This window comes from Leguminivora glycinivorella, chromosome 18 (genome assembly GCF_023078275.1).
Source record: "Leguminivora glycinivorella isolate SPB_JAAS2020 chromosome 18, LegGlyc_1.1, whole genome shotgun sequence".
Taxonomy (NCBI): Eukaryota; Metazoa; Arthropoda; class Insecta; order Lepidoptera; family Tortricidae; genus Leguminivora; species Leguminivora glycinivorella.
Genome location: NC_062988.1, coordinates 11,005,074 through 11,077,162, shown reverse-complemented (window position 1 = coordinate 11,077,162; position 72,089 = coordinate 11,005,074). Strand labels below are relative to the sequence as shown.

General features: G+C 37.7%; 4 protein-coding genes across 5 annotated transcripts in view; 3 read left to right on the top strand and 1 right to left on the bottom strand.

Annotated features, from left to right (window-relative positions):
• Positions 1–2,497, top strand: part of LOC125235946 — a 3,160-nt gene extending 663 nt beyond the window's left edge. Inside the window, exons 2-5 of one of the 2 annotated variants that reach the window (XM_048142600.1) lie at positions 745–931; positions 1,046–1,129; positions 1,648–1,734; positions 1,823–2,497. In XM_048142600.1, the coding sequence (XP_047998557.1) occupies positions 745–931; positions 1,046–1,129; positions 1,648–1,734; positions 1,823–2,266 (802 nt within the window). In that variant the 3' untranslated portion in view covers positions 2,267–2,497. Of the gene's footprint in view, positions 1–744; positions 932–1,045; positions 1,130–1,647 lie in introns of both variants that reach the window. The other variant, XM_048142601.1, reaches the window with a different exon arrangement.
• A 12,957-nt stretch (positions 2,498–15,454) lies between these two features.
• LOC125235826 (protein ALP1-like) lies at positions 15,455–20,355 on the bottom strand. Its single transcript, XM_048142421.1, has 2 exons — positions 19,940–20,355; positions 15,455–16,327 (listed from the first exon to the last, which is right to left on the bottom strand). Exons 1-2 carry the CDS (start codon positions 20,227–20,229, stop codon positions 15,646–15,648), a joined length of 972 nt encoding a protein of 323 aa, XP_047998378.1. The 5' UTR covers positions 20,230–20,355; the 3' UTR covers positions 15,455–15,645.
• A 29,880-nt stretch (positions 20,356–50,235) lies between these two features.
• Positions 50,236–53,532, top strand: LOC125236126. The gene is made up of 5 exons (XM_048142825.1): positions 50,236–51,088; positions 51,173–51,268; positions 51,343–51,438; positions 51,570–51,778; positions 53,522–53,532. Coding segments are annotated over exons 1-5 (414 nt in total). The 5' UTR covers positions 50,236–51,086.
• Positions 53,533–62,448: 8,916 nt separating this feature from the next.
• On the top strand, positions 62,449–65,517 carry LOC125236125. Its single transcript, XM_048142823.1, has 2 exons — positions 62,449–64,932; positions 65,443–65,517. Exons 1-2 carry the CDS (start codon positions 62,449–62,451, stop codon positions 65,515–65,517), a joined length of 2,559 nt encoding a protein of 852 aa, XP_047998780.1.
• The last annotated feature ends 6,572 nt before the right edge of the window (positions 65,518–72,089 follow it).

Sequence of the window (72,089 nt, the reverse complement as noted above, 5' to 3'; positions counted from 1 at the left end):
CAGACCATTAAACCTAAAGACGTAGTATTCCCGGGCGACCCCTTCTGTCACGCATACGGTGAATTCACTCTATGTTACGACCACGCCGCCGTTCCTAACTTCAGTCTAGTACGGCGCTCGCGCAAACTGCACGCGTGTGACATTGTTATTTAATTAAAGTTTTCACATGATTGAAGACGGGAAAAATGCATTATTGCTGTGTAAAATTATGTGGAAAGAACACAAAAACATCTGGTGTGCAAAAAGATCGTATTTCGTTTCACAGGTAAGCAAATTTCAATAAAATTACAAAATATTTATTAGTTTTTTTGGTTCGGCACTCGTTGATGTCTTTTGTGAACGTCTCTCTCTAATACCTTACACGGTATATCGCTCCTTCCTTGTCTATCATTTCGTGGCATTACTTAGCCCGAACTAGTGATGTCCATAGTATGTGTTTGTTTACTATCGATGGATAAAATAAAACATATTTTCTTCTGAAATAAATTCCGGTTTTATGTTTATTATTATTGAAGTATAAGTATCAGTTTATGCACATGATGTAATGGGCACTCACTAGTTAAATATTTACTCGGAAGTTAACAACAAGTAATAAATAATCTTACCTAATAACCATACGTTTGCTTACTCAGTAGGTAGGTTAGGTAAAATATTTTAGAACCAAAGTATATATCGATTTAGATTCTAGATAATAGGTATTTAAAATCATTCAAAGCATGTTTACACGTGTATCCCTTGTTTTAGGTTTCCTAAATGCCCAAACATGAAAGAAATATGGATTAATGCCACAAAACGATCAGATGATTGGTTTCCTTCTCCAAGCAGTGTTGTATGTTCTCGGCACTTTAAGTCAGAATATTTTAAATTAACGAAAGGGAATAGGCGAATTTTATCTACAAATGCCGTTCCTACGCTGCACCTTCCAACAGTGGTAAGTAAATTTACCAGAGTGTATGTTTTATTTTACTTTGGTGCAAATGCACTCTACTAGATTTAGTGTAGTAGATCAACAAATATGATTTAAACATATTTTTTATACTTCTAGATACCTGGGGACGGAACGGTTGCTCAAAGTCCAAATACATTTTCCGAAGTTGCAAAAGTGACACAGACCTTACCAACAGCAGAGGTACGTTCACGTCAAGGACCATTAATATAAGGACTGACAATGTCTATGTTTCTTCGCGTATCTCTATAGGAATGATCCTGCTGTAACTTGTTTCAATATGAGAAAGGTATCTGCACCATTAATTTAGTATGATACTAAAACCTCTGTGTGTTATTTATAGTAGTGCCATCTAAGTTTAACCCGAAAGTTACGCGCGGTAGGTTTGTAGATGGTGCTACTGTACTATCCACAGGTCTATTTTTGGTACGGAGACGAAATTAATGGTACGGAGACCCCTCCCATATTGAAATAAGGTACAGCAGGCTCATTCTTTTAAAGTTACGCGACACATTATAGATTTTGTCAGTCCTTATATACATCGTACTTGGTTCACGTAGTGTTGGTTCTGACTAAGTTCAAAAATTCGCTTATTTTCATTTTATAAATTTCCAGTTAAAGTGAAAATTGAAATATCAAAACATCAAAACTGAAAATTAACTCTAAATTCTATCTTTATAAATTACTTTATTTTTTTCTAGATATGTCATGAAGCATCGCAATATCAAAGCTCCGTTACAATGAACATGGAAGTAGAAGCGGCTGTGCTACCTATGCCTTTGACAGAGGTAAGGTTCCAAGCCACTCTTTATTCAGTTTTTAATCTGTAAAATGTTACTTATAAGTACTTATAAACCTAAACTTTCATATTTGCAGACCATTGTACAAGCAACAACGGATTATGCATTTTCTTCCACATCGAATCAAACTACTATAAGCTGCAACATTCGACCAAACCAGAACACTGAAGACTGTTTAGAAACAATTTCGAATTTCAGTACTCCTCGAAAAAAGCGTCTTCGCATAACTATAGCTGACCTTTCGCAAAAACTTAAACAGTCGAAAATTAAAGTAAAACGTTTACAAAGTACCGCACGTAAAAAAAAGATTATCTCATTGAAATCGCTTCTAAAGGAACTACAGGATAAACAGTTAGTCACTGACGAACATACATCTATCTTGGAACATATCGGAGTACAGAGTTCAGAAATCCTGAAACGTCAAGTAGGAAATTCAAAGTCGGGCAAAATAAGTCGAACAAAATATTCTCCTCAACTGCGATCGTTTGCACTTACCTACATTAAATTTTTATTCGGCTAAAGCCTATCAATACGTTCGAAAAACTTTTAATACGTGTTTGCCGCATCCAAAAACATTATCGAAGTGGTATCAAACTGTCGATGGTCGCCCTGGTTTCACCAAAGAAGCCTTTAATGCCCTTAAAATGAAATCTGAACAATTAAAGCAAAAATTGTTCGGAACACTGATTTTCGATGAAATGAAAATTAACAATGATGATATTGATTACAATCCGCAGAATGAAAGGACATATCGATACCTTTGGGTTCAATTGGCGTAAAGGACAAAATGCAGGTTTTCAGGAGAAGCAAAAAACAACTTTTTTTTTAGAAAAATGTTTATATCTTTTTTGTTTTTTGACCTATATTTGTGATTTATATAGAAAAATATGTAGATTTTTAGTATCCTTAACCTAGTGTAGCACCTGTAGTGATAAACTAAACGGTTTAGAAGTTAGATGGTTGTAAAGGACATGTCAAAATGCTATGAACGTCCTTTACACCCACGATTTTTTTGAACAATTAGAGTTGATAGGGTCGTAAATGACGGTCTTAGATGATTTTTATATAAATTCGGGGCGTAAATGTAACCGGAATGGTACAAATGGCAACTGTTTTTAGCTTAGTTTACAATTGAGAAACTTGAAAAATGTATCAAAGCGTAGTTAATATGGCATAGAATAGCCACAATAGTGTTACAGTGTATATTTATCTAAATATTTAGCAAAGACAAAGAACAAGACTATTTTATATCCAGTTTTGCAATAAAGAAACAACATTTGCTTAAAAACTATCTAGTATTTTGGAAAATTATTATTTTAGTACTCGCCGCTGTCTCAATAAGTTACGCATTCAGTATTTAATTCTAGCAGGGAAACGCTTTCGTAGTTTAAGTAAATATAAAAAACATAATGGTAATCAAGTAAACTTTAATCAGCAACTGTGAACAGTAGACTATATTAATACGACAGTAATTTTAAGTCTAAAGTAGAAAGAAGTTCTAAGAATAACTAAGAGTTAAGTACCTATTTATAAACGCAAGTTAGGACGCGTATACAAACTGTGAGTGTGACCAACTAATAAATAATAGTAACTGTAGTCAAGACTACCTACTATGTTGATTCATATTTTTGATAATTTTAAAACAGAAGATTGTTATTTAGTCTTTAACCTGTTAAATAAGAATAATCTTAATTATGAGTTCAATCCTAGAAATATTATAGTCAATGCTTTAAGTACCTGGGTACATAGCCAAGTCACCAAACGCTAACGCTCATTCGCTAGCGAAACGCACCTGTTATTGTCGCACTAAATGTTAGTATAGTCTACTGTTAAAGTTTACTGGCGGCGTAGCTGAATGGCAATCGTCGACGCCAGACGCCGACAAAAATGCAGTCTGGTGCAATACGCAAGAGCGATAAAGATATATAGCTACGAAATAGATATTATCGTGAGCGTTTGTGCATTTGGGTACATACCCTGATTACCATAGCGTTTTTTTTAATTACCTACATCTCGTCGCAGTATAATAATACTACGAAAGCGTTTCCCTGCTAGAATTAAAGGCTGAATGCGTACCCTACTGACTATTCAACAGCGGCGAATACTAAAAAAATAACTTTGAGTTTGTTGCCAAAGTATTAGTAGATAGTTTTTAAGCAAATAATGTTTCTTTATTACAAAACTGGATATAAATAAAATAGTCTTGTTCTTTTTTGTTGCTAAGATAGCTTAGATAAATAATACACTGCATTAAACTAATGTAGCTATTCTATGCCATATTAAGTACGTTTTGACACATTTTTCCAGTTTTTAATTGTAAACTTAGCACAACATTTGTACCATTTCGGTTACAATTACGCCCCGGTTTTGTATAAAAATCATCTAAGACCGTCATTTACGACCCTATCAAATCATGGGTGTAAAGGACGTTAATAGCATTTTGACGTGTCCTTTACAACCATCTATCTTCTAAACCGTTTAGTTTATCACTACGGTTGCTACACTAGGTTAAAGATACTCGTAATCTGCATATTTTTCTTATACACGTCACAAATATACGTCAAAAAAACAAAAAAGTGGGTTTATCTTTCTCTTGGAAACCTGCATTATATGTCCTTTACGACAATTGAACCCAAAGATATCGATTACAGTTGCGGATAAAATATTTTTAGTGCTAGTCGTAAAGGACGAAGAACAAAAAAACTTGTCCTTTACGCCCAACTTTACCACACTACTATAGAAAGTGATCCTTAAAAAGTAAGGGCTTAAAGGGCAACAATATATATCAAGGTGACTTACGACTATATTTTTATTTGTGATTTCCTTTACGACACAAATAATAATTTATAATTAATGACTTGATATTTACGCCCCTTCAGAAAAGCTATTTTTGCAAGTCCATAGTAGAAAATCTTGGTCGTAAAGGCAACTTTTTAAGAGATATCGAAATTTTAACTACACAGATCGATAGCGCTTGAAATTCTGAACAAAACTGTATATATAACTCATTTTCGCCAAAATGTCCTTTACGCCAATTGAACCCAGAGGTATCGAATTATGGATATGTTGACTTTGGAGGCGAATTAGATACCGACTGCACAGACGAATGTTCCGAAGCTTTGGTTTTTTTGGTCGTGCCATTTAACGCTTCATTTAAGTTACCAATTGGCTACTTTTTGGCTAACAAACTGAATGCTGATCAAAAAGCAACGTTGATAGCACAAGCCGTTCGTTTATGTAAAGAGGTAAACTTTGAAGTAAAGGCCTTGACATTTGATGGCTGTCCTACAAATACATCGACAGTCAAAAAACTAGGGTGTTGTTTAGATCTTAACAACCTCAAGACAACATTCAAAGTAGACGCCGATGAAATTGTAATATTTTTAGATCCGGTGCATATGGTCAAGCTTCTAAGAAATAGTTTCCAATTTTACGGCGTATTAAAAGACGGTCAAAATAATGCTATCAAGTGGAAACATATCGAGCAATTGCATGAGTTGCAAGAAAGCGAGTCATTTCATATGGCAAATAAACTCCGTTCAGCTCATATAAATTTTCAAAAAAATGTTATGAAAGTCAAATTGGCGACACAGATTTTTAGTAGAAGTGTAGCAACTGCTCTGGACTTTTGTAACAAAGAATTGAAAATTAAAGAATTCCAAGATGTCAATGGAACTGTAAATTTTTTAATGAACATAAACGACATCTTTGACATCTTGGATTCTAAAACTCACAGTTATGGCTTCAAACGAGCAATGAATAAAGAAAACTATTTGGATGTTTGTAGGAGAATGGATGAGGTAAAACAGTATTTACTGGCACTTAGTGTTCATGAAACGTCTCAAAAACCGGAAAAAAACGTTAAATTAGTAAAATCTCGCCGCTATACGGGATTTGTTGGACTCTGCGTTTGCATTGAAAGTACAAAAATACTATTTAGAGGATTAATAGAAAATGAAGCTTGCCCCATGACCTACTTGCCGCTACATAAAGTGTCCCAGGATCACATAGAGCTGTTTTTCTGCAACGTACGATCAGCTGGTGGTTGTAACGACAATCCTACTCCTCGTCAGTTTGAAGGCATTTACAAAAAAATGTTAATTCACACTGAACTACAGCAGTCTGCCACAGGAAATTGTATACCGTTAGAGAACATATCAATTTTAAATTGTTCTTCACTTGATCGAATCAATCTGACAATCTGAAAAAATAATACATTAAATATTAATGATGATGATGAGGATGACTTGGCAATTGCAGTTCAGGAAGCATCGTTGTCCATGTTTGCTGAAAATATAATAGAATATATTTCAGGATTTGTGGCGCGTTCACTTTACAAAAAAATAAAATGCAGCAAATGTGTTCAAGGTTTAATATCATTCAAAGCAAAAAGAAATTCCCTTATATTTGCAAAAGATATAGGTGGATTAATATATCCATCTGAAATGGTAATCACAATCTGTCGACGATGTGAGGTCATAATAAAAAGTAATGATAATTATAAAACTATCAAACCCGATCGAAGAGCCGCATTCCTTGTAACGAAAACCTTGCACGCATTTGCTAATGAAGATTTGTTTCCCGATTTATCGAGGCACCAATTCGATTACGAAGGCACGAACCATGTAGTCGATTTAACTAAATTGGTCATAGAAAAATATACAAACGTGCGATTGGCTTACTTAACAAAAAAAAAGCAAAAAAGTCAGAATCAAATTAGACGAGTTTATACCAAGCTCATACATTTTAAAGGTCAGTAGTTATGAAAACATAGATTTACTTATATTTAATAATAAATATAATGAAAACTTTTTTTGTTGTTTTATTTATTTGAATCACTTACTAATATTATTTACATTTTAAAATGACAGATGCTTTGTCGATAAAATGTGGTAAGCCTAGTCTCAGTTCATATTATCGATATTTATTGAGTTTGGTTAGTGGGCAGCACTAGCGATCGGCTGTCACCTATTACTTGACCTTGGAACAACCAATCACATCTTATTGAGTGCATGTTACGCCGCCCGCACCCCTGTGTTTTTGGCAGACTACGTTTTAATGAAATAATTGTTTAAAGCTACGTCTTTAGGTTTAATGGTCTGTGCATCCGGCCTATCAAGTTATTTGTATTGCAACCAGAGCTCGTAGAATAACCACCATTATAACCACCATTTGGATTATAAATAAATAAATAAAATAAAAAATAAAAAAGCCTTTTATTTCTTGCTCATCAATCAACGGAATGTCAATACAGTGTCATTTAAAAGAATATACATGCATTACTTAGAATAAAAATTGTTAATATGTCATGTCATTATTTTTATAAATTCCAATTTAATAATAAATCTAAAACTAAGTATATTCCTATTTCTACGTAGCAAGAACCCCTTCTCGGGTAAAGGCCTCCTCCAGAGAGTGCCAGTTGGATCTGTCTTGCGCTGGTAGAGTCCAATTTGGGCCAGCAATTTTTATAATGTCCTCAGACCACCGCATGCAAGGCCTTCCATCTCTGCGTTTGCCCATTGGTCCGGGCCATAGAGTTATTTGTTTCGTCCATCTCTTGTCTGCCATCCTTGCGACATGGCCTGCCCACTTCCACTTTAACTTTCTTGCGTAATCTAGTGCGTCTATGCCACATTTGTTTTCTCTCTTATATGTGTGTGTCTAATTTTTTGTATTTTCTTTATGTTTGTGATACTGCGTTCCATGCTTCTCTGACAAGTTGTTATTTTTTCTTTACATAATTTGAGAATTTCCAAGTTTGTGCGCCATATGTGAGAGACGGAAGCAGACAAGAATCCATTATCTTCTTTTTAAAGGTGATCTAACATGCAATACATTTTATTTTATTTTACAAGCTGAAAGTACTCTTTAAGACTATATGGACACAGTTCGATAAGATATTTTTTTAGACGATTGAGGAATTTAGTGGATGAAAAGAGACTTTATTTCTATCGATGTAAGGCATTGTAAACCCCTGCCGCTACCTGCCTGTGGCATCTCATGAACAATGCTGATTTGCTCACAGGAGCCTGGACGTCATGGGCAAATATCTTGTTGAGCCTTTCGCTATTAAAGTTTGTTTTCGGCGGATATGTACTAGGATATCGCCTTACAATCTTGCATAGCTCCATAATATACAGTGATGTCAGAGTAGGTATACCTAATTTCTTAAAAGATTCTCTACATGATTCACGATTTGACATTAATCCACTCAAAATACGAACACATCTCTTTTGAAGTATAAACAATCTTTGTATGTCTACACAATTTCCCCAAATTGCTAGTCCAAAAATCATATTTGACTGAAAAAATGCATAATATGATTGCAAGGCAGCCGTTTGAGTGGAAACTCGTCTCAGTGCGTCTATAACATTTGTTTTCTCTCTTATATGTGTGTCTAATTTTTTGTATTTTCTTTATGTTTGTGATACTGCGTTCCATGCTTCTCTGACAAGTTGTTATTTTTTCTTTACATAATTTGAGAATTTCCAAGTTTGTGCGCCATATGTGAGAGACGGAAGCAGACAAGAATCCATTATCTTCTTTTTAAAGGTGATTGGTAAAGTTTTACTCTTGAGTACTTGTTTATGACTCCAAAATTTATTCCACGTAATCTTTGTTCTTCTCTCCACTTCGTGTTCATAGTTGCTTTTATCAAAAGATATTTGTTTTCCAAGGTATATAAATTCCTTTACGTACTCTATTTCAATACCTTCGATAATAAGTGGGATTTTGCTACTATTTGTCATGATTTTTGTTTTATTGAAATTGATTTCAAGCCCTGTCTCTCTGCTAGCTATCTGTAAGGTTTGTATCATGTAGTCTATTTCCGAGAACCGTTCAGAGACAAGCAGGATGTCGTCAGCGAATCTGAGGTGGTGTGTATTTACCATTTATTCTTATTCCCATTTGAGTCCAGTTCAGTTTTCTCATTATTGTTTCCAGCACTGCAATAAATAGCTTTGGAGATATTGGATCGCCCTGTCTCACCTTTGGATTATACCATGACATTACGTAAGATTTTTCAGCTTCGGATATAGTGTTGAAAAGTTTCCTTTTTTAAGGGACTTGCAGATAATCAGGTAGTTTTTTATATGTTTTTGTCATTGAAAGAAAGAACAAATCAATATCATCGTGATCCGTTGGTTTTAAGAATTCTTTTAATTTTTGTCTTTCTTTTCGAAAATTTTCCTGATTTTCCAGATGTCTATTCAATATGCATGATAAATCATCTCCTTTTTTCTTTTTTGATGATGACGGCTGTGTTGAATTTGTTGAAATATGTAACGTTGACGCTGTTTCATCTGTTGAATTTGTTGAAATATGTGAATTTGACGCTGTTTCACTTCGATGACTTAAATCAGCGTTTTCTTTATTGGAATTTTGAGAATTTGAATCATCTGCATTTTGTGATAGAATAGTATTCTCCAAACTTGACTCCCTCTCTCTATTTGACATGTACGGCAAAAGGTATTTCATTAACTTTTGATACTTCCATGCGCGTATTTTTCGTGGAGACTGTCCGCTTTTTTTTTGTTTTCTGCCTCTTAAGGGCTTCGTGATGGCTGTCCCGTAGCTGTTTCCAACGAGATTTTGCACTTTGAACTGAAACAATGAAATGTATAGATGAGGCTCCAAGAGGATGTTCGTTTGCAAAAATAGCTCACCTCATTCTGACTTCTGATATATATTGTATAGGTCCCAGACATCATATAAACAGATGTTGCCAAGCAGTTTTGTGGTCCCCGTCCCCCCACCCCGCCAATTAAAAATTGCATACAAAAAAAAAGAAATCATCAAATCATACCGTGTAGGGTATCAAAAGAAAAGGATTATTGAGTAGTTTACGAATACATAGCATACTATAACTTTTCTTACACTTTCTCTAAGAATTTTTTTGAAAATTTACGAAAATGCTTCATTTTGGAGTTCAGTTTAAACCACTGTAGATTAAGAACTAATGAGTATATTTTTATAATTATTATTTTAAGTAACTAACAAGAGTCCAATGTCTACGAACCAATAGTTCGTACAGTGAAAAAATTGCATTTGGGAGCAGGGGAGCAGTCAAAGATGGCGATTTTCGATAATTGTCTGTACATCCACAGAGTCGTTTAAATAAGTTTTTGCATAATTCAAAGAAAAAAGACCAGACAAAAGTTGAGTGGGACGCCGAGGCAGTGACTGCGTTCGAACAGATTAAGGAAAGCCTTAAAAGCGCCGTTACATTGTCATTTCCGGTACCGGACGTTCCGCTAGCTCTTATGACACGCGTCTGGAACTTACGCGGGTGGCGTGTTACAACAACGAGTAAATAATATATGGAGACCTCTTGGCTATTTTTCAAAAGCGTTTTCAGAGGCTCAAAAGAAATACAGTACGTATAATAGGGAATTGAGAGCAATATGCATGGCTATAGTACATTTCAGGAATCTGGTAGAGGGCCGGAGATTGATAGTGTATACAGACCATAAGCCCCTCACAGTAGCGTTAACGAAAGTAGGTTCAGCGAAAGAGACGCCTAGGCGAGCGAGACAGCTAATGTTTATAAGCGAATTTACAAGCGAAATAGAACACCGGTTCACAGAACATAGTTGCTGACGCGCTATCACGTGTAGAAAGAATAGCTTGCCCTGTGGTCAGCGATTTCGGAGAAATTGCGCAAGCACAGGAAGCAGATAAGCAGTTCGCAGACTTGTTCACAACAGACAGAAGGAAGTATATGTTGTTAGGCATGCCTAATTCAAACGTATAGTTTGTAGCCGACTAGCAGCGGAGAAATTAAACGAAGGTTCTTGCAGTAAACAATATAATATAAAAACTAATATATACAATAAAGTGGGTACTATCTGTCAGTACGCGAGTAGGTATTTACAAGTAAAAGATCGTCACTGGCCTCAACGTTCCTTAGGCTGGTCTTCGTCGAGCCGCATAACGTGGTCTGTCCGCGGGTGCCACTGCGCGAGTTGTACAGAAACCAAGCTGAAGATGTTCCAGCGCTGAGTAGTATAAGCAGCGACGTTCAGCAAAGTTCTTCTTAAATTTTAAGGTAGAAGAAAGGGCTGCAACAATCGTGCGTGCTTAGATTTCCAGTCGGAACCTAGCCCAAGCCTTATTCGCTTTCGCGAAACAGTGACGTACAATTAGGTGATCAAACGAACTTACCTTAAGTGAAAGTTCGATCACAATTATGCGAAGCTCCTTGTCCAAGAGGGTTTAACACTGTAGTCCGCCCATGGTGTCGCGCCAATCACTTTTTTGAAAGCTAAAAATTTAAAGAAAGAAAAAACACCTCTCGTTTGACAGTTGGTTGACAAGTCATATAGTTTAAAGATGTTATAGTAATTTATGAACAACCCTAAAATTAAGGGGGGAATACGTAAGGATTCCGGGTGGGTTTTGGGACTGCCCTCTTGGACAAGGAGCTTCGCATAATTGTGATCGAACTTCACTTAAGGTAAGTTCGTTTGATCACCTAATTATGCTCTTCTCCTTGTCCAAGAGGGTTTAACACTGTAGATGTTTAAAGGTAGGGTTGTGAGTAAATATCAAGCACAGTTATATAAAATTTGAAATAACATTTATTTGAACTCTCAAAGAAAACAACATAAAATTATACTTCTAAATTAATAACATTAAACTTAAAATTAACACAGTATAAAAACTATTCATTAGTACAGTCTAAAACTGCTTGGCTAAAACTTAAAGTTTGGGTGACTGGTCTATTATAATGTCTAGCAAAGGTGGCTGAACTTTCGGACCACCCAGCTGTTTTTTGAATTTGGTCAATGTTCAACCCAGATCTCAGAGCAGCTGAAGTAGATGAGTGCCTTGTGGAATGTGCTGTGAATATATTTACATCAATCCCAGCTTCTTGTAATGTCTTTTTAATCCAACGACTTATGGTTTGTGTAGAAGCTGGAAGGTGCGGCTTTTTAAAAGTCAATATTAGTCTCTCATGATTGCCTCTTAAGGGTTTTGTAACATCTATGTATGACTTTAATGTTCTGACAGGGCATATTTCTATTTTAGTTTCATAAAATGGAAGTTGTAACAATGGCTGAAGACTACCTTTTTTAGATGTTTTTATTAAGTCTGGGATGAAAATGGAAACCGCATTATTTGAGAATTTAACATTATTAAGAGAAATCAGTGATAGAGTTTGTACTGTGTGACCAGTAGCTAGAGCTAGCAGCGTAACTAATTATCTTGTTAATATTTCTAAGTGAACATTTATTGAAGGTAAGGTAGATAAGTAGTTTAATACTATTGAAGGGTCCCAAGTAACATTATACTTCGGTTTTGGAGGTTTCGACCTGTAGATTCCTTTCATCATTCGTTTGACCCTGTCATCACTACCTACTTTAGGGCCTAATACTAGAGATAGTGCGGATCTAGCGGAATTTAAGGTGCCATATGATGCACCCTGTTCAAAATGTTCACTTAAAAATTTTAGTATATATGGGATAGATGTTTGATATGGGTCTAACTTATGTGTATTACAAAACTTCCACCACTGTTTAAGAGGAGAGTCGTATTGTCTCATAGTGTTGAGTGACAGCGAATTCAGCATGATAGTCATTGCTGAAGCTGGAGTACCTCGCCTCATGTATGCCTCGCTGACAACAGCCCTGCAGCCAGGGTAAGCTGGTGGTGGAGAGGGTGTGTCTCTCTGTAAGGAGATGTTAATAGGGTTTTGTTAGGTTCAAAAAATATAAGGTTTCCTATTACTAGGTTATTCATTAATGGAAACCACGGTTGAGAAGGCCAGTATGGAAATACCAATATACCAGTAGCTTTGTCGTTTTTAATTTTTTGAACACATTTTAAGACTAGAGAGAAGGGTGGAAAGGCATAAAAGAATATATTTCCCCAATTAACGGTGAAAGCATCTACTGTCATAGCTTCAGGGTCACATTTCCAAGAGATGAATTTTTGACATTTAGTATTAATTCGTGATGCAAACAAGTCTACTTCCGGTGTACCAAATCTGTTTACTATTTGATGGAATGCCTTTTTGCACAGTTCCCACTCTATATTTACTCGTCTTGACTCTATATCGGCTTCAACATTATCTTTAGTATTAATGTAAGAAGCAAAAATCCATATTTTTCTTTTTTCACAATATTGCCATATTTCCCTAGTAATACTATTGAGATGTGGGAATTGTATTCCACCAGATTTGTTAATGTATGATACTGCTGTGGTATTATCAACTCTTAATAGGATTTCACACCTTTGTAAGTCCTTAGTATAACATTTCAGACCTAAGAAAGCCGCTTTTAATTCTAGGAAGTTAATATGATTTTCTTTTTCTTTATGTGACCAAGAACCAGATGCCTTTTTTCCTTCGCTTACAGCACCCCAGCCGGTAAGTGATGAATCTGTATGAATTTCTAGAGTAAAGTTATGTTGTCTAATTGGATTAGGTATATGTATATTTTTACACCACCAGTGAATTTTTTCTAACAATGAAAGCTGTTTTTGTTGAGGAACGCCTAATGTCATATTGGCGGAGTCTAAAATAAAGCCTAAAAATTAGCATTCTTTCTTTGGAATAAGGGTACTTTTTTCAAAATTGATTACAAAACTTAGGTCTTGAAGAAGTCTACATGTTAATGTCAAGTTATCATTACAAGCTTTTTCGTAATTTCCAAAGATTAAAATATCATCTAGATAACATGTTACTGTTACATTATTGCTTCTGAGATAAGTACTTATTGGCTTAATTATTTTTGTAAACACAAATGGGGCTGTACATAGACCATATGGTAAGGCATTGAATTGATATAACCGTCCATTAAATTCAAATCTTAAATACTTATTCGAGTTATTAGAGATGGGTACCGAAAAATAAGCTTCACTAAGGTCAAGGTTCGCCATATAACAGTCTCTAGTCATGAGTTTGCATGCAGTTCTTATATCCTCCAGCTTAAAATGTTCTATATTAATATATTCATTTAACTTTTTAAGATTTAAAATAAATCTGTAAGATCCATTAGGTTTTGGAACCAGGAATATTGGGGATGTGAATTGAGATTTATCATAAGTGCAAATAGATACAGCGCCCAAACTCATAAGCTTATTAATTTCTTGATTGATCAATATAGTTTCTTTTTTAGACCACTGTTGAGGTGGTGTACTATATGAGGGTGGTGTGTTCATGAAAGGTATTTCGTAGCCTTGGACCCAATTTAGTATAGTGGCGTCATCGGTAATCTCTGACCAATTATTTAAAAAATGTTTTATTTTTCCTGCATGTACCTGATCTATCGACGGTAGTGGTGGCGGCTCCGGTGATGGTGATGGTGACGCTGGCGATGAGGCTGGTGAGGCGGCGGGTGGTGTTGTTTCCTTGGGGCTTGTCGATGCCCGCCACGTCCTCGCTGGTACTGCTGTGGCGGGCCCCTCCAGTTTTCCTGTCTTTTATTCTGAGTCTGTTTTGTGGTCGGTTTTGTATTATTGGTTGCTTCAGTGTTCTTGATCTGTGATCCTGTCTTTTTAATAGTTTGTGCTGCCTTTATTTTTTCTGTACAATCTTTGCCAAACAGGAAGTCATCTGGTTTTGTGTCCTTAACTGCCTCTCTTACTGTAGAGTTTGCTCCTGCTAGAGCAAAGAACTTCCTGGAACTGGAATCTTCAAAAAATATTTCTGCCAGTATTTTTGCTGCGTCATTTACTTCTTCAATAATAGTGTTTGAGTTAATATTCCCCTTCAGAACACTTGTGAGTGTTTTACCCAAGGCAGTCATGGCTTTTATAGTTAGGTTCTGCCTATATACCATCCTGTTATCCCTTTTTTGAGAAACTTCAGATAAGGTTGCCATAATCTCAGGATTAATTTTAGGGGCGTCCTTCTGAAAGTTAACAGGGGCTGGGTATTTTTGTAAAATTTTGTCTCTTGTTTCTTTACCCAGACCAGATGCCATGATCTTTGACCATCTGCTTGCCAGTTCGCTTCTTAACTCTGGGCCTCTTTCTTCACACTCTTCACCCTCTGTGCCCAGAGCAACCAGGAAATCTTCTGGTAACACATCCTCTGTAATATTTCAGAAGGAAACAATCAATTATTGTTGTTGAGTGACAGGGCAAAATAAAGAACTTGTCTAACCATTATATGTTAGCACTTGCTTAAGGCTGCCACACACCGCAAAGCGGGACGGGAGCGGGACGGGCGCGGGGCGCGAGCGCCGCGCTGTATAACACTGAATCAAATACGGTGCCACACACCGACGCTCCGCGCACGCCCCGCTCCGCGCCGCGCCCGTCCCGCGCTAACCCGCCCAATCACAACAGGTCGTGAGCGGAGCGGGACGTGCGCGGGGCGGGACATGCGCGCGCGCGCCGAGTGCGCTGGCTGATGGCAATAAAAATGGACGTTTCCGAAAAAATTATAGAATCCGTCCGTAGGCACAGATGCTTGTATGATTTACAAGATAAATGGTACAGGAACACAGTTTACAAAAAGAGATTGTGGGAAAATATTGGTATCGAAGTAAACCTACCAGGTAAGTAATGATATTTTCGTATTCATTTATTTGAGTGCATATTACACTGAAGAATTTTTTACTTGAAGTGGTAAAAAACCGCTTGAAGTAATGTTGAAAATTCTTCAGTGTAATTTACACTCTAACAGTACTGTAATACGGTTCAATTTAGCGTTCTAATGCTTTTGATATGGAAAGTAAAATTAAAAAACGAGTGCCGATATTTATTGTATTTAATGATTATTATTAAAATAAGTCACAAACTTTTCTCTAATTAGAAATGCTTCTGTTTGCGCGCGTTGGTTTGTCGGTCTTAATGCCCGTAATGCATTTTCTTCATTGTGGGCATTAAAACCGTATGTATTGCTGTCCTTTACTCTGACGTAATTATGCAAGCAACACGCCGCTTTTACAACGTCGGTTGCTGTTTCGACGTTGCACGAGATGGGTCGATGAAATACACGCCATTTTTCAGACAACAAGCCGAAGGCGTTCTCGACCGTACGTCGCGCACGGCACAATCTGTAGTTAAATTTTTTTTTCGTTCGTCGTGTAATGCCGCCGTCTTCGGGAAAGGTCTCATCAGAAACGGTTTCAGGCCGAACCCCTCATCTCCTATCAATACGTGTGGCACAGGATCATTGGTGCCTGGCAGCGGTTTTGGCGGCAAAATGTATTTTCCTGCGACACACTCTTTATACAGAACCGTGTTTTCGAATATTCCGCTGTCACTTTGTCGCCCATAGCTCCCGATGTCTACTACCAAAAACTTATAATGCGGGTCGACGATGGCAAGCAAAACAATCGAGAAGTATGATTTGTAACAATAGTACTGCGACCCGCTGTTACTTGGACATTCTATTCTTACATGCTTGCCATCAATACTGCCTGGGCAATTAGGGAAACCCCATAATTCTCGATACCCTGTTTCCGACTGCTTCCAAATTGCTTCTGTTGGCGCAGGGATATAAATTGGTTGAAGTGTGTCCCAAATTGCTTTACATACTTCTCGAACTATTAGGGATACCGTACTGCTTCCGACTCGAAAAGAAAATGCTATGGTTTGGAAAGAATCTCCAGTTGACAAATACCTGAAGCAAATATAGAATAGGTAGTTAAGTAATCAACATTTCCAACATTTATTTCAAAATAAATAATGTCACCTTTTATATCGGGTATCTAAAATGTCTCTAAAAACTGTAGAGTATTTTATTTAAAACTGAATAACATTTAAGTACAAAAATTTAATATATTTTTTTTATACTACGACGGTAGCAAACAAGCATACGGCCCGCCTGATGGTAAGCAGTTACCGCAGCCTATGGACGCCTGCAACTCCAGAGGAGTCACCTGCGCGTAATATGTACGAGTATTATGATAACACAGTACAAAGTTAATACAAAATTATCTTACACTAAAATAAAATTAAACTAAACAAAACACCTTTTATTGGTTTTTTAACTAGGTAACATCTACTATGACGTAGTATAAGTTACGTAAATTATGGATCATGTTCATTCATAATAGTTTTGTTTATTTAGATGCTCTGTGTTGCATTAAATTAATACCAAAAACTAGTGCCTTAGAGTAAAGTTTAAACTGTTATGATACTTATTGTCTAAACCGCTAAGTGCAGATTGGTTTGTCGTAAAACCACCAGGGGCAACGCGTGGCGGTGTTTTGCTTTGCTTTGACGCCTTTGATAAATGCCGCCTGTGCCGGCCGAGGCCGGTGCGTGCGCCGCGCACCTGTTTATCGTCCTATGTTCCGAGATATTCATTCAAACAAAAATAAGTTGTATTTTTATGACATTTCGATCAATTCCGCCCAATAATTTAAATATGATTAAGTTACCTATGAATTAACTTGATGAACTCACAGAGCGACGCCAACGGTTAGACTTTTTCATACAAAAATAACCTGGTAAGGTACCTACACGATAGGCACAGTGTTCGATTTCACTCAAAATATTATTCTGCTTTTATAAATGCATAAATCAATCAAGCAATGCATTTTAAATGCGAGACGATTATACAAGGCAAACCCGAATATCTACTCTATTTAAAGAAAAAACATTTTCGATTTCACGACCACTTCTGAAAGTGACAAAATAAATTCCATAAGCTTATCTGCTGAATCGCTTTTTAATAATAACAGTTTGATAAAAGAGCTTTTGGCGCATATTTCGTAATTCTTAGCTTTGGAATTTAACTACGGGGTACCGAGCTATTAATATATTTTTCTTTCTCTTCTTCTCGTCTCGCATTGAAAATGCATTACTTCATTGGTTTATGCGATAAACAGCATAGACAAAATGAAAATCTAAATTACGTTCTGTACTGAGTTATAGCAAACATTTTTTTTGTAAAAAAACAGCATTATTTTTGAAACTAGGCCGAATCCAGAAAAAATTGTAAGACGTTTTAGTCTCTAAATATGATCGCTGTTAAAATCTTTCGGGTTATTCGGGAGCACGGTGTATATATATAATCATCTTATCTGAGACAACTGTTTAACTAGGTATAAAGTAGTAAAACGTTAGTAAACATTTTACTTTTCCTACACTATGTGCAGTAAAAGTAACTTGTATTGTTCATTATAGGAAATGTCGTGAGAAGTAAATGGAAAACTCTACGAGACGGATACGTCAAGCACAAAAAAAACGTTCAAGGAACAACAGGAGCGGGTCGAAAAAATTATTATTACATGTGGAGCGACCAACTAGGATTTCTAGATGACACGTTAAAGCCTCGTCCAACAGCATCGAATATGACGGCAGTAGTTGAACAATCTCAACCACAGCAGGATACCGAAGAAATTGGCGTCACAAACCAAAACCAAAGCTCTAATGAAGAGGTCGATGAGTTGGAGTTGGATTCCTCTATGGAACCCACTCCTAGACTTATAAGGGCACTCTCTAGCGACACAGAGATTGCCTCAGGCAGTGGCTTCGTACATTCAAATTTAAGCAGCCCATCACCTCCCCCGCCCCCACCACCCCCGACGGCCCTTCGCCATCAAAGACAGTCTGATATCGACAAAGCATTAGACTATCTTAAAAACAAAAAGAGAGAGGTGCATGATGGAGTAGATCATTTATTTTTAAGCTATGCAAGTTCTTTCAAAACCTTTCCTTTGCATAAGCAAGCAGCTTTGAAAATTAAATTGGCACAATTGTTTGCTGAAACTGAGTTAGATGAAGCAGCTAACCAAGCGATCTCAGCTAATCAAATGACTCAAGTTATGTTGCCTTCGTATTCAATGATTTCTGAGGATTTACAAGAAGAGTCTACCGAAGACACTGAATCAACGAACTCGCGATCGCGAATTTATACTAATCTATAGCCCTTTACCTATAATATTACCTACCAAATTATCAAAAAAAGACTGATTGTTTTGGGTAAAGTGCTCGTACCTACATTTAACGGGGTGTATTCGCGTCCACTTACTTTTATTAATTTTCTGACGTTTCCTGCGTGTCGTAACGCTCATGGTGGCAGATAGGCTGCCTGCCTGCGACAACGAGCGTACGGCATGCTGCTAGAAACGTCAGGAAATTAATAGAAGTAAGTGTACGCGAAATAATAAGTGAAATTCGCCTGAGTTTAAATGAGTACAAAGTACTTAATCTTTAGATATAAGACTGATTTTAGTGATTTTGCATGAGTACTGCAGGTACAAAATGATTAATATTTAATTAAAATAATCTGTAATTATGGCTAATCGTACTTAAACATTCGTAAGACATACCTACTGTCACCATAGCGAGCTGAAAATTACCTGGTTTGATACAATATTCCTTATACGAGTACAATACAATTAACCGTTTATTCATAAACGTTATTCAAACATATAAGTTAAAATATGCTTTGACTTTTTCTCACAATCATAAATGTCTAAATAACTGAAAGAACAAACAATATACTTAGTAACTAATATAGGTTTAAGTGACGTTTATAAATTATCGAGTTAGTACCAGTAGTAACGTAGGTATAGAATAAATAAATTTATACCTAATAAGATCAATCTGTGATTTTTACGTTGAGTGTCTATTAATATGTTAACTCATTTACATACACTTAAGTAAGTACAATTAATATGGAGTTTTGGCTTAAGATAAACAAAATAAATAATTATCTACGTGTTCCTCGTCACTGTTACACTATACATAGTGTTTATTGCTAAAACGAATTTTATTTGTGTTTTGTTTGAGATGTTTTTAAGTTTTATTTTTGTTGGTTAATTAGGAGTTACAATATGATTAGTAAAGTGTAAGTGGAACCAAATAGGTACCTATTTGTGTAATTTCTTAAAATGTTGGCATCGCCATAAATGTTTAGTTTTTATACCTAATAAATAAGATTATAAATATCTGTTTTCTGTTTTTTGGAAATCCTGTGGAACGGCCTCCCAGCCTAGTTGGCAGGCTAGTACTTACCTTGCCTAGGTAGCTATAATACCTTGCCTGCTAAGCAGAAGTCCTAGGTTCAAATCCTGATAGAGGCATTATAGACACAGATATATACTGTGTATTTATTACAGCTATTTATCTACCAAATGTCGGCGAGAGACTAGTTTCAAAGGAAATGGAACGGTGTATGCAGTCGTTACGTTCCATTTTTATTATACATGGGTATCTTATTTTGCGCAAGTAGGTACTTACATATAAAACAATATGAATCACATTGTATGACGACACTTACCGAATGCAAATCGCAAGCCTTTGTCGTGATGTTATAGAAGCTCTGTAATTAGTGTTTTTTTTTGATATTTGCAGCTCCAAAAGTTGATGCAATTCTTCGTAACTATTCTTGGACATGCGGAAATAACTAAAAAAACGATCGTCGTCACTTTCGAGCTCCCTGCATAGACGGTGATATTCACCATACTGTTCCCGTTTTTTGTTTATATCGTGAACCCATATTCTCTTTTTACGGCTGAGAGCCAAAAGTAATAAAAAGTCTTCTTCGTCCGAGTCCGATTCGTACGACATCTTAAAATGAACTGCCGCGTTGCCACGTACGCCACTGTGTTCCAGTGTAATGTTCCTGTGGCGGCGCGCTCTTTGATACGCCTAAGTGCGCGACGGGCCCGCGGCGCTCCCGCCGCGGGACCCGCGCGGGTCACGCCGCGTGACCCGCGCGGCTCCCGCCGCGTGACCCGCGCGGCTCCCGCCGCGGGACCCGCGCGGGTCCGTCGCGCCGACATTCGGGCATTGTCAGTGTGTGCCTCACCGCGCAGCCAGCGCGCGTGTCACGCGCGCCTACCGCGGCGCTAGCGACCCGCGCCCGTCCCGCTCCCGTCCCGCTTTGCGGTGTGTGGCAGCCTTTACAGTAAGAAAGGACAACTATGTCAATTATGCAGTACTGGAGGGGCACCCCAAAAACTAAAATTTTATCTTTTTTGGTCAGAGAATGTCTACCCGCTGTGTGGTAGCACTAAATTTTGAGATAGTAATATGTCTACCCGCTGTGTGGTAGCGCTAATTTTGAATTAGTAATATGTCTACCTGCTGTGTGGTAGCGCTAATTTTGAGATAGTAATATGTCTACCCGCTGTGTGGTAGCGCTAATTTTGAGATAGTAATATGTCTATCTGTCATAAATTTATAAACCCAAGTGTTTTAAAGGAATAGTAGATGTGAACAAATACACAGAACAGTTAGATGGTTAATTACACATACCAGCATCCAAGTCCTTATTATCAGGCGAAGTTTCTTCATCCTGATTTGTCTCCCTCGGCGGCGTCGTTTCCGTTTCTATAGGTTCAGGTTCTGGAGATAATTTCTTGAGTTTATCATTCAGTCTATCATTCGTTATTGCAACTATTGTAATACGAGTATAATCAATTTACTATTAATACGGAATTCGTATAGTAGTCCTTATTATTAAATATGATGTAAAAACATACCTTCATTGCTGGATAATTGTTTACCAATAACTACAAACTATCCGTATTTGTCGGAGCTAGGAACCTTGTGTTGCATGTTATACGCACTAAATTCACTAATATACGGCATATACACTATTTTCATATGTAACACATTTAACATATCGACTGAAATTGATAAATAATCACAATTTCATAAGAAAACACAATATTTTAGATAAAATTAACGAGAGGCGCAGTGATTAACGCGCGCACTTGAGACGTTATTTATTTTTTTTTTTCTTCGTCCTTCTGGACAGGCTAGGACCATAGGCCATACCGCCTCGTCTTGAGTGAAGTATTTCTATTTTCCTTTATTCTTCTTGTTTTAATTTCATTAGTCTTCCTTTTAATATCATGTATCAAATCCAGTAAGCATGTCTTCAGTTGTCTCAATAAAAAATTCGTCTCTTTCAGTTGTTTCGTCATAGCCTTTCTTATTCATCTTGTTTTGAATTTCATAAGTCTTCCTTCCAATATTATGTCAAATCCAGTAAGTACGATAATAAGTCAATAAAATGCATAATGCGTCTCTTCCAGGTATTTAGTCAAATCCGTTAAGAATATTAATTTAATTAAAGAGTACTTATTTACAACATATTTACAGTATTATATACAAATTTATACAAAGAAATATAAGTTTTAGCCTCCTTTAATAAATCCGTTACTGAAGACGGGATTAAATTAGGTGCCCCATAGATATTAAGTAGCTCATCCATCAGCACAAGGCGCTGTATGCCGAAGGACGGGCAAATAAAAATGATGTGGTCCAAAGACTGAGGTTCTTGCATTTGACAGCGATCACAAAAAGGAGAGGGAACTATATTTTTACGATGAAGATGGTAATTTAAACAATAATGGCCAATGCGCATTCGGGTTATTGTAGAGTAAAATTTTCTATGGACAAATTTTTTGAGTTTGCAAAACCAAGGTTTACTATTAACAGAGACATCTAGTAGTGAATATGTATGTGCTTTATTTTCTACTTCTGTACAGTAGTACCAAAGTTTTCCCCAATGACTAGCCATGCGCTTTTTTAGGTTGGAAATTACATCCGAATATGGTAATGCCACATTCAAATCCCTGCTGACAGAACTAGACGACGCAGGATAAGATACATTAACAATAGTCCTTGCTAAAAAGTCTGCATTTTCATTTCCTTCAACTCCTATATGCGATGGTATCCAGACAAATTTAACATCAATGTTAATTAAAGATAATTCCCACCATAATTCTTTAATAGCAAAAATTAGATAGTTAGTGCTAGCATTAATTTTGTTATTACTAAGACTTTTTAAGACACTCATGCTATCACTAGCGATTATCCAGTTTTTGTCAAGTTGATTTTTCTCTTTAATATGTTTCAGAGCAAAAAGGATGGCTGTTGCTTCAGCAGTGAATATACTAGAATATTTATTAATTTTGAACCCCACTCCCTTATTACTTTCAGTTTGATAAATTGCAAAGGACACAGCATCATTATTTTTGGACCCATCAGTATAAATAAATTTATAATTAGTCCATTCTGAGAATAATAAATAAACTTCCTCCTTAGAAGTCAGATTTGAGTCAATGATTATATTCATTGCCGAATATTTACTTTGAAATGTACCTGCGTAACAGGGAAGAACATCATCATTTAGATATATATGAAAATCTAGAAGGGAGTGATAAAAACAAGAAAAATCTTGTAAAACAAACATTTTTTTCTGAAATAAAGCAGACTGAGAAGCGATCAAGTTGGTAAGAAGCAAATTCTTTGGCAAACTGTAAAGCTTTAAGATAAATCTTTCCTTCAAATAACGAAATCTGACAGCAAGAGGTGGAAGATTTGATTCAATTTGCAAAGCACCAATGGGACTAGTTTTAAAGGCACCTAGTAATGTACGCATACATTTGTTTTGTATTTTATCCAAAGTATTAACTAATTTGCTATCTCCAGCAAAACAAAGGAAACCATATTCAAAGTGACTACGGACAAGAGATTTGTATAACATTAACAGTGTTTTGGGATCTGCTCCCACGTAGTGCCACAGATAGATTTTAGTACGTTATATGCTTTGTTTGCTTTAGTTGTTATACTATTAATGTATTTTGTCCATGAGAGTTTTGGAGTGAAAGTAACACCTAAAAATTTTATGTCTAATGATATAGGCAGTGGAATACTATTGTATAAAATATTAGGTAAAGCAGAGCATTTACGACCAAAAACAAAAACTTTAGACTTAGCTTGATTAACATTTAAATTGAGGTATGAAAAGTACTGATTTAAATTTACAAGTGCCTCATTTAACGTAGCAGCTAGTAAGTTTATATCAGTTCCTGACGCATAAACTACTAAATCATCTGCAAATTGTAAATTTTGTACATTTGGTCCCAAAATAACATTTAATTGCCTAATATATAAAATAAAAATTAATGGGGATAGAATCCCTCCTTGACAGACACCTAACGACGAATATCTTGGACCATATAAATGCTTATTAAATTTAACAAATACTTTTCTATTGCTCAAAAATGCTTGTATCCAATTTATTATTTTTCCAGGAATTCCTAATATTGACAGCTCATTGCAAAGAACAGAAATATTGACACTATTGAAGGCACCGGCGATATCAAAGAAAACAGACAAACAATACTGATTTTTGGATAAACTATCCTGAGCATCAAGTAAAAGCTGACAAATGCTTTCACGAGAAGACCGCCCTCTGCGAAAACCAAATTGATTGCAAGGTAAAAGACAATTTTGCTCTACAAAGAACTCTAGACGTTGTTTTAGAAGTTGTTCAAATATCTTACCGACGCAGGACGTGAGAGCTATGGGTCGATATGAATCGGGCAATAGCTTGTCTTTATTAGGCTTTAAAACAGGAACCAAACAATCTGTCTTCCATTCGTCAGGTATAGAATTTTCCTTCCACAAACGATTCAGTATATTTAGAAGAATGTTAAGGCAATTTGAGGTTAGTTTTTTTAATAAAATGTATGGAATACCATCAAGACCAAATGATGTATCTCTTCTAGAAAACAACGCAGAATGAAGCTCCTGATAAGTAAATGGATCAGTCAAATATTTATTAATTGAGACGTTATGACTTGTCAACCAACTGTCAAACGAGAGGTGTTTTTTCTTTCTTTAAATTTTTAGCTTTCAAAAAAGTGATTGGCGCGACACCATGGGCGGACTACAGTGTTAAACCCTCTTGGACAAGGAGAAGAGCATAATAAGACTTGGATTAGGTTTCAACATTAAACGAATAAACTTAGAACTGTAGCCAAATGCTTTAAATATAGAAAATGAGACTAGTTACGAGGATGGTACTGATGATGTAGGAAGATATTCGCCCTACCGACCTGACTTACCATCAGGCTTCGCTAGAGTTGAATACCACTGCCCATTACATCAAATGCCTCCTCTAGGTGTGCCTAAAATGTATGAGGTACCGGAGGTAAGTAATAAGACAAGACTGTGGTTAACTCTGTATATTTGACTGAAGATACATCGTGTTTATATAGTAGGATATTATCTAATTATCTATTAATGTGGGAGTTATCATGGTATCTATTCCATGATACTATGTGCTCATATTTCAAAGGTTAATTGGTACTTGATACTTTATTATCTTATTGTTAATCTAATGTTCTCTAAAGGTTATCAATTTAAGATGTGTGAGTGTATGACGCTGCTATGACTGTGACCTCACTACAGCTTTCCCCTTTTTTTTTCAAGACAAAAATAGTTCATTACTTAAACTATTTTTGACTTACGTTTATGTACTTAATTCTATTGATTATACATTTTTGTTTAACATATTAAAATAAATCTTAGTTCTTAATTCTATTGGTTACACATTTGGTTAATATATATGAAAATAGATCTTAAAGCTAGCTGAATACATTGTTTGCTTACAAAGTGTTTTCTTATTGCTACTTGGGTGTTCTTAACTTATCTTAATGGCATTTAGATCACCTTTCATGGTTAAGAGATACATTATTTCTTATTAATAGATAGTAACATTTAACATGATATTTGTTATCTAACAATACGTTTGTTGTGAGTTATGCCTTATTTGGGTGGTGTCATTTGATGATCTGGGTTTCATTTTGTATTGAATCAGGGATTATTTCTCTTTTATATAATGGTAAATGTGATGGGTTATTTATTAATTATCTTACTTTTCGCCATGGCTGACGTAACTATTATTGACTCCTGCTTGTGGTACTTGTACCAATTGTCGTATTCGTTTGCTATGACAAATGGGGTTGGGCTGCTGATGACAACCCTGCGCACTAATGGGGATGGCGTGAGGGAGTTCATTAGTGTGTTTGAGGCTGAGATTGGGCACCCGTTACTATGCCCCGTTGACCCCGCGGCCGAGTTCCAGTTGCTCCTGTCGGTGGAGCTCAACACCATACTTCCCGACGGGACCATGGTCTGCGTGGATCCACAGCGGTCCGCCGAAAATACACAATCTAGGAATCCCACTATGCCAACCATAGGGGAAATGGTTAAAATTATTCCCACATATAATGGAGATCCTATTAGACAGTTGAATAGGTTCTTGCGGAAATGTGACTTTGTCTTACAACAATCCTACGGAGACTCAATTTTTTTGGAAGAACGCTTTAAGTATATCTTAGAAGTTATAACTTCACGAATGGTGGAAAAAGCCGCCGAGTTAGTGTCAGAAAATGACCATCTTGCTCAAAATTGGACTTTATTGAAAAACCTTCTAATACAACATTTCGGAGACCAACGGACAGAAAAACATTTAAAGACAGAGTTAGAAACTTTACAAATAAAGCAAGGAGAAAAATTAAATGACTTTTGCGCAAGGATTCAATCGGTAAAAAATCAATTATTTGCTAAATTAGGAGTACGATACGATCATGCTACTATGCAAATAAAAATGACCATTTACAATCAAACTGCACTAGATGTATTTTTGTATAATATACCAGAGAGAATTTTAAGAACGATCCAAATAAAAGAGCCGCAATCTTTAGAAGATGCTTTAAAGCTAGCACTTGAACAAGCTCATTTTGACGAGCACTATTACAAAAATAGGCGCACAATTAAACCCAACACGAATAACAATAATGATAATATACACGCGCGTAAAACTAATTTTAATGCTGGTACATCATTTAATAATGCCACGCCAAGAAATAACTTTCACTATAGACCCCAGGGTCATCAAAACTTTAATAGTCAAAACAGGTTTCAGAAACCGCAACATTCGTCCAATAATCAAGATCAAAAGAATAGGGCAAATCAGACTACAAATAAACCTGCATTTACCCCAAAACATAAACCATCGTCGTCGAAACCGAGCACATCTAATGTGAATCATCACTGGACACGTCCAAACCACCAAACTTTCAGACCATCCTTCATGCATAATATGGTTAATAACCAAGAAAACCAGTATGACAACGAGGACACAGACGACAATGTTACTTATCATTCCTATTTATCACCCAGTCGAGTATATAGGAACTTTTGCTCTCGTTTAAACCCCAGGGAAGCAGCGATATGAGGTGGAGACCCTAGTTATAGTTATATGTGACAACCCTAGCTGTAAGTATATCATTCACTGTATTGTGGTTTATTCAGTAATAAATAGTCTTTAACACGATTCACACGTATTCCTATTTACTACTCCCCGCACCACACCTCATGGCGATCCTGCTACTTGACGCCTTTGTTTGCCGCGTAACCGCTGACGGGACAATTTCGGTCACGTAGGCAGTGCAACTGTGCTCTCTTATAATTAATTTATAATAGGACGTTATCACCTTGAATTATGAGTGCGAGACAGGACAGTGCATTGCTGGGACTCGGACAGTCACCGGTCACCGCCACTAAGCGCAAACAGTTATTCCCGTGCCCGTGTGAGCGTAGAACTTTATTTAGACATTGTTTATTTTGTGTTGCGGTACACCAATCAAAATGGGGAAAAGTTACTCCAAAACTGAGGACAAGGAGGTGATTATAGCGCAGACTGCGGGGGCTGGGAAAAATACGGCCTCCGAGAGCGACAGTGACCTTCACGGCGGCTTGGCGCTCAATAACATTTTGGTGGGCGTCCTTCTGGCAGCAATTGGTTTGGCAGCCTTGCTGATTTTATACAAGAAATATAAGAAGCAACAACAGCAGTGGATACGGCGAACTATAAGCGCCGAATTTATACGCCGCACTGCAATGCGTATATCCGGGCGGAAACCGACGGCACCACAAGAGGACACGGTTTGAGCGGACGATCAAGGTTAGTTTTATGGAGTCCTTTCGTCGAAGATGGCCATCATCCTACTACAACAGTGAGTGATTTAAGTAATAGTGTTAATGAGTGTTCGTGTTCATATTCGTGATTCCCGATCGGTTTTTTTTACATGTTTTCTATAAAACGAGACATTCAAAATCCTAAAATGTATTAAGTAAAATAGTTATAAGATGTCGTTCTAGTAATGTAACGTAAATCTAATGGCATGTGAATTAGAAGTAATATACACAAAAATCTCTGAAATTCAAGTAAGCTTACGAAAACTTGGTGCAAAAAGAGAAACAAGTAAGGATTTAGTTGAAAATAAGATAGCTTTAGCAGATAAGTACTATGTAATGTAAAATGTACCTCTAGTGAATTTTCGGATTACAATTTAGATCCTATTATAGAGAAAATTGAGGCAGTTTATGCCAAAATAAAAAGTTATATTACTTGTGAGTCAGTTATAAACAAAGACGTAAAAATGGATAACTTTGAAATAAAAACGGCAACTAGCTTGGTGATGGTAATGGACGGTACGGAAGAAACTACAGAAAAAATAATTGATAGTGTCGAAATGTACAACTCTTATTTGAAAGATGCTACTAACAAAAATATGCTTATAAACTTCGTTCTCAAAACGCGACTTTCGAAATCCGCTAAATTGAAATTAAAAAAAACTTATTCCAGTTGCGAGGAACTGATTACTGATATGAAACAAAAATTATTAACGAGAAAATCACCTAATTCATTACTAACGCAACTCAACAGCATCTCTCAAAAAGAGTCGACAATTTCTGAATATGCAGATAAAATTGAACAACTGTTTGTGGATCTTACAATTTCACAGGCGAATTGTAACACACAAGCCTTTGAGATTTTAAGTCCCATAAATGAAAAACTTGCTATCAAAAAGTTTGCAGATGGGCTTAGAAATAGACGCCTGAGCACTATAATCGCAGCTCGCGATTACTCATCTTTAAAGGATGCAGCACGTGCTGCCGAAGACGAGGAGCTGGCACAGCCCTCATCGTCAAACGTGGTTCTCAGCTACAGAGGTAAGCCAAATAGAGTTTCACATTATAGAGGCGATATAGCCAGAGCGAATTCCAATTATAGATCACGCGGATATTATCCTCGTAACCAAGGTTATTCATACAATCGTGGGAGTAGCTCTTACTACCCTAGATACAACAGGGGACGGACCAACACTAGTGGTTTTCCCAGGAGGTTCGGCTTAAGGTCAAATCGATATAATAATCGTTGCCCCAGAGGTAACCAAGGTCAAGTGTACACCGCACAACAACCAGGAGTAGATACTCCCTTACCAACAGCAGAAAATAATGAAACAGGAAGGAGTCAGTTTTTTCGAGACTAATATTAAACATCATGTATTTACTTTCGATAGCGACACGAAATATATTCTTTTGAAATTGGGAACTAAGAAGTGTTCATGGCTTATAGACACAGGCGCATCATTATGTGCTATAGATAAACGTGCGTTATCTTCTCAATATGTTCAAATATATAACGACAATATTGTTGTAAATGGCTTGGGTGGAAAAGTTTATTCAGAAGGTTATGTTATTCTGACGTTAACAACACAGGATAACATCACTTTCTCACATAAATTTTACGTATTTGACAATCTACCATGTAAAACCAATGGTATTTTAGGACTAGATTTCTTAAATGCATTTCAATCCCATATAGACTTAGAAACTTCTACCATTACTTTTAAAAACTTGCACTCTCAACATACATTGCCAATGTACAGCCAACCAAAGATTTCGATTAACTTTTTAACTCTGCCACCGCGATGTGAATCTATACATTATATACAGATAGATAAAAATATGACTGATGACTGTGTTGTTTTGCCGAAGCAATTACAAGAAGATATTTTTTTAGCAAGTTTGATAGTTACACCTAATAATAGTGTAATTCCGATTAAAATTTTGAACGTTAGCGAAAAAACGGTAGAGTTATCTATATTCAAACCTGAATTGTGTTTCTTAAGTGAATATTATATATGCAATTTTAAATCAGAGAATAACAGCGTGGGAAGAGCAAAAACTTTATTATCCCAGTTGAAACTTGATCATTTACATTCCCAAGAACGTGACACGATAGAGTCCATTTGCGCAAAGTATGCGGACATATTTTACTTACCGGGCGATAAGCTTACGACTACAAATGTTTACGAACAATCAATACAATTGAAACCGAATGCTTCTCCTACATATGTAAAACCGTATAGGTTACCAAAAAGTTTACAACCGGAGATAGATAAGCAAGTTCGTCAAATGCTACAGGATGATATTATTGAGGAGACCAGCAGTGAGTGGTCTAGCCCCATTCTTTTGGTACCTAAAAAAGTAGATCAAACAGGAAAAAAGGGATGGCGTTTAGTAATTGATTACAGAAAGTTAAATAACACTATTGAGGAAGATAAATTCCCATTGCCAAATATTTGCGATATATTAGATTCCTTATCAGGTTCCGTATATTTTTCACATTTAGATTTGAGTCAATCTTATTATCAGGTAGCATTGACACCAGAATCGCGAAAACTAACAGCTTTCACGACAAGTTCAGGCCAATATTCCATGAAACGTTTACCCATGGGACTCCGTATTTCACCTAATGCATTTTCCAGGGTTATGACTGTTGCAATGTCTGGTTTGACATATGACAAATGTTTTGTTTATCTAGATGATCTTATTGTTTTTGGAAGAAATTTAGAAATTTACAATAAAAACTTAATCGATGTCTTTGAAAGGCTGAAAAAAGTCAATTTAAAATTAAATCCAAACAAATGTCAATTTCTAAAAACAGAAATGTTATACCTTGGACATGTAGTTTCATCAAAGGGAATTTTGCCAGACCCATATTGTAGAGTAAAATTTTCTATGGACAAATTTTTTGAGTTTGCAAAACCAAGGTTTACTATTAACAGAGACATCTAGTAGTGAATATGTATGTGCTTTATTTTCTACTTCTGTACAGTAGTACCAAAGTTTTCCCCAATGACTAGCCATGCGCTTTTTTAGGTTGGAAATTACATCCGAATATGGTAATGCCACATTCAAATCCCTGCTGACAGAACTAGACGACGCAGGATAAGATACATTAACAATAGTCCTTGCTAAAAAGTCTGCATTTTCATTTCCTTCAACTCCTATATGCGATGGTATCCAGACAAATTTAACATCAATGTTAATTAAAGATAATTCCCACCATAATTCTTTAATAGCAAAAATTAGATAGTTAGTGCTAGCATTAATTTTGTTATTACTAAGACTTTTTAAGACACTCATGCTATCACTAGCGATTATCCAGTTTTTGTCAAGTTGATTTTTCTCTTTAATATGTTTCAGAGCAAAAAGGATGGCTGTTGCTTCAGCAGTGAATATACTAGAATATTTATTAATTTTGAACCCCACTCCCTTATTACTTTCAGTTTGATAAATTGCAAAGGACACAGCATCATTATTTTTGGACCCATCAGTATAAATAAATTTATAATTAGTCCATTCTGAGAATAATAAATAAACTTCCTCCTTAGAAGTCAGATTTGAGTCAATGATTATATTCATTGCCGAATATTTACTTTGAAATGTACCTGCGTAACAGGGAAGAACATCATCATTTAGATATATATGAAAATCTAGAAGGGAGTGATAAAAACAAGAAAAATCTTGTAAAACAAACATTTTTTTCTGAAATAAAGCAGACTGAGAAGCGATCAAGTTGGTAAGAAGCAAATTCTTTGGCAAACTGTAAAGCTTTAAGATAAATCTTTCCTTCAAATAACGAAATCTGACAGCAAGAGGTGGAAGATTTGATTCAATTTGCAAAGCACCAATGGGACTAGTTTTAAAGGCACCTAGTAATGTACGCATACATTTGTTTTGTATTTTATCCAAAGTATTAACTAATTTGCTATCTCCAGCAAAACAAAGGAAACCATATTCAAAGTGACTACGGACAAGAGATTTGTATAACATTAACAGTGTTTTGGGATCTGCTCCCCACGTAGTGCCACAGATAGATTTTAGTACGTTATATGCTTTGTTTGCTTTAGTTGTTATACTATTAATGTATTTTGTCCATGAGAGTTTTGGAGTGAAAGTAACACCTAAAAATTTTATGTCTAATGATATAGGCAGTGGAATACTATTGTATAAAATATTAGGTAAAGCAGAGCATTTACGACCAAAAACAAAAACTTTAGACTTAGCTTGATTAACATTTAAATTGAGGTATGAAAAGTACTGATTTAAATTTACAAGTGCCTCATTTAACGTAGCAGCTAGTAAGTTTATATCAGTTCCTGACGCATAAACTACTAAATCATCTGCAAATTGTAAATTTTGTACATTTGGTCCCAAAATAACATTTAATTGCCTAATATATAAAATAAAAATTAATGGGGATAGAATCCCTCCTTGACAGACACCTAACGACGAATATCTTGGACCATATAAATGCTTATTAAATTTAACAAATACTTTTCTATTGCTCAAAAATGCTTGTATCCAATTTATTATTTTTCCAGGAATTCCTAATATTGACAGCTCATTGCAAAGAACAGAAATATTGACACTATTGAAGGCACCGGCGATATCAAAGAAAACAGACAAACAATACTGATTTTTGGATAAACTATCCTGAGCATCAAGTAAAAGCTGACAAATGCTTTCACGAGAAGACCGCCCTCTGCGAAAACCAAATTGATTGCAAGGTAAAAGACAATTTTGCTCTACAAAGAACTCTAGACGTTGTTTTAGAAGTTGTTCAAATATCTTACCGACGCAGGACGTGAGAGCTATGGGTCGATATGAATCGGGCAATAGCTTGTCTTTATTAGGCTTTAAAACAGGAACCAAACAATCTGTCTTCCATTCGTCAGGTATAGAATTTTCCTTCCACAAACGATTCAGTATATTTAGAAGAATGTTAAGGCAATTTGAGGTTAGTTTTTTTAATAAAATGTATGGAATACCATCAAGACCAAATGATGTATCTCTTCTAGAAAACAACGCAGAATGAAGCTCCTGATAAGTAAATGGATCAGTCAAATATTTATTAATTGAGACGTTATGACTTGTCAACCAACTGTCAAACGAGAGGTGTTTTTTCTTTCTTTAAATTTTTAGCTTTCAAAAAAGTGATTGGCGCGACACCATGGGCGGACTACAGTGTTAAACCCTCTTGGACAAGGAGAAGAGCATAATAAGACTTGGATTAGGTTTCAACATTAAACGAATAAACTTAGAACTGTAGCCAAATGCTTTAAATATAGAAAATGAGACTAGTTACGAGGATGGTACTGATGATGTAGGAAGATATTCGCCCTACCGACCTGACTTACCATCAGGCTTCGCTAGAGTTGAATACCACTGCCCATTACATCAAATGCCTCCTCTAGGTGTGCCTAAAATGTATGAGGTACCGGAGGTAAGTAATAAGACAAGACTGTGGTTAACTCTGTATATTTGACTGAAGATACATCGTGTTTATATAGTAGGATATTATCTAATTATCTATTAATGTGGGAGTTATCATGGTATCTATTCCATGATACTATGTGCTCATATTTCAAAGGTTAATTGGTACTTGATACTTTATTATCTTATTGTTAATCTAATGTTCTCTATTAAAGGTTATCAATTTAAGATGTGATAGTGTATGACGCTGCTATGACTGTGACCTCACTACAGCTTTCCCCTTTTTTTTTCAAGACAAAAATAGTTCATTACTTAAACTATTTTTGACTTACGTTTATGTACTTAATTCTATTGATTATACATTTTTGTTTAACATATTAAAATAAATCTTAGTTCTTAATTCTATTGGTTACACATTTGGTTAATATATATGAAAATAGATCTTAAAGCTAGCTGAATACATTGTTTGCTTACAAAGTGTTTTCTTATTGCTACTTGGGTGTTCTTAACTTATCTTAATGGCATTTAGATCACCTTTCATGGTTAAGAGATACATTATTTCTTATTAATAGATAGTAACATTTAACATGATATTTGTTATCTAACAATACGTTTGTTGTGAGTTATGCCTTATTTGGGTGGTGTCATTTGATGATCTGGGTTCATTTTGTATTGAATCAGGGATTATTTCTCTTTTATATAATGGTAAATGTGATGGGTTATTTATTAATTATCTTACTTTTCGCCATGGCTGACGTAACTATTATTGACTCCTGCTTGTGGTACTTGTACCAATTGTCGTATTCGTTTGCTATGACAAATGGGGTTGGGCTGCTGATGACAACCCTGCGCACTAATGGGGATGGCGTGAGGAGTTCATTAGTGTGTTTGAGGCTGAGATTGGGCACCCGTTACTATGCCCCGTTGACCCCGCGGCCGAGTTCCAGTTGCTCCTGTCGGTGGAGCTCAACACCATACTTCCGACGGGACCATGGTCTGCGTGGATCCACAGCGGTCCGCCGAAAATACACAATCTAGGAATCCCACTATGCCAACCATAGGGGAAATGGTTAAAATTATTCCCACATATAATGGAGATCCTATTAGACAGTTGAATAGGTTCTTGCGGAAATGTGACTTTGTCTTACAACAATCCTACGGAGACTCAATTTTTTTGGAAGAACGCTTTAAGTATATCTTAGAAGTTATAACTTCACGAATGGTGGAAAAAGCCGCCGAGTTAGTGTCAGAAAATGACCATCTTGCTCAAAATTGGACTTTATTGAAAAACCTTCTAATACAACATTTCGGAGACCAACGGACAGAAAAACATTTAAAGACAGAGTTAGAAACTTTACAAATAAAGCAAGGAGAAAAATTAAATGACTTTTGCGCAAGGATTCAATCGGTAAAAAATCAATTATTTGCTAAATTAGGAGTACGATACGATCATGCTACTATGCAAATAAAAATGACCATTTACAATCAAACTGCACTAGATGTATTTTTGTATAATATACCAGAGAGAATTTTAAGAACGATCCAAATAAAAGAGCCGCAATCTTTAGAAGATGCTTTAAAGCTAGCACTTGAACAAGCTCATTTTGACGAGCACTATTACAAAAATAGGCGCACAATTAAACCCAACACGAATAACAATAATGATAATATACACGCGCGTAAAACTAATTTTAATGCTGGTACATCATTTAATAATGCCACGCCAAGAAATAACTTTCACTATAGACCCCAGGGTCATCAAAACTTTAATAGTCAAAACAGGTTTCAGAAACCGCAACATTCGTCCAATAATCAAGATCAAAAGAATAGGGCAAATCAGACTACAAATAAACCTGCATTTACCCCAAAACATAAACCATCGTCGTCGAAACCGAGCACATCTAATGTGAATCATCACTGGACACGTCCAAACCACCAAACTTTCAGACCATCCTTCATGCATAATATGGTTAATAACCAAGAAAACCAGTATGACAACGAGGACACAGACGACAATGTTACTTATCATTCCTATTTATCACCCAGTCGAGTATATAGGAACTTTTGCTCTCGTTTAAACCCCAGGGAAGCAGCGATATGAGGTGGAGACCCTAGTTATAGTTATATGTGACAACCCTAGCTGTAAGTATATCATTCACTGTATTGTGGTTTATTCAGTAATAAATAGTCTTTAACACGATTCACACGTATTCCTATTTACTACTCCCCGCACCACACCTCATGGCGATCCTGCTACTTGACGCCTTTGTTTGCCGCGTAACCGCTGACGGGACAATTTCGGTCACGTAGGCAGTGCAACTGTGCTCTCTTATAATTAATTTATAATAGGACGTTATCACCTTGAATTATGAGTGCGAGACAGGACAGTGCATTGCTGGGACTCGGACAGTCACCGGTCACCGCCACTAAGCGCAAACAGTTATTCCCGTGCCCGTGTGAGCGTAGAACTTTATTTAGACATTGTTTATTTTGTGTTGCGGTACACCAATCAAAATGGGGAAAAGTTACTCCAAAACTGAGGACAAGGAGGTGATTATAGCGCAGACTGCGGGGGCTGGGAAAAATACGGCCTCCGAGAGCGACAGTGACCTTCACGGCGGCTTGGCGCTCAATAACATTTTGGTGGGCGTCCTTCTGGCAGCAATTGGTTTGGCAGCCTTGCTGATTTTATACAAGAAATATAAGAAGCAACAACAGCAGTGGATACGGCGAACTATAAGCGCCGAATTTATACGCCGCACTGCAATGCGTATATCCGGGCGGAAACCGACGGCACCACAAGAGGACACGGTTTGAGCGGACGATCAAGGTTAGTTTTATGGAGTCCTTTCGTCGAAGATGGCCATCATCCTACTACAACAGTGAGTGATTTAAGTAATAGTGTTAATGAGTGTTCGTGTTCATATTCGTGATTCCCGATCGGTTTTTTTTACATGTTTTCTATAAAACGAGACATTCAAAATCCTAAAATGTATTAAGTAAAATAGTTATAAGATGTCGTTCTAGTAATGTAACGTAAATCTAATGGCATGTGAATTAGAAGTAATATACACAAAAATCTCTGAAATTCAAGTAAGCTTACGAAAACTTGGTGCAAAAAGAGAAACAAGTAAGGATTTAGTTGAAAATAAGATAGCTTTAGCAGATAAGTACTATGTAATGTAAAATGTACCTCTAGTGAATTTTCGGATTACAATTTAGATCCTATTATAGAGAAAATTGAGGCAGTTTATGCCAAAATAAAAAGTTATATTACTTGTGAGTCAGTTATAAACAAAGACGTAAAAATGGATAACTTTGAAATAAAAACGGCAACTAGCTTGGTGATGGTAATGGACGGTACGGAAGAAACTACAGAAAAAATAATTGATAGTGTCGAAATGTACAACTCTTATTTGAAAGATGCTACTAACAAAAATATGCTTATAAACTTCGTTCTCAAAACGCGACTTTCGAAATCCGCTAAATTGAAATTAAAAAAAACTTATTCCAGTTGCGAGGAACTGATTACTGATATGAAACAAAAATTATTAACGAGAAAATCACCTAATTCATTACTAACGCAACTCAACAGCATCTCTCAAAAAGAGTTGACAATTTCTGAATATGCAGATAAAATTGAACAACTGTTTGTGGATCTTACAATTTCACAGGCGAATTGTAACACACAAGCCTTTGAGATTTTAAGTCCCATAAATGAAAAACTTGCTATCAAAAAGTTTGCAGATGGGCTTAGAAATAGACGCCTGAGCACTATAATCGCAGCTCGCGATTACTCATCTTTAAAGGATGCAGCACGTGCTGCCGAAGACGAGGAGCTGGCACAGCCCTCATCGTCAAACGTGGTTCTCAGCTACAGAGGTAAGCCAAATAGAGTTTCACATTATAGAGGCGATATAGCCAGAGCGAATTCCAATTATAGATCACGCGGATATTATCCTCGTAACCAAGGTTATTCATACAATCGTGGGAGTAGCTCTTACTACCCTAGATACAACAGGGGACGGACCAACACTAGTGGTTTTCCCAGGAGGTTCGGCTTAAGGTCAAATCGATATAATAATCGTTGCCCCAGAGGTAACCAAGGTCAAGTGTACACCGCACAACAACCAGGAGTAGATACTCCCTTACCAACAGCAGAAAATAATGAAACAGGAAGGAGTCAGTTTTTTCGAGACTAATATTAAACATCATGTATTTACTTTCGATAGCGACACGAAATATATTCTTTTGAAATTGGGAACTAAGAAGTGTTCATGGCTTATAGACACAGGCGCATCATTATGTGCTATAGATAAACGTGCGTTATCTTCTCAATATGTTCAAATATATAACGACAATATTGTTGTAAATGGCTTGGGTGGAAAAGTTTATTCAGAAGGTTATGTTATTCTGACGTTAACAACACAGGATAACATCACTTTCTCACATAAATTTTACGTATTTGACAATCTACCATGTAAAACCAATGGTATTTTAGGACTAGATTTCTTAAATGCATTTCAATCCCATATAGACTTAGAAACTTCTACCATTACTTTTAAAAACTTGCACTCTCAACATACATTGCCAATGTACAGCCAACCAAAGATTTCGATTAACTTTTTAACTCTGCCACCGCGATGTGAATCTATACATTATTTTATTTTAGCAAGTTTGATAGTTACACCTAATAATAGTGTAATTCCGATTAAAATTTTGAACGTTAGCGAAAAAACGGTAGAGTTATCTATATTCAAACCTGAATTGTGTTTCTTAAGTGAATATTATATATGCAATTTTAAATCAGAGAATAACAGCGTGGGAAGAGCAAAAACTTTATTATCCCAGTTGAAACTTGATCATTTACATTCCCAAGAACGTGACACGATAGAGTCCATTTGCGCAAAGTATGCGGACATATTTTACTTACCGGGCGATAAGCTTACGACTACAAATGTTTACGAACAATCAATACAATTGAAACCGAATGCTTCTCCTACATATGTAAAACCGTATAGGTTACCAAAAAGTTTACAACCGGAGATAGATAAGCAAGTTCGTCAAATGCTACAGGATGATATTATTGAGGAGACCAGCAGTGAGTGGTCTAGCCCCATTCTTTTGGTACCTAAAAAAGTAGATCCAGGAAATGATTACAGAAAGTTAAATAACACTATTGAGGAAGATAAATTCCCATTGCCAAATATTTGCGATATATTAGATTCCTTATCAGGTTCCGTATATTTTTCACATTTAGATTTGAGTCAATCTTATTATCAGGTAGCATTGACACCAGAATCGCGAAAACTAACAGCTTTCACGACAAGTTCAGGCCAATATTCCATGAAACGTTTACCCATGGGACTCCGTATTTCACCTAATGCATTTTCCAGGGTTATGACTGTTGCAATGTCTGGTTTGACATATGACAAATGTTTTGTTTATCTAGATGATCTTATTGTTTTTGGAAGAAATTTAGAAATTTACAATAAAAACTTAATCGATGTCTTTGAAAGGCTGAAAAAAGTCAATTTAAAATTAAATCCAAACAAATGTCAATTTCTAAAAACAGAAATGTTATACCTTGGACATGTAGTTTCATCAAAGGGAATTTTGCCAGACCCACATAAGATTTCAGCAATTCAAAAGTACCCAACACCAATGACGTCAGACGAAGTACGTCGCTTTGTTGCATTTTGTAATTATTATCGTAAATTCATACCCAACTTTGCTTTTATTACAGTACCACTAAATAATTTGTGTCGGAAAAATGTAAATTTCAATTGGACAATGGATTGTGAAGAGTCTTTCAAACTTTTAAAATCTGCAATAATGTCACCACCAATACTACAATTTCCAAATTTCAGTGAAGATAACGAATTTATACTTCAAACAGATGCATCAGGTGTTGCCGTAGGATCTGTTCTTTGTAACAGTGATATGAAACCAATAGCATATGCTAGCAGACCCTTAAACAAGGCGGAAAGAAATTACCCCACTATTCAAAAAGAATTGACTGCGATAGTGTGGTCAATAAAGTATTTTAGACCTTATTTATTTAGAAGAAGGTTCACAGTAATGACAGACCATAAACCTTTAGTATACCTGTTTGGAATGAAAGACCCTTCAAATAGATTATTAAAATTCAGATTAATTCTGGAAGAGTATGATTTTAAAATTGCGTACGTAAAAGGAAAAGATAATGTAGTAGCAGATGCTTTATCAAGAGTATGTATCACATCAGACGAGTTGAAAGAGCTTAATAATGAAGTAGTATCCGTATTAACAAGAGCGCAAACTAAACGTCTAAATCAAAGTAAGGACTCAACCGCCACTCAAAGCCCTAGTAAACCCATTGACAATTGGACTGATCAATCAAGAGTCGTGGAGATATTACGGATTCCGTGTGGTTCGGTGGAGATGAGACTTGTAGATGGTAAAAAAATAAAGGAAGTAAAGCGTGAGAAGAAAATTATAGCTGAAACCGAGTGTTTTGCGTATGCCTCAAGTATTAATATGTTATACATTAACCTTGATTTCAAATCACATTTTACTCGAGCAGAATTTGTGAAGAAATTAAGTGATTTTTGTAATAAAATAAATGTCAACAAAATATGTATAATTAAAGATGATAATAACGCGTTATTCATAAAAGAAGTAATAAATGAAGTAAGAAGAGTTAAAACGTGGACCGGTCCGCGAATATGTGTTTTAAGAGGCGTAAAAAGAATTTATGATAAAAAGGAAATGAAATTGATTTTAAATGACTATCATTTGCTGCCAACCGCGGGGCATGCAGGTGTACGGAGAATGATAAATAATATAAAGAGAAATTTTTACTGGCCAGAACTCGAAAATGACGTACTTAAACAATTTATTAGTAAGTGTGACAAATGTCAAAAAATGAAATATTCTCGAAATATAAAACAACCAATGGTTATAACCACTACGACATCAAGTGCATTTGAAAGAATATTTCTAGATATCGTAGGTCCTATTGATAGAGATATAGATAATAATTCCTATATTTTAACTGTTCAATGCGATTTAAGTAAATTCATTGAAGCGTATCCTTTACAAAGTAAAGATACAGTTAGTGTAGCTAAAGCCTTAGTTAAGAACTTTATTTTAAGATTTGGGATACCCAAAACAATAGTATCAGATAGAGGAACCGAGTTTATGTCATCTACAATGACAGAAATATGTAAGTTATTAGAAATAGAAAAAACGAATTCCACAGCTTATCATCATCAAACTGTAGGCTCTTTAGAAAACTCACACAAGCATTTGGGCGCTTATCTGCGCATACAGAGCGAAAAGCATCCAGAAGCTTGGAGTCATTGGTTACCGTTTTGGTGCTTTACCTATAACAATACCGTACATTCTATCACCAAGTACACGCCTTATGAATTGGTTTTTGGTAAAAGGAGTCATATGCCTTGCCGAATTGTCTGTGACGTTGAACCTTTGTATAACCCAGATAATTATTACCTAGAACTTAAGTATAGGTTACAATTAGCTTGTAAGGAAGCGAAAGAAAATCCCCATACTAACTATAACGGTCCAACCACGTACTGAACAAAGGGTCATAATCCCAACTACACTGAGTCAAGGAGAAGGCATTATTGACCAATAAACTAGGAAACAGCACATATTTCTCAACTTTAGACTTAGCCTCAGGGTACCACCAAATAGAGGTAAACCCTGAAGATCAGCCTAAATTCAGTACAAACAACGGACACTTTGAATTTAAGCGGATGCCCTTTGGATTAAAAACGGCTCCTGCTACTTTTCAAAGAGCCATGGATAACATCCTTCGAGGACTCCATGGTACCCATTGTCTTATATACTTAGATGATATAATCATATTTTCGGCAACGTTTCAAGAACACTTAACGAGACTAAAGAAAGTTTTTGAAACCTTAAGAAAAGCTAACTTAAAAGTACAGTTAGACAAGTCAGAATTTCTTAGAAAGGAAGTTCTATACCTAGGACATAATATAACAAAAGATGGACTAAAACCTAATAATGACAAAATAAAAGCAGTTCTAAAATATCCTCTCCCACGAACAGCTAAAGAAATTAAAAGTTTTCTCGGATTAGTAGGATATTATAGAAAATTTATTCCAGATTTCGCAAAATTAACAAAACCTATGACACAAATGTTAAAAAAGGGACAAAAAATCGAAACCACTAAAGAATTTACTGATGCTTTCGAAACTTGTAAAACATTATTAACGAATGCACCAGTCTTACAATATCCAGATTTCAATAAACCATTTAATTTAACGACTGACGCATTAGCGCAGCTTTAGGCGCTGTATTATCTCAAGGTCCAATAGGCAGCGATAAGCCTATAGCTTACGCTAGCCGAACCCTGAATGCCGCCGAACAGAGATAGAGTACCATTGAAAAGGAGTTATTAGCTGTACTATGGGGAGTAAGGCACTTTAGACCTTATCTCTACGGAAAGAAATTCCAAATATATACGGACCATAGACCCCTTGCATGGTTGTATTCTCTGAAGGAACCCAATAGTAAATTAACTAGATGGAGACTATGACTCCAGGAGTATGATTTTGAGACAATATATAAGCAAGGGAAACAAACCTCAAATGCTGACGCTTTATCGAGAATTCAATTGAATATTTTAGATATTACCGATACTGATAATAATAACCCTAATTACCAAAATATACCATCAACTTCCAATCCAAACGTTAGTGTTGATATACCAGATGACATCTCAGAAACGACATTGACCGCATCCGAAAACGAAGATGACACAGAATATGAAGACATATCAAACAACTCTAATAACCATTATGTAATTCCTGTATTACATGAAGCAATTGATATAAAAAATAATCAAATTATATTGACAAATTGGTATAGAGATGAAATAAGAATACTTAGTAAGCCTAAAATTATGGAAGTATTCTTACCCTTAGAATCGAAAACGATAGAATCATTTATTAAAATACATTTAGATCCAAGTAAAAAATATTTCGTATATTTTAACTCACCTAAAATAAGGAATGCATTCAATGAAACCGTAGCAAATTTATTTGATAAAAGTTCCGTACCATTCACTGAATGTACGCAAAGACTAACTAACTGTTTTACGAGATGAAACAGAACAAAAAGAGATAATTCTTAAATATCATGAAGGAAAAACCTGTCATAGAGGAGTAAACGAAACTAATAATAAATTAAAAAGACGTTATTATTTCCCTAAAATGAAGGAAATAATTGCTAGTGTCATTAATAGCTGTGATGTTTGCAAAAGAATGAAATACGATAGAAAACCTTTAAATCCGCTTATACAAGTCATTCAAACCCAACAAAAACCCTTTGAGGAATTGTTTATAGATCTTTTTAAAATTGAAGGAAATCTCTATTTAACATTAATTGATGCATTTAGTAAAATGGGTCAAGCCATTCTTATATCCAACAGATCCACTCCAGAAGTAATCAGGTCACTAATTAAATAAATAAATAAATATATATAGGACATTCTTACACAGATTGACTGAGGCCCACGGTAAGCTCAAGAAGGCTTGTGTTGTGGGTACTCAGATAACGATATATTATATAATATATAAATACTTATATACATAGAAAATATCCATGACTCAGGAACAAATATCTGTGCTCATCACACAAATAAATGCCCTTACCGGGATTCGAACCCGGGACCGCGGCGTAGCAGGCAGGGTCACTACCGACTGCGCCAGACCGGTCGTCAAATACTTCTCTTATTATGGCCTAGGCCGTACAATGTACGACTTCTAAAGAAATGTATGTTAATTTGCAAATTTCTAAAATGACCTATTGTACTTTCGGTATAAAAGGAGGCTGCGTCCCTCCATGATTCATTCCGGGCTTGCTCCTCTCTCAGTTCAGTTGTAAATCCTAAACTAACATTTCTTAAATATATAGTAATTATAAAATTACTACTAGTTTCAATTGACAACGTTTCAAAATTTTCAATGTCCCTAAATCGAAAACCATTTCGAGATATACGCTTGTAGATCACATAAATAATTTTTTTAATTTTTTTTCCGTATTTTTAGTATAAAAAATCTTAAAAATAGCTTAAAGGGGAAGTGACGTCAAATAGCTGATTTAGAGCTGCCACTATAACAAAAATATCTTCCAGTTGGTATTTCACTTGAGTTTGACAGTAACACTTATCACTCTTCGTAGCAAAGATATTAAAAATTTCATGGCTTAGTCTATGGTTCGTAGTCATTAACTATTGGTTGACAGTGACACTTGAGTCACTTGACAGTCAGACATACCGAACTGTTTGAGCTGACTGTTAAAACTTTTTTTTTAGAAATGATTTTGTCGTTTTCTTAGGTGTATGAAACAACACATGTGACGTCACGAAGCTGTTGTCTTGACGTTTGTAACTTACGCTCTTTCTGCTCGAAGTAGTAATAAGAAGGGATTTTCTCATTAAAATAGCAGTTTTTGGAAAAATAAAAAAATACGTGTATCTTTTAGTATTGAGTTCTTTCAAACCAAACAATAAAAAGTTGTACTCAAAAATATGAAATGTTGTCAATTCTGTGATATCCAAAACCACCAAGTCAGTTCAGCGCATCATCTTCCAAGTTCCTCGTGGCACACCCTGTCACGACGCTATTTGTGGCGCAGTCGGTAGGATTTTCCGAAGAACTACCAGGTGACCTGATGCAGTGAAGTAAGTGGCCACAGCTTGATTACTGAGAGAAAGCTGAGGGATCGGGAGGATCCAGAAGGTGAAATCGAAAGTACTCACTCAGAAGACACCGTTCCTTCCTTAACAACCCCCCCCCCCCTACTTGTTTCTTTTATTTGTTAAAATTTTAATATAGGAGCTCCGTAGGTTAATTATTATTCATACTATATTTTTATATCATTGACCTTAAATGATTATATAGTTCAACAAACGGATATTACCGCATAAAGTATTAATATTTTATGTGTTTTAGAAATTTTATTGTGTGTGTGTTTTGTATTTTATAAAGCTTAAAATTTTATGCCCAAGGGGACATATTTTACGCTTATAGATAACACCGTGTACTACAGTTCTTATAAAAGTAGTACACGATTTGAGAACTCGTCTTTGCACGTTAACACAATTAAGTAATATTAATAGTGCATATTCTTTATTTACCTGTAAAATAATCTATTTAACCTCTTTAGGTCAATTCGCCATTAAGATTGAACAAATAGATTTTTAAATTTAATTTTTCTCTCCTTTCACCGTAAATTTGTAGATGGATCTGTTAGCTCAGGCCGCTGATAACATGAATCAGGCACAAGCCCAGGTTCCAGCTCAGGTTGAGGCCCAAGCTCAATCCCAAGAGCAGGCTCAGCAGAGGTATCAGGAAGACGACCTGACTAATAGAATGCAGGAAAACTTAAATCTATGAAACGATAGATATGAGGAAGGTGGTTCTGATGAAGCCGAACCATCATCATATTCTCCCTATCGCTCAGACGCACCTCACGTATATGCACCAGTGTATCAAGTAAATTCGAGGATGCCTCCTCTAGGCATTCCTGTAGTACAAGATACAAGCGGTCGAAATCCGCAAATGCCAACGTTAGGCGAAATGATGAAAATCATTCCGACCTACAACGGCGACCCACGTCAATTAAGCAGGTTCTTAAGAAAATGCGATTTCGTGCTACAACAGTACCGAAGTGGGTCTGATGAGCGGTACTCGTACATACTAGAAGTAATTACGTCTAGACTAATAGAAAAAGCAGCTGAATTAGTGAGTAAAAATGATTACTTAGCCCAAAATTGGACTATGTTAAAGCAGCTCCTAATTCAACATTACGGTGATCAAAGGACAGAAAAACATTTAAAGACCGAATTAGAAAATCTTACTATAAAAAGTGGTGAGAAATTAAATGAATTCTGTGCTAGGATTCAATCAATTAAAAACCAATTGTTAGCAAAAATAGCGGAGCAAAGTGACGCATCCGCTTTACAAATTAAAATGACGATATATAACAATACCGCGCTAGATGTATTTCTCTATAATATTCCGGAAAGAATATTAAGAGCAATACAAATAAAAGAGCCTAAAACTCTCGAAGAAGCGCTTAAATACGCCCTCGAACAGGCTCACTTCGATGAGCATTACTACAAAAATAGGAAAATTAATTCTCAAATCAAAAAGCCAGGAACCTCACAGCAAAAGGATTTTAAGAAAAATAATCCTGGTCCAAGTACGTCTACCTCAGGAAATAATGCTAATTACACCCCGAGGCAGAATTTTCAAAGTTACTATAAATCCGACCAATCCCAACCATCGAATAATAACAGTCACAACAAGTCGCCTCAAGCGCAGACAAACCATGCGCAGGGTTCTCAGAACCCAAGGTCAAGTTATAATAAACCGACCTATACTCCGCGCCCTACTAAACCTCCAACGCCGAAACCAGGCGTAAGTAATGTTAAACTAAACCAACATAAAGTCTGTCCTACTTGGTATGCTCCATCTAATCAACTCTATTTTAGACGTTGTCCCCCACATCCCCCAAGTGCTATGGTAAGTTCAGTGCCTACCCCTGAGGTAGTGTACAACGAGCCAAACCCTGGCCAGTTAGATAGGAGATGGGCAAATCCAGATTATAATGGCATCCCCGGTGTTCATTTTAACTCATTTGATGAGGATCAACCAAATTTTCGAGTCAAGGCCTCAATAGAGGCAAAGAAACCATAAAAAGTGAATATTTGCCTTATATTATAATCCCTGATCAAAAAATAAAATTATTAATAGACACGGGAAGTTCGCGCTGTTTTCTTAGTAACACAATAAGCAATAAATTTTACTTTCAGTACAAGGAAACTGAGTCATTCAATGTTGTTACTACACATGCCGTAAGCACGCATGACACAGTCGTAAAAATACCGCTATTTAAGTTATTCAACGAGGGCGAAATCAAACATAAATTTTATGTCTTTGACATTAACGACTGTTATGATGGCTTATTAGGAATGGATTTATTAAAAAGATTAAATTCTAAAATTGACTTGGAAAACGATATTTCAATAACTAATAAGGCTACTATACCAATAAAATTATCTCAAACCAAGTCAATAAAAGTTCCGCTACTAACTATAACGGTGCAACCGCGTAGTGAACAAAGAGTCGTTATTCCAACCTTAGCACAGGGTGAAGGAATAATCGACCAAGTCGATTTTACGGAAGGTCTTGCAATGCCTTGCGCTCTATTACAATGTAGTAATGGGTTTGCTCAAACTACTGTTCGAAATACGGGTGACAAAGAAATGGTTATCGATATATATTTACCATTTTCCGTTAAAGAATTAGATAGTAATATACTATGTCATTATATACAAGAAGAACCGAATAAGGAAGAATTGCTCATGCAAAATTTAAAGAAATTAAGAACGGATCATATGAATGAGGAGGAGCGTAAAGCGATAATAGCTTTGTGTCAAGAATATAAGGACATATTCTTCCATGAAGATATTCCGTTAACGTTCACGCACCAAATTAAGCACCATATTAGGACAAAAGATGATACGCCCATTTAAAGCCGTATCGTCAGTCTCCTAGTCAAACCGCAGAGATTAAGAAGCAGGTGGATAAATTACTTAAAGCTAATATAATTACTCCATCATTTTCTCCGTGGAGTGCTCCTGTTCATATTATTCCGAAGAAAATGGATGCTTCTAACGAAGTAAAATATAGAATGGTGATCGACTATAGAAAACTTAATGAGATTACCATTGACGATAAGTATCCCATACCGAATATAGAAGATATTTTCGATAAATTAGGTAATAGTTCCTATTTTTCGACATTAGACTTGGCTTCTGGATACCACCAAATAGAGGTCAACCCAGAAGACCAGCCCAAAGGTGCGTTTTCCACAGTTAACGGGCATTTTGAATTTAAAAGAATGCCTTTTGGTTTAAAAACAGCCCCTGCTACATTCCAGAGAGCTATGGACAACATTCTCAAAGGAATACAGGGCACTCATTGTCTAATATATCTCGATGACATTATAATATTTTCCTCAACATTTCCAGAACATATATCAAGACTAAAGAAAGTATTTGCAACGTTAAGAAAAGCCAATTTAAAGGTGCAGTTAGATAAATCAGAATTCCTTAGAAAAGAAGTATTGTATCTAGGTCATAAAATTACAAAAGAAGGCCTTAAGCCAAATGAGGATAAAATTAGTGCAGTATTAAAATACCCTCTTCCTACAACCGGGAAACAAATAAAAAGTTTCTTAGGATTAGTCGGATACTATAGAAAGTTTATACCTGATTTTGCTAAAATTACTAAACCAATGACTCAAATGTTAAAAAAGAATCAAAAAGTGGAAGTCACTAAAGAATTCATAGACGCTTTTGAGACATGTAAGACGCTGTTAACAAATGCACCAATCTTACAATATCCAGATTTTACGAAGCCATTTATTTTAACGACTGATGCTTCTAACTCAGCATTAGGCGCAGTGTTATCTCAAGGAAATATTGGTAATGATAAGCCTATAGCTTATGCTAGCCGAAGCTTGAACTCAACCGAACAAAGATATAGTACGATTGAAAAAGAACTTCTTGCTATACTTTGGGGAGTAAGGCATTTTAGACCTTATCTCTACGGTAAAAAGTTCCAAATTTACACGGATCACAGACCATTAGCATGGCTGTACTCGTTAAAAGAACCTAATAGTAAATTAACTCGATGGAGACTCCGATTACAGGAATATGACTTCGAGATAATTTATAAACAGGGCAAACAAAATACTAATGCGGACGCTTTATCGAAAATAGAGGTAAACGCCTTAAATACACAGGAGGCTCCAAGTTCAAGTTCGAATAGTAACATTATCGATATACCAGATGACTCTGATAATATTTCGGAAACAACTTTAAGTGCTTCAGAAAATGAAAACGAAGATGACATAGATGAAATTGAGGATAGCAATGATTAAATTATTCCAAAATTATATGAGGCTGTAGACGTAAAACCAAATCAAATTTTATTTACTCATTGGTATAAAAATGAAACTAAAATCGTGAATAAAGGAAAGTGTTTAGAAGTTTTCTTACCATTAGATGCTAAAATGATTGAAACTTTTATTAAAAATAATCTAAATCCAAGTAAAAAATATTTCATTTATTTTAATTCACCGCAATTAAAAGATATTTTCTATCAAACAACTGCTAACTTATGTGATAAAACAAATGTACCATTTATAGAATGCACTAAACGAGTTACTGTATTAACCGACGAATCAGAACAAAAATAAATTATTAAGAAATACCATGATGGAAAAACCTGTCATAGAGGAATAAATGAAAAGTAGGTATTTATTGGGCACGCTGCCCCACCAAGGCTTCGCTCGCTTACGCCTTGGTGTTGCAGCGTGCCCAATAAATAAAAATGAGTGCTGCTGTTTGCGTTGATGCTACGGGAAGGTGACAATCAACGCTCGCTCGCTCCTGGCACGCCTGCTTAATAATTATAATCTTAGAACTATTTTATTTAAATACCGCTCCGCTCCGGTTCGGGAGGTAGAGCGCCCAATATTCCGATCCGTGGTTGGATGTAGTTGAACGAAGCCATTACAAACGTCGCAGCCAACGTTGATGAAATTGTAATGCGTTCAATTGGATCGTCATTCAGATTATACACCGCTAACGTTTGAAACTCACCTTGTTAATTTCCAGATCGATCGGTCGGTCGATCGGTTACTTATTGTATAAAACACATCATCGAACGGAACGCGTTTCACTTCTTAATTATAGAACGAGACTCCGTTCCGTTCTTTCGTTCATAATCGCGTTTTGCGTTATCAACACTAAATTGCCTACGATCGGAACGCGTTTTACACTTAATTATCGAACGGACTTCGTTCCGTAATGCGTTCAACTTGATCGACATTCTGTTGATACACCGAATTAATTTCCGACTTTTTTAGAATTCTGACTTATGACATGTTTTGCGCATAAAAAAGCAAAAGCTTAACGCAACGGGTCAAGTCACGTTACCAAGTCAACATCGCAGAGTGGGCCAGGCTCTTTGATGCCGTTAAGTGGTAAGAGACGAGACACGTCTGTCCCCCTGTTCCCAGAGGGACACACACAATTACACGTTAGGAACGGATCTTTAGACTAACTATCGTTGTGTGGCGTTTGACACACACACACACCTTATCGCAGAGCTAGCCAGACTCTTTGACAAGGTGAGGTGCATGGTACTACCGTCCGCTGTAGTTGCGTCATACAGGAATTCACATGTTGCTACTCGCTCCGGTAATACGTCGCCACGTAGGGTTTGCATCATACCGAAATTCGCCAATTGCTGAGAACGAACGTCAGTAATACGTTGCCACGTTAGCAAGTCAACATCGCAGAGTGGGCCAAGCTCTTTGATGCCGTTAAGTGCTAGGAGTCGTTGTGAACTAGCGGTCGTATAGCTACAACTTCTCCGACAACTACATCGCGAAAACCTTTACTTATATGAAATAATCTAAAAACTTTCTAAAGCGCGATGCAGAACATGGAAAATATATGATTCGAAGACAAACCATAAAATAAGGAGTGTTAGGTTTAATTTGAAATGCATAATATTGATGTTATACGGTTTTATATTTCAAACAACATTGCTTGTGTGACGTAGATGTGACGATTCAATTGGATTTTGTTTATGTGTGAATCAGTTTCAATCTTAGTTTAATCGTATTAAAGTTTATTTATATAAGACTGTGATTACCTACTCAGTAGTATGGTGTAAAACAGTCAAATCGTAAAAATATGTTAATGCAAAATCAGTCTTACTCATTGAAAATTAAAGATACATTTTATTTTTAGTCATAAGTTTCATAGGTATATATGTGAATAGGGGTGCTGTAGCCTGTAATGAATGACACAAGAAGTTGTGAGAACTTAGAATATGCAACATAGTATTTAGCAAAATAAGATATTTGATCCAATAGGATCAACTGCATTCAAAAGTACAACGTGCGTTGTCTACCTGAATACTTATCTGCGAACATGGAGTGCAATTACTGTTTACGTAGTATAAAATATTACAGAGTAAGAAGTGTAACAGAGATTCGTTTAATTCGAAATAAATTATTTTCAACTTAATATTATGTAAGTGATTTGTTTGCTGACTTTTCTGCACGATAAAAGTGAAAAGTTAATTTATTAGATACTAATATTCAATCGAGTTTATTTAATAAATTTTACATTAAACTAACAAGCGTTTGCTTTTTTTACTTTTATTTAGCATCTAACAAATTAAAAAGGCGAACATTTTGATTTACGTTACAAATTACATTAGGCTAATCAATCAACAAGCGTATTTCTATTGTTTACTTCATTGTATAGTTTTTCAGTAGAAAACCTCTGGTATTCATCCTACTCTGTGTCATTTGCTGATTACACATACACTGACAACCTACAATAATCGATGCACTTTACTTAACAATATAATTGATATGGATATGACTGTAGGTAAGAGTTCAAAAGCAATTATATTGTATCAAAGAAATACTAAACATGCTACTCGCACCATTGATTTTATCAGCTGAATAAATATATAAATCACGCTTGTTTAGAATGGAATGCTCCCTTTCTGGTAAGTAGTTGATCAAGTTTTTTACATATAGCGGTTTGGTACGTCGAGCAAAACCGTAATTGATCTGTCTAACAATAAAATTGACTTTGTGAATGAATACACGAAATCAACTTTTTCGGGTGTACTAAATCAATTGTTTCATCACTATTCGTTACTTCTAATTCATGATTATATTTTTTTTAAATCGTATCCACGTTCTGCTGTCGTTGTAAAATAGTGTACGTTAGCTAATATAAACCTAAATTTCGTAATATAATTTGATACTTGTTTTTCGATGAAAATGTGCTTTTTAGCAAAACAAAATCCGCTAATTTAAAAACGAAACAAGTGCGAATGTACATTAATTATTTTTGGTGTTAACGCGTGATAATATAGCACACAAAATGGGGCGACTTATTTTCGTAGTTGAAACATAAAATAAAAGAAACGAAACAGTCAACTCGGTATTTTTTTTTGGTTAAATACCGGAGGTATTAGACCATACAATTATTCCTGTCATTAGCGCGCGACCGTGCTATCACTATATTTACGCCTTGCTCTGCTGAAGTGTTGCTACATCAATTTATCATGTGAGTATTGATTTATTTAATGTCTTAATTTTAATCTTTAGATCTAAATTTTTTAACGAAAAATTAACTAACAGTGTTTTTTAGGTCCGACTCAGAGCTGTCGTACCGCTCACGAAGCCTATCGCCGCAGCCGATAAAAAAGTCATCAAAGGATAACAAGCGACGTACGCATTCTTTAAGGTAGCTATTTCTCACTGAATGTTTATATTGTTATTACTAAGGATATCACGAGCCATTTTTTTTATTTCATTTAGCCGCGAGCCTGAACGAGTCACGCTTCCTGCTGCAAGTTCCCGAAAGGCCAATGCTGTTGAACCTGCTGGACCATCGAAGCGCAAAAAAACTTCAAGGTAGTTAGTTACATTTATGTATTTTGTGTAAGACTGTCACATACATCCTATATCTATTTTTTAATGCAGGTTTCGTAGTGCACATACTTCTTCAAAATTAACATAAGTTAAACTATTACTTTTGTTCACAGCGCTAGCAAGAAGAGCGGAACGGATCTATTTCAAATCATTCGTGATGAAGAGAAAATTGCATCCATTTCATCCGAGCGAGTGACTACTACGTCATCGTTCTCAAGCCGCGTGTCTTCCGGTACATCGCGTCGCACCGTAGTCAGACCAGGCCCCGTAGCCGAATGGCATTTCTCCAACGCCAAACGAAAACGAAACATAGTCCGGCTCTGTCGCGCCAATACGCAAGAGCGATAGGGATAGATATCTACTAGCGTTTCGTTTCGTGAGCGTTTCGTGAGCGTTTGTGCCATTCGGCTACGCACCCTGTAGGCCTAGCACATGATGGCCGCGGGAGTATGTCGCCGCGAGATAGACTACCCGTCCTTATGTCATTCATACAGTTAGAAGAAGACGTGGCATCTATCTCGCGGCGACATACTCCAGCGGCCATCATGTGCTAGGCCTACTGGTGACTTCTTTATCGATCTCAAGGTGTATAAAATAGAGGATCATCAAAAAGAGGCAGATGCTTTAGAGCGTTACAAAAAGGCCTTGGTAGCTATCAAGCTGCAGTGTGAAGAAAAGTCTGTAGAGTGGGAGCAGTGTCAATCACTTCTTAGTACTGCATTTGAAGTTTTTAAGGATAGTGAGGCTTCCTTTTATTGTAGGAAAAATTAGGTAATTAATTATTAAAATTATTAAATTAATTATTATTTTGATAAATCACTTGGCTAAAAACTGAATCAACTATTGGTTACATGTTATACAAAGTAGAAACAGTTGGTTGAGCCTTTAAACCGCTGAAATTATAGTTTAATTCTAGTATTTTTTAACTTTTGTTTCACATAATGCCTTTTTGTGTATCGTGTAGCACATCTGTAGAAAAAAAATCATGGGTAGGTCATCTCCATAGTAACGAACATAAAACTAAAAATAATTGCATTCAAGATATCTGTGATGGTGTGGTAATGATTCAGTCAGCTTTTCGTAATCGCATCGCAACTTATCGAATTTCGGCGGAAAATAACCAAGTTACAAGTTCTATTGACATATTTATGAACTCGATTCGTGACAAAATCAGTACTCTATTAAAAAAAATCACTTCAGGTACATACCTGCATAAAAGTAAACTTAGAATTATATGGAATATTTATGTTGTTTAAGAATAACACTCAATCTATGAAATCTTTTGGTACGAAAAATAAGATTTTGTACCAAAATTTAGATTTCGAACGTTATTACACAGAAGTTATAAATTGTTTTTAAAAAAAGGTCGAGGAATTCGAGGAGCGTGATAGCGGATGGGCTTTTTTAAATAATTCTCACTTGGAAATTAATATAAATAAGTTTCAACCGTTGCGCGGTTCAAGCTTTATCGAACTGCCAAAAGTTATACAAAATAAAAAAGCGTGTCTTAACATACAGAATAAAGATCAATGTTGTTTTGCATGGTGCGTAACTGCGGCTTTATTCCCCGCTAAAAAACATCCTGAAAGGTTAACTTCCTATCCTGATTTTAATAACGTACTAAACACTCAAGGATTGTCTTTCCCGGTTACATTTGATGAAATCAGAATATTTGAAAAAAACAATCCAACCCTTCAATTTATTGTTTTTGGGTTGAAAAATAGTAAAATAGTAGGCCCACTTTATAAGTCAGAAAGTAACAGCTATTTGAAAAATAAAAACTATTCACCTGCTGTTATTAGAAAACGGAATCAGTTCACATTACTGTTTGACCAAGGACTTGTGTCGACTATTTAGGAGTCAAGTCACTGCTCAGCATGCAAAATTATACTTCTGTGAAACGTGTTTAGTATTTTTCTCGAAAGAAGAACAACTAGATAATCACTTGTGTAGTGGAACAGTCATTGTACTACCTGAAAAGGGTGCAGTTATTAAATTTAAAAATTATGAACGTAAGCAAAATATGCCGTTTGTAATATATGCTGATTTTGAGTCACTATTACAGCGAACGGGTGAATGTCAATGTGACGTTGATTGTAAACTACTCATACCACTGTCAACACAGATTTTTTGCAACATCACACGCCTGCTGCGTTTGCGTACTATATTGCGTAAAATCGATTACAGATGTGCTATATGGATACGGATAGTTTCATTTATCATATTATACAAACCAAGAACTATTACAGAGATCTAAAAACTTATCTTTTACCTTATTTTGACACTAGCAACTTAAACTTTGACAATGAGCATAATTTACCAATTCAGAACAAAAAAGTACCAGGACTTTTCAAGGATGAAATGGGTGAGAAATACATAATTGAATTTGTGGGACTTCGATCTAAACTTTACTGTATTAAAACTAACGATGATATCATAAAAAAAGCTAAAGGCGTAAAAAAGGCAGTTATAAAGGAATTAGACGTGTTTGATTATGAGCAATCATTATTTCAAGGTGATGTTATTAAAAAGAAAAATATTTTATTTACACACAAAGTGTTAATAAAATTGCTATAACATCTAATGATGACAACAGTGGCGTAGCGTGGGTGGGGCGGAGGGGGCGGCCCGCCCCGGGCGGCAGCCCGCGGGGGCGGCAAAATGTCGCCGGTGAAGCGAGTTGAGACCACTACATACGAACGACAACATCGCATCATGCCGCGCGGCGCTGCCGGGCGCGTGCGAGTCGAGTTGACTTGAGATCTTTTGTTTCACGCGTCGGCCCGTGTCCATTCGATGCCTCTCTTTCTTTCGCACTCATTGAACATTGTACTGAACTTTGTTTGTTTTAGTGCATTGTGAAGTACCGTCACGCAATCACGCATTACTCGTATATTTGTTTCGCGAGAGTTTTGGATACGGAACGAAAGCCATTTATATTGTGTTTCGATCTTTTAAATACTGTTAAAGCTTTTAAAACTAAACATTTAGAACTTTACCTACCCAATCTTTGAACTAGTTTTTGAAAATGAAAAGAGTCAAAGAAAGCGGTGCGGAATTCCGCAAAAAAAAGGCTAAGAAAGATGCAGATGCGAAGAAGTCTCAAGGTGCATTACTGAAGTATTTCAGTTCCAGTTCTGGTTCGAAAGCCACATTAACGTCTTCGATGACATCCTGCAGCAGCGAAAGTGATTCCAGTGTAAGTATATGATTCCTCCATTTAGAATCGTGCGTGGCCTAGAATTACTCCAGTTATTTTAGACATAACATGTATGGGTTACTCGCAATTAATTGCAAGGTTGTAAGGTTCTATATCATTATCACTAACTGACTCCGAAAAAGTAAAAAAATCAAAATGTGTATGTATGTATGTGTGTCTGTTTTTAATTGTCAGCCTAAGCCGCTGAACCAAATTTGGATGAAATTTTACATAAGGGGATTTTTCGTAAATATCTATGAATATTTTTTTGGATAACTTGATTATTTATTGGTACCTGTCATACAAATAAAACATAGTTTTTCATTTAGCTCAAAAATGGCGCGAACGATTTTATCAAATTTCTCGTAATTTTATCTTTTAATAACATCTATATTATGACATACTCAGTCAGTTTTTACCGGAAAACTGTAAAAAAGGTAGCTGCCTACAAAATCAATTTTGTTTGTAAATTTTCCTTTAAGTCCGGCAAACCGTGCTGTTACCAAATTCACTTTTGTTTTTGATAGATAAAATAGTTATTTGAAATTCGAAAGTGTCCTCCGGCCAATATTCATGAAAATACATTTATTTTACAGGCACAAGAAAAAGACGTGCCTGCCGTCGCAGTTGGAAAAAGTTCTGGTTCCACCAAAGAGCAGGGTCAACACGCAGTCGAATCACCAGAAGTACCTCAAGCATCTAGTCATAAGCCTGCAGAAAAAGTGAATGTTGCCAAAGAAGACATAATTGAAATCGTGCCTTCTGCTCCTGCCGAAGTCAAAGATGTGAATCTCGACGATGTAGGTTGCTGGCCTTCTCCTATGACCGACGAAGTCAGAACGCTTCTAGTACGTCGCGGATCTGACTCAGTACAGTACATCGATTCTAAATTTGCTGATGTTGTTCGCCCAGGGTCTTCAACTAAAGGCGGTACCCGAAAACTAACCAAAGAGTGGTTCTACAAACCATTATCTAACGGCGAAAAGGTTCTCCGAACATGGATGGTGTACTCGCCTTTGAAGCAATCCTTGTATTGTTTTTCTTGCAAGCTGTTCGGCAATTCCGGCTCGAACTTCGCATCTGAAGAAGGATTTAACAAATGGTGGAAGCTAAATCCAAGAATCGGAGACCATGAAAATAGCCTGGGCCATGAACAGAGCTTCTTGAAATGGAAGGAGTTGGAAGTTCGCCTAAACTGTAAAGCAACCATTGATCAGAAACAACAAGAAGTTTTCGAAAGTGAGGAGAAAAAGTGGAGAGATGTACTGTACAGGTTGCTGAATATTATCCAGTTCTTAGCCAAACAGAATCTGGCCTTCAGAGGACATCGAGAAGACATTCGAGGAGATGATAGTGGCAATCGCGGGAACTTTTTGGAGTTAGTGCACCTCCTAGCTAAATACGACCCTCTTTTAATGGAACACCTGACAAAGATAAAGCTGGGAGCTAGGGTTTCAGTTTCGTATCTATCTCCAGAAACCCAGAATGAATTTATTAACTTACTGGGACAGCAAGTTCGATCCACCATTATCCGTCGTATACAACAAGCTAAATATTATTGCGTAATCTTCGACAGTACACCAGACATCTCCCACAATGACCAAATGAGCCAAGTTCTGCGATACGTGCATATCGAAGGAGAAAAAGTCGCCGTGGTAGAATCTTTCATTGATTTCTTCGAACCAAAAGGAAAAAATGCAGAAGATCTCAGCAACGATATAATCGCGAAGATAACATCAGACGGACTGGACATACAGAATTTGAGAGGACAGGCTTATGACAATGCTGCCACCATGTCAGGGATCCACAATGGAGTTCAAGCCCGGATTAAAGCACTGAATCCGAAAGCTATATTCGTTGCATGCACAAACCACTCACTAAACTTGGCTGGGGTACACGCTGCTTCTGAATCAGTGGATTCCGTGACGTTTTTTGGAACTCTGGAGAAGCTATTTGCCTTCTTTTCTGCATCAACTGCTCGATGGAACGCTTTGGTTGCCGTCACAGGTCAAGCAGTGAAACGAGTCACTAAAACGCGCTGGAGCGCTAGACATGTAGCTGTCAAGATGCTTAAAAATAAGTTTGAGGTAGTTCTTGAGGTACTGGAACAATTAACAGATTCATCTCAAACTTTCGAAACAAGATCGGGAGCCAGTCTTCTCCTGACAGCCATGCAGTCATTTAACTTCCTAACTTTTCTTGGCTTTTGGGCTGCAATGCTACCTGAAGTAGATGACGCACAGATTTACCTGCAACAAAGAGGACTTAGTGTGGATAGGTGTGCTCAGAAGCTCTGCGCTTTGAAAACCCTTTTAATGGAAAGTAGAAACCGTTTCGTGCAAGAAGCAATTGACTTTGCTAAGACTGTCTGCGAAAAACTCGGAATCGAACTCAAAACGAGAAGAATTCGCAGGAAAAAACGCATGCATGGCGATGAATCTTCTGAAGATGCAGCTTTGTCTCACGAGCAGGAAATCCGACGAGAGGTGTTCGCATCATTCGACAAGATCATTCAAGAAATGACGACTCGATTCCAGCAACTTCAAGAAATATCGGACAAGTTCGGATTTTTGATGCCAGCAAAACTTTTGGACAGCGAGTTCGAGTGTGATCTTTCCCATGTATTAGAAGACATCGACAGGGACGAGTTTCAGATGGAGCGGAAGCGACTCCAGCAGTTTGTTGCCTGTTCTGAATCAGACGAAAATATAAGTGGTAAAGGACCACTGGAGCTCCTCCAGTTCATTCAAAAACTAAATCTCGGAATTTCGGTTCCAAATATAGTCGTCTTGATTCGTATATATTTGACTTTAGCGATTAGTGTTGCAAGTTGTGAGAGAAGTTTCTCGAAGTTGAAGCTAATAAAAAATTACCTCAGATCTACTATGAGCACCGCTAGACTATCAAATTTGGCTATATTGTCGATTGAACAAGAATTGGCTGCTAATATTGATTTTGACAAAGTTATTTCTGACTTCGCTGCTCATAAGGCCCGTAGAATCCGCTTGTAAAACCGCTCATACTATTTTACCTTGAATAAAAGATACCTCATTGCCTGTGAAATTTAATTTTAATTAAGCACCTATAGAATGGGGGCGGCAAAACGGGTCTCCCGCCCCAGGCGCCGAGATGGCACGCTACGCCACTGGATGACAAACGATTGATATCTGCTGATAAAGTATCTACACGAGCATGGGGACACACTACGATACTTAATATTTAAATTCCTAAACAGCTTTCACTGTTCATGGTTAGTATGATTATTAGGAAATAATGTATTATTGTATGATCTTAAGATGTCTTAGGGCCGGTTGCACCAAGCCGTCTGTCACCGTTAAAGCATTCGTTAAATTTTATTGTATGGGAAGTTCCATAGACCTGTGCGACGTGACGATGATGTGTCTGTCAAATGTGGTTGATGCAACTGGCCCTTAATAAGTTAATATTAACTGTAATCAAATGTTAGCTATTTTATGTTCCCATCGCATTATTTCATTACTGTTTGACTTTAAATGTTTGTTAAACTATATTATTTTATAAACTTTTCGTTATTCCTGTATAATTGTGATTTATGAAAATAAATATGTACTAAGAATTTTATGTTTTTCAATTAAAAACCTATTTTAACCGTAAACCGTATTGTTTAGTACCAAGTCTAAACAATATAGTATGTACATTTATTTTTATTTTCTAACTAGTTACGATGCATATTCATATTATTAGACTTGACTGTACATTTTAATAAACAGTATTTCATAAAAACAAGTTACAACCTGCAACTTTTAATTGCTTAACAAATTTTCAAACGTAGTAGATGTAACATGATATTATGAATAAAGCATATTTAACACGTGCCATAGTTCATTGATGCGCTTGCAAATATTGAAATTTATTTAAGTATATTGTCGCATATAGGTTAAGTTATGTCTCTATTTTTATTCTTTGTCGTGTTTTATTTGCTTTTGTGTTGTATTTTTGTGCCTGTTGTATTGTCTTTTGTGTGTCTTAGCATGTACTAATAAAACTACCCTTGCATGCTACTAATTTTAATAATATAGAATAAGTTAATCATAAAAACTAACACTGTATCATGATTGGTTATTTGGATTAATAAATACATTCGCGATGTGTAGCGCGCGAAGTGAAAGGGGCGGAGCTACACGGCATGGAGGGGCGCGCTGTTACATAAGCACCCACGCCGCCTCCGCTCCCTCATTCCGCTCACTACGCTCACGAGCATAACATCTTAACATGTCTTTACCTTACTAACCCTGGTAGCCCTGGTAACCCTGGTAGCCTTGGTATTGGTAGCATGGTAATTGGTACGAGGTTCCTGTCAGCGCGTCTACAAGCTTCTACGCCGGTCAACGAGCGCAGTCCTGCACTCCACATCGTGGTCCTTCGAGCCGGATCAGAAAAAAGAAACAAGTACGCGCTGACGCCTTGAGGTTGTCCCACCTCGGCTCAGTATCCTCACCTTACCTTTACCAGCTTGCTGGTCGGATCGTGCTGCGTTGTAGGCTCGTCCTCCGCTCACGTATCCTGGCAACTTTAGTTGCATGCGTCACATGGTGACGTCATCACGCCGCTTTCGAACGTAATAGGCATTGCACCTCGCCATTACGGGAGATTCGGCGCATCGTGGGATCTACGCTTAGGGGTGTCGACGCTGCGTTCTGTAGCGTCCGCACATAGGCGATAGGTAGGTCAGTGATAGTTAGGGACCCCCGCGTGTGCTAAAAAGAAGACAGCAAGAGTACGAGAAGAAAAAGATGTCCGAAGCAGGAAGAAACCTTCGTCCCCGCAATAAACCGGGCACGGCTGCCCCCGCGTCGTCAAATCCGACTCCGTCGTCGGGTCTCACCACCTCGGCGGAGACAAATACGTGGAGCAAAGGCACCGGCGGCAACCCAGACGAAGAGCGTGTAGTCAGTGATAGCGAATCCGTAGAATTCGACCACACGGTTAGGAGTCGTGAAGGCACATTGGTCGGGCAACCAATCGCGAGTAAAAGCCGCGCCGCGCCCGCGAAAGGTAGTCGCGCCGCGTCCGCGAAAGGTAGTCGCGCCGCGTCCGCGAAAGGTAGTTGCGCCGCGTCGCAAAGGGATAGTAAGTTAGCAGTTCTAATGGCCGAGCTCGAAGTTCGTAAAGCCGCCTTGGTTGTTGCTCAGAGGCAGAACGAAACCGCACAGATTAAGTTGCAGATTGCGCAATGTGAAGCGCAATCTGACTGTGCGAGCGTTTCGTCGGCTGCTCACGAGCGCACCAAGAGTTGGGTAGAACGACAGGCTAGGCATACGGAGCTCGCGAAAACCGAGAATGTCATTCCCGCGCCGACTAGCAAAATGGAAGTTAAGCCCGAGCGTCCTAAACCGTACGGTAGTCATTTCGCGCCGATAGTCCACAAACCTCCTGAGTTGCCTAGCTTCGACGGCAACGTAACAGAATGGATAGCTTTCCGCGCGGAATTCAACGACACTTCGCCTATGTTCAGTGACGTAAACAACGTGAGTAGGATTAGGCGTGCTCTCAAAGGAGACGCACGAACGGCAGTGAAATCGATTATGTATACTGTTCAAGACCCGCGAGTGATAATGGACGCGTTAGAGCGTCAGTTCGGCGATCCGGACGAAATAGTGTTAACCGAATTGCATAGTGTTAAACGTATGCCACGTTTGGCAGAAGACAATAGTAACATTGCGTCGTTCGCAGCGCACGTAGCAAACGCCGTGGCTACAATAAAATCACTCGGGCAGGACAAGTATCTACACGCGCCGGAATTGGTCAATAAAATAGTTGATAAATTAAGTTTAATAGTGCGATATGAGTGGTCGAAATACAGACGTGCTAATCCCAGTTCCCCAGACCTCGTCGCGGTCTCTGAGTTTTTAAACGAGATTAGCATAGCCGCGAAGCGCATTATCCGTAAACCGACGCATAAACTGAGAACCGCCGTGCATACGGTTTTATATGAGCACGAGCCTAGGGCATCTGGGCGTCGAGCCCCCGAATACACGCGCGATATCAGTACCGGTTCGGAAGAATCTCGCGACGCACGTCCGCGTACGTACGATAGAAAAAGTCATGCTAAAGTAAATCCGCCTATAGTAGCTCAAGTGAAGCACCGCGAACATAAAAAAAAACCCGTGGTCGCTTCATCGAAGCCTAAGACGTACAACTCCACCTCCGTCGCGCAAAGTCACGCTTGCGCCATATGCGCTAGTAATGAGCACAAAAACGTGTCGTGCCCTAAGCTTATCGCGGCCTCGGTGGCAGAACGTTGGGAATTAGTTAGGAGCTCGAAGCTCTGCTTTAGGTGTTTAGACTTGACTCACCGTCGACCTGTTAAATGCAAATACGTCGCGTGTGGTGTAAACCAATGCGAAGCGGGTCATCATAAGTTACTACACGGACTGAGCGCGGTCGCCCCCGCGAACGGTAGTAATAGGACGGGAGCAATTAATACTATCTCGTGCGCGCACACGTATTTAAAAGTCATTCCTGTAGAGGTATCTGGGCCGTTAGGCACAGTGCAAACCCTCGCGCTACTAGACGAAGGCGCGGAAATGACGTTAATTTTACACGAAACCGCTGATAAAATCGCACCACGGGTCAGAGGTCAACCTCTCGACATCACGGGCGTAGGCGGTGTAGTGAGCGATCAAGATTCGTATACTATGCAGGTCGCTATTCGAGGCTTTTGTAGTCGTCATATGGAAATCATGGAGGCCGTTACGATTAGTACGTTCGGAGTAGGCGTGCAATGCGTTCCGCGTAGTACGGTCGACAAGTGCGATCACTTGAAGGAAATCGCAGACGAGCTGTGGTATCCGCCCGCGAAGCCTACTATTTTGATAGGACAGGATAATTGGCATCTAATTATCACGCGGCAGATTATTAGCGGACCGCCACATCTTCCCGTAGCTAGTCTCACGCGATTAGGCTGGGTTTTGCACGGACCAGATAAGACGACCCGCGCCGCGGTACATTTTGTAGGGCACGCTAGGCCTAAGACCGCGGACGACGAAGCCGTCGAATTAATGAAGCAGCATTTCGATATCGAGGCGTTAGGTGTGTCAAAACAGCTGCCTAGGGCCGACCCGGATCAACGCGCGTTAGATATTTTAAGGGCAACGTGCGAAAAGATACCGGGGAGAATAGGTATCGAGCGGGACTATTATGGCGGAGCGATGACGAAACTCTCCCAGACAATCGCGCGCAGGCGTTAAAACGGTTATATAGTTTAGAACGAAAATTAGACCGCGACGCGAATCTTAAAGCCGAGTATTCGAAGCACATGAACAATTTGCTAGAGAAAGGCTACGCGGAGAAAATGGACTCGCCCCCGCCCCCGACTCGCCCCGGGCATGGTATCTCGCGCATTTCCCGGTTTTTCATCCGCAACGTGGAAAAATGCGTCTAGTTTGGGACGCAGCGGCTATGGCCTACGGCAGGTCATTAAATAGCGCGTTACTGGCCGGGCCAGACTTGTTAGAGTCGCTATTCGGAGTATTGGTTCGCTTCCGCGAGGGAAAAATCGCGGTAATAGCGGACGTTAAAGAAATGTTTCTCCAGATCGAGATTATGGAACAGGATCGGGACGCTTTACGTTTCGTTTTTAGGGGGAGGACCGCGACGGACCGCCGCAGGAATATAGAATGAAAAGGCTAATATTCGGCTCAGCGTCGTCACCTACCACCGCGCTGTATGTAAAAAACGAAAACGCGAAAGAACATAGTGCAGAGTTTCCGATCGCTGCGGAGAAAACGATTAAAAATACGTATATGGATGACATGTTGATAGCACTCGACATGAGCGAACAGGAAGCTAGGCGCGTTGTGAACGATGTTTACGAACTGAACATGCGCGCGTCGTTTGAACTTCGAGGTTTCGCGTCAAATCATCCGGAGGTGATCGCGGACGTAGTCAACAGTAAGGAGGAGACTACGGTCATAGGCGCTAGCGATAGCGAACGCACGCTAGGCTTAAAGTGGAATCATAAACGCGATACGTTAGGGTTTAACGTGAATTTTAGGAACACGCCCGAAAACGTACTCGACGGCCGCGAATTACCCACAAAAAGGCAGGTCACGAGTAGTGCGATGTCCATATTCGACCCCATAGGTTACATTAGCCCCATATCAGTGCTAGGTAAAGCGTTAATGCAAGAGATATGGCGCACTGGGATCGGTTGGGACACGCCCATTCCCGTTACGCTCGCGCCCGCCTGGCGTTCGTTTATAGAAAACGTACAGCAGTTAAAACAGCTCGAAATTCCTAGACACGTACCCGCGTACAACCGCGAAGCGCACATGCATGTATTTTGCGACGCTAGTGAAAAAATATACGCCGCGGCCGTGTATCTGGTTAGCATAACGCCCGAGGGAGAGCGTACGTCCGCGTTAGTAGCCGCAAAGGCCCGCGTCGCGCCTCTTCGCGTAGTTAGCATTCCACGAATGGAATTACAGAGCTGTGTGCTAGCCACGCGTCTAGCAGATACGATAATAAAAGAGTCGGACTACGTAATTAAGGAAAAATATTTTTGGTCAGACTCGAAGACGGCACTCGCTTGGATTCGCTCAGACCCGCGTAAATATAAGACGTACGTCGCTCATAGGTTAGCTGAGATAGAAAACACTACCACCCCCGCTAACTGGCGATGGGTGCCTAGTGCCGCTAACGTAGCGGACGACGCCACTCGGGGCGTCCCGGCGCATTTTGGGGCCGACCACCGGTGGTTCGTTGGGCCAGAATTCATACGGAAAAGCGAGTCTTATTGGCCGGTAGAAAAAACGCTCGCGCCTGTCGCAGACACGGGCGAAGAGCGCGCAGCGAAAGTAGTTTGCTCGCTAGGCGTTACTAGGAAAACGTTCGACTACCTACCAGATATAAATAGGTTTCCGCGTTTTAAACGTTTAGTTAGAGTCACTGCTCTCGTTCTGGTTGCCGCTGAGGCTTTCAAAGCCTTATTGCTCAAAAAGAAAACGGAAACAGAAATGAACAATGAACATATCAGACTGGCGGAGATATTGCTCATTCGTCGGAGTCAGCACGCGTCATTCCCGGAGGAAATTAAGTTGCTGGAAACTGGGCGCGCGCTACCTAAGAAATCACCGCTGCACAAGGTCGCTGTGAAGCTGGATAAAAACGGGATCATCACTCTGAACGCGAGGATCGACAAAGACGTCCACATCCCAGTGCTGCACGCGAAGGAAGATTTCACGAATTTGCTGATATATCATTTTCATGCTCTGTACAATCACGGCAACCACTCAACCGTCATTAACGAGCTGAAACAGAGATATTATATTATCGGGCTGCGCGGCACAATACGATATATTACAAACAAGTGCCAATGGTGTCGGACCTATAAAGGGACTACCCTCAAAGTTCCCGTAGGCGACTTACCAGCAGAGAGGCTCCAGGCGAATCAACCGCCATTCACTGCCGCCGCCGTCGATTTGTTCGGCCCGATGAATATTACAATAGGCCGCCGCCGCGAAAAGAGATGGGGAGTGTTGTTCACTTGCCTCACAACTCGAGCTGTACATCTAGAGCTTGCCGCCTCCTTATCGGCATCCTCCATGATACTATCACTAAGAAGAATGATAGCTCGACGCGGCGCGCCTACAGTTCTGTACTCGGACAACGCCACTAACTTTTACGGCGCCGAGAGAGAACTAGCGGAAGCTAAGAGAACACTGCCTGACAGCCTGAAGCCCTTCCTGTCCGAACGCGAGATGACCTGGAAGAAGATTCCACCTGGAAACCCCTCAGCAGGCGGCGCGTGGGAGCGCCTGGTGGGCAGTGTTAAGACCGCTTTAAAAGTGACACTGAAAGAAAGAGCTCCTCATGAAGAAGTTCTGCACACGCTGTTGCTAGAAGCCGAGCATATAGTCAACTCGAGACCGCTGACGCCAGTGAACCCAGACCTCGACGACGAAGCTCTGACGCCGAACCACTTTCTCATCGGCCGTTCGAGCGCCCTGTCGCCGCTAGGCGTGTTCACCGACTCCGTGTTGACCCTATCGTCATGGAAAACAGCTCAGAACTTGGCCGATCACTTTTGGAGGCGCTGGATAAAGGAATACCGGCCCAGCTTACTCCCTCGGTCGAGCGCTCATCAGCAGGTGCACAAGCTACACGAAGGAGACATAGTGATAGTGGCAGACGGCTCTATGCCCCGCGGAACTTGGCCTAGAGGTGTAATCACACAACTCTTTCCCGGCCCTGATGGCCACGTAAGAGTAGCCATAGTTCGTACCCGCGCAGGAGAAGTACGTCGCCCAGTTTCCAGGCTTATTCCCATATGCTCTGTCCACTCAGACGGTGTTAGCACACGCGGGGAGATTGTCGATATAGGTTAAGTTATGTCTCTATTTTTATTCTTTGTCGTGTTTTATTTGCTTTTGTGTTGTATTTTTGTGCCTGTTGTATTGTCTTTTGTGTGTCTTAGCATGTACTAATAAAACTACCCTTGCATGCTACTAATTTTAATAATATAGAATAAGTTAATCATAAAAACTAACACTGTATCATGATTGGTTATTTGGATTAATAAATACATTCGCGATGTGTAGCGCGCGAAGTGAAAGGGGCGGAGCTACACGGCATGGAGGGGCGCGCTGTTACATAAGCACCCACGCCGCCTCCGCTCCCTCATTCCGCTCACTACGCTCACGAGCATAACATCTTAACATGTCTTTACCTTACTAACCCTGGTAGCCCTGGTAACCCTGGTAGCCTTAGTATTGGTAGCATGGTAATTGGTACGAGGTTCCTGTCAGCGCGTCTACAAGCTTCTACGCCGGTCAACGAGCGCAGTCCTGCACTCCACATATATAAACAACCGCACTAATTAGGTGGTTCATTTACGGATTCGCAGACTATAACGACGAATACAGTGAAGGACCCTAACAATTCGCATAGCTTCTCTGCTGATATTTACTGGTAAGTTTCAGTTATTTTTATAAGATTTAAACGTTGACTATGTTGGAAATGTATTTTTGTGAGATATTTTAGCACACATTGCAACAGATGTTTTTTTCCTTTATTTCAGTGAGTAGAAGCTTTGCGTAGCTTCAGGCTAGAAATATTATTTATTTTTTTATTTCTTTTGTTACAGGAAAATGGAACACGTAGAAGAAAGTTCTCCTCTAATTTTGTCCCAAGTGTTTGCTCAGAACCCATATGATGACGATGTTAATGACGATCTAGTAAACAAGGTGATGAATGCCAAACCTAAAAAGCGACAACACAAAATTCAAAACAAGGTGCAAAAACGCAGCCATGGGCAGCCATCATCATTTGTGATCAATAAAAAGCCGGGAAAGGGTAGCAGGTTAATTAAAATCCAGATCATTAACTTGCAAAATGACTACAAAGAAGAGACGGAGTGCGAAGATTTGTTGTTAAGCGCCCAATACGTAGCAGACGATGGTTTTGACGAAATTATCGATAGCACGGAGAGTGTTATAAATAAAATATCGAAAAAACTGTGTGGATATAGTGTTAATTACTAATTATTTTCGATGTGGAGTTGAAATAAATTTGATAAAATATTTTGTTGTTTCATTCATAGTTTACAGACAGTGTCATGCACGACAACGCACACTCAATATCGAAGTTCATACTACCAAATGATCGATATTACTAATAGCGCTATGGTGATGTGTGCTTTCGTGGATGGTGCAACAGAGGGACGTCGCAGGGTGGTTGATAAAATACAACAACTGTTTGAGTAATACCAATTCTATATTTGATTAAAATACAATTAAAACCTAAATCTAAGAACAATTAAAATTAACTATTAAATTCAAATCTAAAACTAAGCGTAATACAATTTCATTCATTTCAAAACTTAAATTTTACATTGTCTAAATACCATTTTTTTATACAAATTGCATTTTTTAAAGCACATATTTTTTTGTGGTGTACACAATTATATGCACAACTCTCAATACAATATTTTTCATACAAATGTTTAAAAGTACATTGTTCTTTTTCACCTAAATCTAACACAGTACATCCAGGGGACAATTGCTTAACCCATTGAACTTTTTCTGCTCCCTTTACGAAAATCTTTTTGTCTTTTAAGTACTTTATAATGATTCGAAAAAAGAGAAAGAGATTAGAAAAAAGATCATGTTTCGCTATTGACGCAAGTAGATTTGAAGAGTGCAGAGTTTATTAACCAATTGGCCCAGAGTCACCTACACTTGTAGATTTTATTGATTCAGAATATGATAAAATAGCAGGTCTCTGAGAGGGAAGCTGAAATCAGCACTATTAAGGAAAGAGTACACGGGTGCCGAACTAAAGAAAAAACACGACAAGTCTAGTAAAATTCTTAAGAGAAATGTAAAGTGTATAAGCTAAAGAAAGCGACGAACAGATAGGACATTATTTGGAGAGCGTCGGAAGAAAAAAAACAGATTTGCGGAATTTGCTAGTCTTAACTACTGAATTAAAATCAAAAAACACAGTAGAAAAAGATAAACTTAGGGAACAAATTAAAGCCGTAAAAACTGAAATAAGGGATAAGATGTTTCAAAAGAAAATAGATACATTAACTAAATAGTTGACAGTCAGACGTAGGCAAAGTAAAAACCGTCTAAAGCACTTGAGTCAAAGTAAAATATACGTTTCCATGATTGACGACTTGACTTCATCTGGCTATGAACTTAGTGTTAATAGAAAACATTAACAAAATAATATTATTCATGTTAAAAATACGTTTAATCTAATGGTAGAGTATTCGGGTCGGTCAAAAAGAGAATTACCTAATGTTTGTAATGTAGAGAATATTAGGTTTATTACTCTTTTGGCTGTGGAATATATTCAGTTAGTTAATTATAAGTTGGTGCACCATAATGTGGCCAATGATAATAAATATGTAACTGAACGATCGGTGCATTCAGTTATACAGGCTGGTGCTATAATTAAGGAGTACTTTAAAAATAATAAATTAATATCGTTAACTAGTAAAATATTTATATTATGTAATGGTAGGGTAGAGAAGATCATAAACAAACTGTTATTTGACCTAAGCGGATCAAAAAATAAGCAAGACGCTCAATCAAAGGAATTGGCAAATAACAAGTACCTATTATATATTAGATTCATAATAATAACTTGGGATTTGTTGTCTGGGGATTGGGTCGATGGTGAGTCATACGACAATAATTCAATCTATGACATTATTCAACAAAATAAATCAAAGTTTGATATCGAAGATTGTATAGGAAATAGAAATATGATACTTAGTGCTATTGAGGAGAACTAACGTGCTAAGTTCAGGGTGCGTAGCCGAATGGCATTTCGTAGTACGAAAACGAAACGCTAACGCTAACGAAAGTATCAAAATCGTTGTCGCCGCGAGATGGCAGCACTGGTTGCCTTTTCTTTATAAAATGTATGGGAATGACAGATACCTAAAGCAGAAATGAGCCAGCCGAAATGCAAAGATCGAAACGAAACGCGATCGCAACGCGAGTTACGCGAGAGAAATGGCCAAGTCTCATACATTAGTCTAGCCAAAGTCAAATCTGACAGTACAAGTACTCGCGATCAAAAAAATCGACTCAAGCAACATTTTTTACTTTTGGTAATTTTCCCGGAAAGCGGGAAATGTTTTAATAAAACTTTGAATGCAATTTTATTACAAATTTATTCAGCTACAAAAAACAGTAAAAGACAAGGATTTCGCTTGCGTAGTTTTTAGGTTTTTACAGTTTTTGTACAAAATGGCATTTTGCATCGTTGAGATACGCACAAGTTGTGCACCCTTGAGACCAATAAAAACCGATGTAACCGGTTATTTCTTATCAGTCGCTTATCAGAAATTGACCAGTACACATCTCCACGCAATCTTTCACTGAAATCACCTTGGAACAATGGATACCACCGAAGCTGAAGCCGCCGAAGTCGTCGCCTTGGTGAATCGAGGATTCTCGCAGCGTTCTGTTGCTGAGCAGCTAAATTTAAGCCAGTCGGCTGTCTCCAGAGTTTACCGTCGGTTTCGTCGGTTTGGAACCTTGAAACGGAAACCAGGATCTGGCCGTCAGCGGTGCACAACGGAGAGAGAAGACCGCTTTATCGTCACCTCCAGTCTTCGTAATCGCCACCGTACCGCTGTTGCCATCCAGCGAGACCTGATGCGGAACCGGGTTGTGCCTGTTAGCACCCCAACAGTTCGTCGAAGACTCAAGGAAGCCAACCTTACCCCAAGAAGACCTGCTACTGGGCCCAAACTGACTCAGAGACATCGGGACGCTCGGAAGGAATTCGTGGCGACCTACGACCAATGGAGCCGCGTACTCTTCAGCGATGAGTGCAGAATGTGTCTCCATGGCAGCGACAGAAGAGGACGAGTGTATCGAAGACATGGAGAGAGATTCGCCCAGTGTTGCTTCGCTGAAACAGTCGCCTACGGTGGAGGTTCCGTGATGATTTGGGCTGGGATTTCCATGGAGGGGCGGACCGAGCTGGTTTTTGTTGATGGCGGGGGTCGAGGCGGTGGTTTGAATGCAGACAGGTACATCACCGACATCCTGCAAGACCATGTCGTCCCCTACGCCGGGTTCTTTGACGAGGGGTTCCATTTGATGCAAGATAATGCCCCTTGTCATACCGCCCGCGTCACAAAAGAGTACCTTGACGCAGTTGGCATCCCGACTCTGAAGTGGCCACCTCTCAGTCCCGATTTAAATCCTATTGAACACTTGTGGGATTACCTAAAACGCAAAGTTCGAGCTCGCGATCCGGCTCCGGAGACAATTTTGGCCCTGAAAGAAGCTTTGGTCGAAGAGTGGGAAGCATGCCCCCAGGACACCATCAGGAAGCTGATAAGGTCAATGAAGAGACGCATGGCATGTGTGAAAAAGGTTTTTGGTGGTAACACCAGGTATTAAAGATAAAAATAAATTGTAATTCTTTCATGAAAATGTTTTTTCTTTCGTTGTCAAGGTCATTTTTGCACCCAAATTTTACACCTCCTTGGTATGATCGCTTGTTTTTCATGAACTGAAATTTTTCGCCAGAAAAACATGCTCGTATCGAAAGCTTACACTGTAAGCTCTAAAATGGTACAGTTACTTTTTTGGTCTCACGATTGGTTCCGGAGATATTAAACGATGAAATTAAAAATTCGTTTGAGTCGATTTTTTTGATCGCGAGTGTAGATATCGTTACATTTCGTTGAGGTTTCGTTTGTCAGCGTCAGCTATTCCCTTGCAGATACTGTCGTTCGAAGCACCACACGATGCACGCGTTAAGATTATTGCGGGCGGCTCATTATGCCGAAGTAAACTTGAGACGCAGACGGCGGGTGAGAAACCGATTAAGATTAGAAAAAATAGAGGCGATGCCAGAATTTTTGTTTATCCAACAATTTCGGCAACAAGGATCGGCAGGATCCTATCCTCTCTGTAGATTCCTGAAAAAACCCCTTATCAAATTTATTTATGAACAGACGAGTTCATAAATATGTGTACATTTCTTCACCTTAATTCGTTGCAATAAGATGAAAAAATGTACACATATTTATGAACTCGACTGTAGCCTATTTTATATAATTTCTTAAATATATTTTTTTATATTTATTGCATGTGTTTGGGATAAAGTTTTAACTTAATCTTGATTGATATAATCATTCTTGCGAGTACACAGCGTGAACTAGTGCACTAGAATAATTAAATATAGAAATAAAATTACAGATTTTTACAATTTCTGTAGCACCTTCAAGCCGAGTGATAATATCTAAATAGCTAATTTTGAAACAAAATCCTAGGTAACATATAAAATAAATCGCGAATGTTTTTATCAGCCTATAAAAGCGAAAGTGTTTCATGAATTCGCAAAACATAAATTAGACGTCGACCTCTAGAGAAGGATCTAATATATCTCAAAATAATCCAAATAGCACGGCAACACTTGGAATAAATATCCCAGAAATAAATATAAGAATTGTATTAAGAGCAATAATTGACTCTTGGCAAGTTATTGTAGAAAAACTAGCGGACTTATTTGCACATTGCTTGCGCATGATCGTCCAAAGCGAATATTTTTAATTATTGTGCCAAGTTCAAATTATTTAAATTTTCTTGTTTCACCTAATTTTTATCTTGAGTACTAATACCGAATCCCCTAAAATGCCCGAAGTAGCTGAAAAAGTAAACCCAACGACTAGCAAGGTTAAATCGGAAATAGTAATGTTGATTTTAATCAATTAAAAATAACCCTGGAAACGTTAGTTCCAGTTCCAGTGCTTACTTTAATTCCAAACGAAATTTTAAAACTTATCCCTATTTTTAACGGCGACAAACGAACTTTAAGCTTATTTTTAAAAGGCGATTATGGTATAACTAACTTTGCTGGTGATAAACAGAATCCCCGAAAAAACCGCAGAATAAAGTTCACCAACATAGAATACTAATTTCCAAACTTCGAATAGCCAGAGCTTTTCTCGTCCTCATTGGCAAAAACCTCATAATTACCAGAAATGGCTCGTGAACCATAATATACCTTATCAAAATCGTTTCCAAACGAACAACCAGAACCAGACTAGGCCGAACCAAGCAAGTAATCGTCAAACGATGGCAAATCCTAGTCCATCAACGACTTATTCGAATCCTAATTTCCCAAGAAACAATTTCAACGCGAACACGAACTTGCACCGTATGAATAGTGAAAGTTCGAGTCCTTATCAGCCTAACGAAAGGCAAAATTTTCAAGTGCGAGCCTCGAGAACAAACAATGTAACAAACCCTAATGTACCTTTCGAGTTCGGGCACTACGAATTTAGTCGAATGCCTTTCGGATTAAAGATAGCCCCGGCAACATTCCAACGAGCAACGGATAATATATTAAGAGGTTTAAAAGTATCCCAGTGTCTTGTATACTTAGACAATATTATAATTTTCTTAAGTAGGTACACTTGACGAACATGTAGCAAAATTAAGAAAAAATAATTCAATGTTTTACGAAAAGCCAATTTAAAGGTTCAGTTAGATAAGTCAGAATTTTTGAGAGAAAAAGTGTTTTATATGTACTTAGGTCACACCATTACCAAATGTCTTAAACCAAAGGATGATAAAATAAAAGTTGTTTCAGAATATCCTTTCCCGAAAAACGAGAAAGAAATAAAAACTTTCTTATACTACAGACGCTTTATAAAAGATTTTGCAAAAATAACGAAACCCATTACCCTATTATTAAAGAAAAATGTAAAATTTCACATTAGTGAAGAATTTCTTAAATCCCTCGAAACATGTAAGTCTTTGTTAATCAATGCCCCACTGTTAGTTGTTTCCCCAGTTTCCAGACTTTATGAAAGAATTGCTTCAAACGTACCCTTAGGCGCAGTTCTATCCTAAGAAACCATTGGATCAGATACTTCTGAACCGTTCTACTGGGAAGAAGCGTTCTATGAGAA

What these genes read in the sequence shown, in the direction of transcription:
- LOC125235826 (XM_048142421.1), bottom strand. Translation starts at nt 20,229, where the DNA reads ATGTCGTACGAATCGGACTCGGACGAAGAAGACTTTTTATTACTTTTG. An exon ending in AGGCTTGCGATTTGCATTCG is followed by an intron (nt 16,328 to 19,939) that starts GTAAGTGTCGTC and finishes TATTTGCTTCAG; the next exon opens with GTATTTGTCAACTGGAGATT.
- LOC125236126 (XM_048142825.1), top strand. An exon ending in CGACGTACGCATTCTTTAAG is followed by an intron (nt 51,269 to 51,342) that starts GTAGCTATTTCT and finishes TATTTCATTTAG; the next exon opens with CCGCGAGCCTGAACGAGTCA. An exon ending in AAGCGCAAAAAAACTTCAAG is followed by an intron (nt 51,439 to 51,569) that starts GTAGTTAGTTAC and finishes TTTTGTTCACAG; the next exon opens with CGCTAGCAAGAAGAGCGGAA.
- LOC125236125 (XM_048142823.1), top strand. Translation starts at nt 62,449, where the DNA reads ATGTTGATAGCACTCGACATGAGCGAACAGGAAGCTAGGCGCGTTGTG. An exon ending in TTCGTACCCGCGCAGGAGAA is followed by an intron (nt 64,933 to 65,442) that starts GTACGTCGCCCA and finishes GGTTCCTGTCAG; the next exon opens with CGCGTCTACAAGCTTCTACG.